Source organism: Panthera onca, chromosome D1 (genome assembly GCF_046562875.1).
Source record: "Panthera onca isolate mPanOnc1 chromosome D1, mPanOnc1 haplotype 2, whole genome shotgun sequence".
Lineage (NCBI taxonomy): Eukaryota > Metazoa > Chordata > Mammalia > Carnivora > Felidae > Panthera > Panthera onca.
This window is the reverse complement of record NC_138348.1, coordinates 13,364,168-13,436,256: the sequence shown is the minus strand read 5'-3', so window position 1 is coordinate 13,436,256 and position 72,089 is coordinate 13,364,168. Positions and strand designations below refer to the sequence as shown.

At 38.1% G+C, this 72,089-nt stretch overlaps 5 protein-coding genes across 5 annotated transcripts; 4 read left to right on the top strand and 1 right to left on the bottom strand.

Moving 5' to 3' along the window:
- The first annotated feature begins 12,524 nt into the window (after positions 1–12,524).
- On the top strand, positions 12,525–13,475 carry LOC132676154 (olfactory receptor 5G3-like). Its single transcript, XM_060628311.3, has one exon. It carries the CDS (start codon positions 12,525–12,527, stop codon positions 13,473–13,475), a length of 951 nt encoding a protein of 316 aa, XP_060484294.2.
- A 15,344-nt stretch (positions 13,476–28,819) lies between these two features.
- Positions 28,820–29,770, top strand: LOC132660701 (olfactory receptor 5G3-like). Its single transcript, XM_060604482.3, has one exon. It carries the CDS (start codon positions 28,820–28,822, stop codon positions 29,768–29,770), a length of 951 nt encoding a protein of 316 aa, XP_060460465.3.
- A 6,901-nt stretch (positions 29,771–36,671) lies between these two features.
- On the top strand, positions 36,672–40,590 carry LOC144612877 (olfactory receptor 5G3-like). The gene is given in 4 exon segments (XM_081790417.1): positions 36,672–36,749; positions 38,639–38,702; positions 38,705–39,312; positions 40,363–40,590. Coding segments are annotated over 4 exon segments (978 nt in total).
- An 11,478-nt stretch (positions 40,591–52,068) lies between these two features.
- On the top strand, positions 52,069–53,409 carry LOC144613121 (olfactory receptor 5G25-like). The gene has a single exon (XM_078434068.2). The coding sequence runs from the start codon at positions 52,069–52,071 to the stop codon at positions 53,011–53,013; it is 945 nt and encodes a 314-aa protein (XP_078290194.2). The 3' UTR covers positions 53,014–53,409.
- A 16,650-nt stretch (positions 53,410–70,059) lies between these two features.
- On the bottom strand, positions 70,060–71,052 carry LOC132677406 (olfactory receptor 5G25-like). Its single transcript, XM_060629242.3, has one exon. The coding sequence runs from the start codon at positions 71,050–71,052 to the stop codon at positions 70,108–70,110; it is 945 nt and encodes a 314-aa protein (XP_060485225.3). The 3' UTR covers positions 70,060–70,107.
- Between the last annotated feature and the right edge of the window lie 1,037 nt (positions 71,053–72,089).

Below are 72,089 nucleotides of genomic sequence, written 5' to 3'. Positions count from 1 at the left end.
CCTGCTTTCTCCTGGAGGATTTTGATGGCTTCCTGTCTTACATTGAGGTCTTTCATCCATTTTGAGTTTATTTTTGTGGATGATGTAAGAAAGTGGTCCAGGTTCATTCTTCTGCATGTCGCTGTCCAGTATTCCCAGCACCACTTGCTGAAGAGACTGTCTTTATTCCATTGGATATTCTTTCCTGCTTTGTCAAAGATTAGTTGCCCATACATTTGTGGGTCCATTTCTGGGTTCTCCATTCTGTTCCATTGATGTGAGTGTCTGTTCTTGTGCCAGTACCATACTGTCTTGATGATTATAGCTTTGTGGTATAGCTTGAAGTCTGGGATTATGATGCCTCCTGCTTTGGTTTACTTTTTCAAAATCGCTTTGGCTATTCGGGGTCTTTTCTGGTTCCATTGACATTTTAGGATTATTTGTTCTAGCTCTGTGAATAATGCTGGTGTTACGTTGATAGGGGTTGCATTGAACATGTAGATTGCTTTGGGTAGTATCAACATTTTAACGATATTTGTTCTTCCTATCCAGGAGCATGGAAACTTTTTCCATTTTTTTGTGTCTTCTTCAATTTCTTTCATAAGCTTTCTAAAGTTTTCAGTGTATAGATTTTTCATCTCTTTGGTTGGTTTGTTTGTTTGTTTGTTTGTTTGTTTGTTTATTATTTATACCTAGGTATTTTATGGTTTTTGGTGCAACTGTAAATGGGATCAATTCCTTGATTTCTCCTTCTGTCACTTCATTGTTGGTGTATAGGAATGCAACCAATTTCTGTGTGTTGATTTTATATCCTGAAACCTTGCTGAATTCATGAATCAATTTTAGCAGTTTTTTGGTGGAATCTTTTGGGTTTTAGATAGAGTATCATGTCATCTGTGAAGAGTGAAAGTTTGACCTCCTCCTGGCCAATTTGGATGCCTTTTATTTCTTTTTGTTGTCTGATTGCAGAGGCTATTCAACAATACTATGTTGAATAACAGTGGCAAGAGTGGACATCCCTGTCTCTTTCCTGACCTCAGGGGAAAAGCTCTCAGTTTTTCCCCATTGAGGATGATATTAGCATTGGGTCGTTCACATACAGCTTTTATGATCTCGAGGTATGTTCCTTATATCCCTACTTTCTTGAGGGTTATTATCAAGACAGGATGCTGTATTTTGTCAAATGCTTTCTCTGCATCTATTGAGAGGATCACATGATTCGTGTCCTTTCTTTTATTGATGTGATGAATCACGTTAATTGTTTTGCGGACATTGGACCAGCCCTGCATCCTAGGTATAAACCCCACTTGGTCGTGGTGAATAATTTTTTTAATGTATTGTTGGAGCCGATTGGCTAATATCTTGTTGAGGATTTTTGCATCCATGTTCATCAGGGAAATTGGTCTATAGTTCTCTTTTTTCGTGGGGTCTCTGTCTGGTTTTGGAATCAAGGTAATGCTGGCTTCATAGAAAGAGTTTGGAAGTTTTCCTTCCATTTCTATTTTTTGGAACAGTTTCAAGAGAATAGGTGTTAACTCTTCCTTAAATGTTTGGTAGAATTCCCCTAGAAAGCCATCTGGCCCTGGACTCTTGTTTTTTGGCAGATTTTTGATTACTAATTCGATTTCCTTACTGGTTATGGGTCTGTTCAAATTTTCTATTTCTTCCTATTTCAGTTTTGGTAATGTATATGTTTCTAGGAATTTGTCCACTTTTTCCAGATTGCCCATTTTATTGGCATATAATTTCTCATAATATTCTCTTATTGTTTTTATTTCTACTGTGCTGGTTGTGATCTCTCCTCTTTCACTCTTGGTTTTATTTATTTGAGTCCTTTCCTTTTTCTTTTTCATCAAACTGGCTAGTGGTTTATCAATTTTGTTAATTCTTTTGAAGAACCAGCTTCTGGTTTCATTGATCAGTTCTACTGCTTTTTTGGTTTTGATAGCATTAATTTTTGCTCTCATCTTTGTTATTTCCTGTCTTCTGCTGGTTTTGGGTTTTATTTGCTGTTCTTTTTCCCAGCTCCTTAAGGTGTAAGGTTAGGTTGTGTATCTGAGATCTTTCTTCCTGGATTGCTTTATACTTTCCTCTTATGACCACCTTTGCTGTGTCCCAGAGGTTTTGGGTTGTGGTGTTATCATTTTCATTGACCTCCATATACTTTTTAATTTCCTCTTTAATTTCTTGATTAGCCCATTCATTCTTTGGTATGACATTCTTCAGTCTCCAAGTATTTGTTACCTTTCCAAATTTTTTATTGTGGTTGATTCGAGTTTTATAGCGTTGTGGTCTGAAAATATGCACAGTATGATCTCGATCTTTTTGTACTTACTTAGGGCTGGTTTGTGTCCCAGTATATGGTCTATTCTGGAGAACGTTCCATGTGCACTGGAGAAGAATGTATATTCTGCTGTTTTAGGATGAAATGTTCTGAATATATCTGTTAAGTCCATCTGGTCCAGTGTGTCATTCAAAGCCATTGTTTCCTTGTGGATTTTTTGATTAGATGATCTGTCCATTGCTGTGAGTGGGATGTTGAAGTCTCCTACTATTAAGGTATTACTATCGATGAGTTTCTTAATGTTTGTGATTAATTGCTTTATATATTTGGGTGCTCTCACATTTGGCGCATAAATGTTTACAATTGTTAGGTCTTCTTGGTGGATAGACCCCTTGATTATGATATAATGCCCTTCTGCATCCCTTGATACAGTCCTTATTTTAAAGTCTAGATTGTCTGATATAAGTGTGGCTACTTTGGCTTTGTTTTGTTGACCATTAGCATGATAGATGGTTCTCCATCCCCTTATTTTCAATCTGAAGGTGTCTTAAGGTCTAAAGTGGTTCTCTTGTAAACAGTATATCGAAGGATATTGTTTTCTTATCCATTCTGTTATCCTATGTCTTTTGACTGGAGCACTGAGCCCATTGACATTTACAGTGAGTACTGAAACATATGAATTTATTGCCATTATGATAGTTGTAGGGTTGGAGTTTCTGGTGGTGTTCTCTGGCCTTTTCTAATCTCATTACTTTTGATATATATATATATATATATATATATATATATATATATATATATTCATCTTTTTTCCCCTCAGAGAGTCCCCCTTAGAATTTCTTGCAGGGCTGGTTTAGTGGTCACAAACTCCTTTAATTTTTGTTTGTCTGGGAAACTTTTTATCTCTCCTTCTATTTTGAATGACAGCCTTGCTGGATAAAGAATTCTTGGCTGCATATTTTTCTGATTAAGCACACTGAATATATCCTGCCACTGCTTTCTGGCCTGCCAAGTTTCTGTGGATAGTCTGCTGCAAACCTGATCTGTCTTCCCTAGTAGGTTAAGGACTTTTTTCCCTTGCTGCTTTCATGATTCTCTCCTTGCCTGAGTATTTTGTGAATTTGACTATGATATGCCTTGTTGATGGTAGGTTTTTGCTGAATCTATGGTAGTCCTCCATGCTTCCTGGGTTGTGATGTCTGTGTCTTTCCCCAGGTTAGTAAAGTTTTCCACTATGATTTGCTCACATAACACTTCTATGCTTATCTCTCTTTTTTCCTCTTCTGGGACCCCTATGATTCTGATGTTGTTCCTTTTTAATGAGTCACTGATTTCTCTAATTCTTAAATCACACTCTTTTGCCTTAATCTCCCTCTTTTTTTCTGCTTCATTATTCTCCATAAGTTTGTCCTCTATATCGTTGATTCTCTGTTCTGCCTCACCCATCCTTGATGCTATGGCATCCATTCGTGATTGCAGCTCAGGTATAGCATTTTTTATTTCATCCTGACTAGTTTTTACTTCTAAATTCTGGTTCAGACATCTTGCTTGTATCTGTGTTGGTTAAGTCCCTGAATGGCATTTCTTCCTACTCTTTCTTTTGGGGTGAATTCCTTTATTTCATCATTTTGAAGGGAGAAAATTAATTAATGAGGTAGAAAAATTAAAATTAAAAAATATTAAAATTAGAAAATTAAAAATAAACACAAAAAGTTGAATAGATGATGCTAGATCCTAGATGTGTTTTGGTCTGGGTGTTGAAAGTGGCTTAATAGATTAGAGAAAAAAGGGGAAAGAAGAAAAAAAAGGAAATTGTTTGAAAATTTATAAAAATGAATACATTGAAATAGACTAAATTGAAATAATGGAAGTAAAGTAGAATTTGAAAAAAATTACACAAAAGTAAAAAATATAGCAAAACAATTAGAGAAAAATATTTTTAATAACAATTGAAAAAGAAAAGAATGAAAAAGAGAAAAAAAGAAAAAAAAGGAAAGAAAGAAAATTGAATAGATGGACCTGCTAACAGACTGAAATATGACTGAAATTAGTTCATTCTCCCCTAGAAGTCAGACTTTATAGTCCATAAACTAAGCAGGCAGTGAGACTTCTGTTCTTGAAGAGTGAGGTTGGCCCAGTTGGGAGGGGCCTAGTGTAACAGCCCCGTTCTCCACTAGATGGCGCTGCTTAGCTCACTGGGGTGGATTGTTGTGATGCTTGTAGGTGCATGTGCGCATGCCTGGAAGTGGTGAAAATGGCGCCACCCAGCTACTCAGTCTCTAGTATCCGACCTGTGTTCTCCCTGATCAGCAATTGCACACCCATCCTTTGTCTTCAGGTTTTGTCCACTCCTCCTTTTACACTATCCGTGACCACGCCCCAGGTAGTACCTCTCTCATGAGTTTTGTCTCAGATGGGGCTGTTTTCACTAGCCCCTTACTTCTGAGGGACTGTGGCTTTGACCTGTTCCACCCCTCTGAGGAGTGTCTCATGGAGCAATGGCTGAATACCAGCTGCACCCAGGAAAGTTCACAGGACCATGCTACTGCCAATGCCCGGAGACTGCGGACAGGTGACAGCCCGCCCCAGAAAATGTTCATGAGATGGTGTAGCAGCAGCGTCTCAGAGATTATGGAAAATCACAACAAGCATCTGGCACCAGGCTTCACCCTTAATAACCTTGTTCCAGCACCAGCGAATGTGACTGTTCTTTGGGGTCTGCTGGGACCAGGTAGCCTCACAGCCTCTACCAAATGTCCTTCCAGCATTGGAACCGCTTCTCCCCATGTGGCCCAAGAATCTCCCAGACCCCACTCTGCTCCTGGGGATTCATTCTTCCGACCAGAGCACCACCAGGTATAGAGCTGTGGAGTTGCAGACTCTGCGCTCCCCCTGTTTATAGTCTCAATGGAATTTAAACCCTCTCCTTTATCCTTTATCCTTTCTTCTTTCTCCCTTTTTAGTTCAGTCCCTGCGGCTGTTTCCAATTTTCCATTTCTCTCCAGCTGCTTTTGGGGAGGGGTGCTTTTCCCATATTCTCCCCACCATCTCCATCCTCTCTCCACATGCAAAAGCACCTCCCTTCCCTCCAAGGCTTCTCTCTCCCCAAGTTCACCTCTCTGTGCGGTGTACCTGCTGAATTCTGTGTTTCAGGTTGGGCAGATTGTTGTGTTAATCCTCAGATCAGTTTTCTAGGTGTGCAGGATGGTTTAGTGTTGGTCTGGCTGTATTTCATGGACACAAGACATACAAAAAACTTCCATGCTGTTCTGCCATCTTGGCTCCCTCTCCATACTACATCTTGTTTTATCCATTTATCTATTGATAGACATTTAGGTGTTTCCATTTATATCTTAACTATTATAAATAATGCTGCAATAAACATAGAAGTACAGATATCTCCTCAAAATCCTGTTTTCATTTCCTTTAGGTGTATACCCAGAAATGCAATTGCTAGATTGTAGGGTGGATCTATTTTTAATTTGGGTGAGAGCCTCCATACTTTTTTCCATAGCAGTTGGATCAATTCACATTCCCACCAACAATGTATAAGGGTTCCCTTTTTTCCACATCCTCACCAGTACCTGTTGCCTCTTGTCTTCTTGATGATAACATTCTAACAGGTGTGAGGTGGTATCTACTTTTAGATAGATAAAAGTAGTTTTAACTTTTTTACTGACAATTAGTGATGCTGAGCATCTTTCCATTTGCCTATTGGCCATTTTGTTGACTCCTTTGAAAAAATGTCTCTTTAGTTGTCCTGCCCATTTAAATTTCTATTTATTTATTTATTTATTTATTTATTTATATTAAGTTTTTATTTTAATTCTAGTGTAGTTAACATACAGTGTTATATTAGTTTTAGGTGAACAATATAGTGACTCAATTCCCTGTATCCCTCAGTGCTCATCAAGATAAGTGTACTCCTAATTCCTTTGACCTATTTCAACCATTATCCCATCCACCTCCCTGCCAGTAATCATCCATTTGTTCTCTATAATTAAGAGTCTGGTTTTTTTTTGTTTTGTTTTGTCTCTCTATCTTTTTCTGTGTTCATTTGTTTTGTTTCTAAATTACACATCATATGGTATTTGTCATTTCTTTGGCTGGTTTATTTTGCTCAGTATTATACTCTCAAGATGCATCCATACTATTGTAAATGGCAAGATTTCATTTTTTTAATTGCCAAATAATATTCCATTGTATATATATAATACATCTTTATCCATTCATCTATCAATGAACACTCGGGCTACATCCATAGGTTGATTAACAATATTAATTCTTCTGATCCATGAACATGAAATTCTTTCCATTTGTGTTTTCTTTGATTTCTTTCAGCAGTCTTGTATTTTTCATTGCCAGATCTTTGATTTCCTTAGTTAATTTTATTCCTAAGTATTTGATTGTCTTTGATGCTATTGTGGATAGGATATTTTATTTCTTTTTCAGATGTTTCATCATTAGTGTAAAAGAATGCAACTGATCCTGTATGTTGCTTTTGTAACCTTTACTTTACTGAATTGTTGATTAGTTATTACAATTTTTCAGTGGATTTTTTTGGGATTTTCTATATATAAAAGCATTTAATCAGCAGTGACAATTTTAGTTCTTCCTTTCCAAAGGAAGGCCAAAATGGTTGCTGCCTGTGTTCTTCTCTAGGATTTTGATGGTTTCCTGTCTCACAGTTAGGTCTTTCACCCATTTTGAATTTAGTTTCGTGTATGATGTAAGAAAGTGGTCCAGTTTGACTCTTCTGCATGTTGCCATCCAGTTTTCCCAATATCATTTGCTGAGAGCACTGTCTTTTTTCCATTGGATATTCTGTCCTGTTTGTTTAAGATGAGTTGACCATACACTTATGAGTCCACTTCTGGGTTTTCTATTTTGTTCCATTGATCTATATGTCTATTTTTCTAGCAGTACCATACTGTCTTGATGACTATAGCTTTAAATCCAGAATTGTGATGCCTCCAGTTTTGTTTCTCTTTCTTCTACAGGATTTCTTTGGCTATTTGGGGTCTTTTGTGGTTCCATAGAAATTTTAGGATTGTTTGTTATAGCTTTGCAAAAACTGGTGGTATTTTGATAGTGATTGCATTAAATGTGTAGATTGCTCTGAGTAGTAGTGTCATTTTAACAATGTTTGTTCTTCCAATCCATGAGCATGAAATGGTTTTCCATTTCTTTGTGTCATCTTCAATTTGTTTTTTAACTCTTGTATAGTTTTCAAAGAATACATCTTTTACCCCTTTTGTTAGCTTTATTCTAAATCCTTCAAATCCATGGAGGTTATAGAACATCCTACTAAGGAGTAAATGGGTTAATCACGAAATTAAAGAAGAAATAAAAAATACATATGAGGAAGTGAAAATGAAAACACAATGGTCCAAAGTCTTCGGGATGTAGTAAAGGCAGTCCAAAGAGGAAAGTATATTGCAATTCAGCCTATCTCAAGAGGCAAGAAAGGTCCCAAATACACAACCTAAACTTACACTTAAAAGAACTATAAAAGAAACAGCAAATAAAGCCTTAATCAAGCAGAATAAAGGAAATAATAAAGATTAGAACAGAAATAAATGATATAGAAACCAAAAAAAAAAAATCAGTAGAACATATCAACGAAACCAAGAGCTGGTCCTTTGAAAGAATAAACAAAATTGATAAACCCTTAACCAGACTTATCAAAAGACCCAAATAGATAAAATCACAAATGAAAGAGGAGAGATCACAGCCAATACCACAAAATACAAACAATTATAAGACAATACTATAAAAAATTATATGCTAACAAACTGGAAAATATGGAAGAAAGGGACAAATCCCTAGACACCCACAAACTGCAAAAGCTGAAATAGGAAGAAATAGAAAATTTGAACAGACCCATAACCAGTGAAGAAATTGAATCAGTAATCAAAAATCTCCCAACAAACAAAAGTCCATGGCTTCCCAGGGGAATTCTACCAGACATTTAACGAAGAGTTAATACTTATCCTTCTCAAACTTTTTCAAAAAATACAAATGGAAGGAAAGCTTCCAAACTCATTCTGCCTCATCAAGCATTACCTTGATTCCAAAGCCAGACAAACACCCCACTAACACGGAGAATCACAGGCCAATATCCCTGGTGAAACCGAATGTAAATATTCTCAACAAGAAACTAGCAGATAAAATTCAAGAGTAAATTAAAGCAATTATTCACCGTGATCAATTGGGATTTATTCCAGGGCTGCAGGGCTGGCTCATTATTTACAAATCAATCAATGTGATACATCACAGTAATAAAAGAAAAGACAAGAACCATATGATCCTGTCAATAGATGCAGAAAAAGCATTAGACAAAACACAGCATCCATTCTTGATAAAATCCCTCAACAAAGTGGAACCTATCTCAACATCATATAGGCCGTATATCAAAAACCCATTGCTAATATCACCCTCAATGGGGAAAAACTGAGACCCCTTCCCCTACAGTCAGGAACAAGGCAAGGATGTCCACTCTCACCATTACAATTTAACATAGTACTGGAAATATTAGCCTCAGCAATCAGACAATCCAAAGAAATAAAAGGCTTCCAAATCAACAAGGAAGAAGTCAAACTTTCACTGTTTGCAGTTGATGTGATACACTATGTAGAAAACCCAAAAGAAATAGGACACCTATTTTCTTCAAAGATACCAATTATTTGTATGTTAGATTTTCTTTTATTCCTTGGTAATCATCTTTTCTATAACCACTTCGAAGTTGTAGCTTATTTTAAAATGTTATCTTTTTAACCTTCTCAAACATCTTCCATGATTGTTTTATGGAACATCTGGATTACTTATTTGTTTTGTTTCATGTGCTTACGGTTTTCATGTAATTTCTTTCCTGGGCTTAGCCAGCATATTTCCATTACCTGATATAATTTTATTACTTTTTCAACACGGGTATTTTTAATCTTAAAAATCTATTGAAGGATTTTGTATAATGTTTTTCTTTTAATAAAATGATTTTTTCCTTTTATTTTCCTTTCCCATTTTAGATTAATCAAATGTCATTAAAATCTTTTTTTGTTTTTTTCTTATTATTTTTAATTGGTTCTCCCCTGACATTGTTAATCAAACAAATATAACATGATTGTAAAGGCTAAATGTACACCACGGTAAGTTATAAATTTTGGAGAGAGGAACTTATTTTCCAGCATTCAACAAATACTTACACAATACCAATTATTGACAGCCTTCTGAGATAGATAGTTAAAAATGAACTACCGATAAAATGTTTTAGGCATTGAATAGAAGGAAATGTCAACTCTTCTTTCAACAATAAGGTCCCAGAGAAGGTGGTGACAGTGGTGATGGTGGTGATGGTTTAATATGTGTCATCAGACTCTACTTGCTTCTCTCTTGTGTGACCCTTCTATCCCAAACAACTTCCTTGCTTCTGCTCCTGCTTCTGTGGATCTCTTCCTTCTGTAGCATTCTCTAGAATACCTTTAATTTCTAACTTCAGTTTATCTAAATTTTATTTATCATTCCAACATAATTCCTTCCTTATTTTCTTCTCTATTCCAGTTTTATAGTGATCTTTCATTACTTTGGAGTCCAGTGACTGTGTTTTATTTTTTCTAGAGTGAAGCAAAAGCTTCCTTGAACTGCTGTGTATTTTTTTAATGTCTAGGTTTCTGTCCCCAACTATGCTATAAAACCCTAATAATGATACATAACGTTAATGAGTACTGATTCTGTGCCAGACACTCATTAAGGACTTTAAATGTATTACTTCATGAAATCCTTGCAACATCTCTGTGAACTAGACACTCTTGGCTTCTTTATTTTACAGATTAAGAGAATGAGGCACAGAGAGACTTAAAAACTTGCTCAAAGTGACATAAGCAGAAAGACTGTGGAATTAAGATGAATAGCAGGTGATGTGTTTCCAGAATCCAAGTACAAACTATTTCCTCCAAACTGGTCCTGGTGCTCAACATATCACTCTCCACTGATAGAAAAAAAGTTCTTTGGGCAGAGGAAGATCTCAAAGGGGTTGGGGGAAACCACAATATATTCTTAGGAACCCTCTTTTTAACAAAAGACATAGTTAGGAAATAATATTTGGTCTAAATGCCACTGAGATTCTTTTAATTTTGTCCCTTTAGGTGTAAACTCTTGAGGTTTTAGTTCTTTGGGGACCTGGCTCTAAGATAATGAAAACTCCCAGGAAAATGTCCTTTATTCTGTGCAGTATGTGTATTAATGTGAAGGTCAAAGAGTATCTCTTTATTCCCAGGCTCTTCAAGATGGGAGATTTGTCTTCACCGAGTATTTAGAAACTCATACCTTTTGGGATAAGTTACCGCCTTGAAGGGAATTAGTGTCCCATTCTTCTAGAAAATGATGATTGAAGTAATTAAAGGAACTACATGAGGGATATCCTTAAAGAAGTGAGTACACCGCGTTTTGGAAAATGTGACATTTCCAAATTTTGGTGGAGAAACATCAGGTTGAGTTTGAATGTCAGGAAAATAACTTTCCCAGCACAGACTCTCTAAAGAGAGCAGACTTTGAGATTTTATTCACATTCTCAGGAAACTAAACAACTGGTTTGTGTTTTTTTGTTTTAAACTGAATTTCTTGTTTAGTTTTGTATAATACAGAGATTCTGAAATGTCCATAAGGATTTCCAAAATCACAGAATGTAGGTATTAAAGGGCATAGAGATCATCCTCCTTGTATTATAGAAGACTCGAAATGACTTATATTCAAATAAATGAAAAGAAAGAAGGAAGGAAAGAAAGAAAGGAATAAAGAATGAAGGAAAGGAAGAAGAAAGAAAGAAAGAAAGAAAGAAAGAAAGAAAGAAAGAAAGAAAGAAAGAAGGAGAAAGAAAAAAGAAAGAAAGAAAGAAAGAAAGAAAGAAAGAAAGAAAGGAAAAAGAGAAAGAGAGAAGAAGGGAAGAAAGAAAAAAGCAAAGGGTGGTTGGACCAAAACTAGAAACAGCCTCTCTAAACTACCCCTACATCCACATACCTATATTAGTATATTTGGGCTACCATAACTGAAAACGTTTATGCCATACCTGATGCTCCTAAGTTAAGCCTAGAATTGTCTTTGTGACTACTGAAAGCTTACTTTATATCACACTGAGGAAATATGATAATGATAAAAGAAGCAAATTTAATACAGTCACTATATTGTATACCAGGCTTCACACATAATTATTGTATAATATGAGTAGCATATTGCTTTTATTTATTTAAAGATTAATTGAAGTGAGAATAAGAATAAGTAATAATAAATGTTACTTAAAGTCAGATCTTTTTCATATAAATTATCCTACGTAGTGATTGTCTCCTCAGAAGCCATTTGATATTATCTTCCTGAACTAATAAGACAAAAAGTCGTGTTTTCTTCACTGTGCTCCATGCATAAGTTATTCTGCATTTGATATTTTCATATCTTATTACTGTAATTGATATTTCCTAACAAATTTCAGAATAAGTACGTTAAAAAGTAGTTTACATAATGTATAGGGAATCACATAAAATAATAATTTCTTACTTTGGTGCAACACACGCTTAATTTTCTATACACTTATAATGATGACATTTCCACTTTGCTGTCCAACATTTGCTAGGTCATCTATTTTCAAAGGCAAGATCTCTCCATTTCTCCCCTGACATCATACTACTTTACATGAGTAACTGCTTTGCTAATTGTGTACATTATCCTTCCATAGGCCATTATCAGTGCAAGTAGAGAAGAGACTGATCAGCCCATCTATGAATTGTGTCTTAACAATATTAGAATGACACTGATCCTTCAATAAGAACAGGAACTCCCTTGCTTAGTCTTTCCCAGATGTCTAATGTCTGCATATCACATTGGTGAGATTTTATAGTACTCCCAGTAAGGGTATTCCTAAGTAAGTTTTATTATCCCATAACACAGTAAGATGAAATGTGGAGGGTAATTCTCATTTCAAACACAATTTTAGAACTTGAGGAAGGTTTTGACAATATAGTTGGACTCTTCTTTTTATGAGAGAGTACTGAATCCAAAGAGATTGAGGGTGAATTGTCCAAGTTTACAGAGAATCTTTGCACAACTCTCATACCTAGTACATGAAAATATTGTCTTTCAGATAAACAATATTTCAGTAATTGTCTAATATAGATCTGTTTAGCATAATGTTATTGACTTAAAATATATTTGTAACTGTTGGTTATTTTTTGACAAAAATTATTTTTCTTTCTTTATAACAGGTTAAAACTGACCAATGGAAGATAAGAATCAGACAAAAATGACTGAATTTCTTTTCTTGGGTCTCACAGACATTCTCCAAGAGCAGATTGTCCTCTTTGTCATGCTCTTCATTGTCTATCTTGTCACCCTGGGGGGTAACATAGGGATGATCATTCTCATATGGACTGATCTCAGATTCCACACTCCTATGTACTTTTTTCTCAGCCACTTGTCCTTTGTAGATATTTGTTCCTCTTCTTCCATTGCCCCCAAGATGCTGTGTGATATCTTTGCAGAGAAAAAAGGTATCTCTTTCATGGGTTGTGCTACACAGATGTGGTTCTTTGGTCTTTTTGTGGCAACTGAATGTTTCCTCCTGGCTTCCATGGCATATGACCGGTATATGGCCATCTGTAAGCCCTTGTTGTATACATTCATTATGTCCCAGAGGATCTGTGTGCAGCTGGTAGTAGGGCCTTATGCCATGGCTCTTCTAAGCACAATGACCCATACAATTCTCACTTTTCGCTTACCCTTCTGTGGTACAAATATCATCAATCACTTCTTCTGTGACATTTCACCACTGCTTTCCTTAGCATGTGCAGACACCTTGATCAATAAATTAGTGCTGTTCATCTTGGCTGGAGCAATTGGTGTGGTCAGTGGCCTGATCATCATGGTCTCCTATGTTTGCATCCTGGCGGCCATCTTGAAGATGCAGACTGCTGATGGGAGAAGGAAAGCTTTCTCCACCTGCTCTTCTCACCTGGCAGTTGTCTCCATCCTGTACGGGACTCTTTTCTTTATCTATGTTCAGCCTGGCTCAAGTCCCTCCCTGGATATCGATAAAGTGATTTCTCTGTTTTATACCGTGGTGATCCCCATGTTGAACCCCCTCATCTACAGCCTGAGGAACAAGGAGGTAAAAAATGCACTCAGGAGGAAGTTTGAAAGGAAAAATTCTCTAATGGTTTTGGCAAAATAGAACCCTGCCGTGTTGTACCATAGATGTTGGTGCAGGCTGTGTAGGAGAAAGATCACTGAAGTGGAAATCAGAAGCTGCATGTGAGTTCATGCACTACCAGGTCATAGATGATTTGAAAAATGGACTAGTACTTAAATATTTTTCTGCCCCATCTTGTTGTCTGTAACATGATGAGATTTTCCAAAAAATATAGAGATGGATCAAGAACATTAATGTGAAAATATACTGGTAGAAAACTTAGGTAAATATTTGTACGATCATGGATGTTTAAATACTGTTAATCCAGACAGACAAGGAAACCAAAGTTATAATAGAAATTTCAGAGCATGAAAAACAATATTAAAGGGGAAATAATAAAATAAGAGAAAATATTTGTGTACATGTGCCAGACATTGGGATAATACCCCCAATATTCAAAGAGCATTCTATAATTCACAATAAAAAAGAAATACAATAGCTAATTGAGTGAACAAGTGAACAAGCAATTCACAAAATGTGAATGCAAATTGCCAAAAAGGTATGGGAAACATGCTGAACATCATTACTGGTCAAGTAAATGAAATGAAATTAAAATGACAGTGCAGTGCCTTTCAATGTAGGAGAAATACTGATAGTTTTCAATGATGGTGAAATTTCTATTTGGCCATGTAACACTCTCATTTCCTGCTGATAGTATGAATACTACAATTCCACAAAGAAACTGGTAGTGTCCATATAAAATAATAACTCTGTCTGGTATTTGAACCATAAATCCCTCCGTTAGAAATGTAGATGACAAATATAAATAACAAGGTAAATATTACATATATGTCCATATTATATATGGAAAATAAGAATAAAAGAAATAACTTGAATATCCAACTCTAGAAGAAACACACTTTTTCTTTTTTTCTGTGAAATATACAGGAAATTGATGGACTGGAGTCCATAATCATGGACTGACCTGGAGAGAACTATTGTATGCAGTCATTATTAGGTGGGGGAAAAAAAAACAAGTTGAAGATCAACATGCAGTTATGAAAATTAAGAAAAAAGGCAAAATGTATGTAATGAATAAAATGTGCATGTGCATGCAGTTGTAAAAGCATGGAACATTTAAAGGATGCACAGCAAGCTGTTGACATTGATTACTTCGACGAGAGTTGCACTGGAGATAGGAAAGGAGAGGTTCTATTCAAACACATTTTAATTGCAGCCTAATCTCCCTTGAGTCTTACTTGGGATCCATTTGGATGGACCATTTTCATCTTCTGACATATTGCTGCCTTGCCCATCTCACTTTATTTATTGGGTGATCTGATGGGACCCAGGACATCAGGGCAGTCCTGGATACATAATTATTTTGTGTCTCTTGTGCTAAAATTTCTTTTTTATTAGGGCCCACAAACAGACCACGAGCTCTTTCTCAAAAGCCATAACATTCTTGTTGCCAATGACATTGGCTGGCTTCAAGAACTACATGATTCTCCCACTGAGGCTTGTGATAAGCTCCACCTTGCTTCTTACCCCATGAATATAACTTTGATCATAAAGTCTGTTGTACTGTACCCGGACCTGCTGCAAAGCCTTTTCCTGATCTGCATCCCACGTTTCTTCTGTTAAGTGTTTATTTGTTTTCTGAGAGAGAGAGAGACAGACAGACAGACAGAGTGAGAGCCGGAGAGGGGCGGAGAAAGAGGGAGACATAGAATCCAAATCAGGCTCCAGGCTCTGAGCTAGCAGCACAGAGCTCAAAGCAGGGCTCGAACTATGAGCTGCGAGATCCTGATCTGAGCAGAAGTCGGATACTTAACCCACTGAGCCATCCAGGTGCCTCTGCATCCCACTTTTCTAAGTCAGATATAATTCTTGTTTTTGTTTCTCTGTAGGTGATGTGTCTTTTTGACTCTGCCTGCTTTCAAGATTTTTTCTCTATTTTCGATTTTCTGTACCTTGAAAATTGTATGCTAGACATAGTGTTTGCTAGTATTTACTCTGGTTGGTGTCCTCTGAACTCCCTGGATCAGTGGTTTGGTGTCTAACTTTAATTTGGGGAAAATAGTCATTGTTTCAAATATTTCTTCCCTTCCTTTCTCTCTTTCTTCTTCTGATAGTCCCATGATATATATGTTAGACCTTACTTAGCTATTTGGCTCTGTCCTCTCTCTCTCTCTCTCTTTTTTTTTTTTTTTTGTCTTTATTCTCTTTCCTTTTTTAGTTTTTGAGGTTTTCATTTTATATCCTCAGACTCTTTGATTCTTTTCTCAGCTGCATCCAGTCCAATGAGCCCAACAAAGGCATTCTTCATTTTGGTTGCAGTGTTTTTAATCGCCAGCAATTTAATCACAGCTGATTTAAATTCCTGGTCTGATAATTCCTACATCTCTACCATGTCTGATTCTGGATCTGGCTCTGTCTCTTCATATCATGTTTTTGCCTTTTTGTATCTTTCTTGTTATTTTTTTCTTGCTAGCCAGCTAGTGTACATAAGCCTTTAGCAATGTAGTGGTAAGGTGTGGAGGGAGGGGAGCATTCTGTAGTCATCCGATTAGGTCAGGCTTTTGGTGTAGTTGTACCTCTGGACTGTGAACTTCAACAGTGTTTCTCAGTGTTTTTTTCTCCCCCGTAAATTGGGACAGGATGACTAGAGTGGACCAGAGTGGGTTATTTCCTTCCTCTACGTGGAAGGCTACAGGAGACTGAAGTTGGCCATTTCTCTTCACCCTGATCAGGATCTGATGGCACCCCAGCAGGGTACTGTCTGGTTGACTAGTTTCTCCTGAGGGCAGCCTTTGTTAAGAAGTACAGAGCTCTCTGATGGATTTGAGAATGGTTCCTCCTCTCCCCTGATGGAAACAAAAGGAGATTTTTCTCTTACATTTACTATGGGCATGTGGTCAAGACTCTGAAGGTAAATCTCACTCCATTGCTCAGTTCAGGTTTTCAAGGAACTGGTTCTCATGGCAGTTTCCTCTTGTGGGTAAACTGTGACTGTCTGCTTTCACCTGTGTGTCTCTCCAATCTTGGGACAGTGGCTTGCCCTGTGTCCTCCCCTCTCTTACAGACCCAAGAAGAGTTCTTCATTCATCTGTATTTTTAACTTTTTACTTACTAGGACAGAGTGGTGACTTCTAAGATCCTTGCATGCAGAACTAGAAACCCACAGTCCCTTCATGGTTTTTGCAATAATGTTCTCTCTGCCTGAGATACTCATCTTCCAAAATATGCCTGAAGCACTCCACACCTTTCTGCCTTGACCAAAGATCATTTTCTCAATGGTGTTTAACTTATTTAACACTGAATTTGTTACCATCTCTACCCGACCAAGAAATTTAGATTCTCTTTACTCCGGTCTAACCTTCTCTGTTATCCATAAAATTTATCACCTTCCAACCTGTAACACATGTAAATTTATTTTTTTAATTTATTGTTTATTATCTTCTCTCATTAAAATGTAAGCTTCATGTGCACTTGTTAATTTATTAAACTGGTACATCTCAACCACTATTTGGACCTATTGTATGTTTGATATTTATTCAATGGTCAGATGGTGTGGCTTTATGAGAAAAAAAGTCTGACTCATGTGATAGGTGGGTAATCTCACCATTGTTTGGTCATTACACATTCTTTTTTTTTTATGTTTACTTATTTTGAGACAGAGAGAGAGCATGGGAAGGGGAGAGAGAGAGAGGGAGACAGAGGATCTGAAGTAGGCTCTGCACTGTCAGGGAAGGATGAGAGGATCAGACTCACGAAGTATGAGATCATGACCTGAGCCGAAGTTGGACGCTTAAAGGACTGAGCCACCCAGGTACCAGAGTCATTATACAATCTTATGCTATTCTTTTGTTGGCTATCAGGTGCCAATAGTCTCTAGATGTTTCAGAGTCTAATACAGGTGAGTATTTGTACCTATCTTCAGATGATGGGAAAGTCTTAGAACAATTTAATTTCATTCAACCCACTGTTGATTTGAATGTTTATTGTTTTCATTTAATCAGTTTTCTATGAAGGACATTATGTTTAGTTTCTATTAGTTAATATCTCTATAGTTACTCACATCTGAATTTTTCCATTGAAATACATACCTCTCTTCATCCCTGAGATTCCATAAGTAATGTAATATTCCTTCTGACTAATGAAATGATTAGTATTATCTCTAGTTCAGTCTACACGTGAAAACTTTTCTTAGATTTTCCTTGTTTGAATACACCTTTATTTCACCTCCATAGTTTCACCTACTGTAGAGTTCTCAGGTGCTACTTTTTTCAGCACTTTAAAGTTATTCTATCTTCTTCCATTTTTTTTATTTGTGTTAATAACTCAGATATCGGTCTCATTGCTCCTTCAAAATAATTTTTCCTTTTTCGTACTGAGTGAATTTCAGATTTTCTTTTTCTTTAGTTTTTGTACTTTGAATATGACGTTCTGAAGTGTGTTTTTCTTTATAGGTATATGAAATTTAATATTGTGGGTTTTTTAAAGAATTTTCCAGGTGCTCTGATTTCTAACTACATATGGATTAGAACTTGTATGAAATTTAGTCTGTAAAGCTCTGCTCTGGGACATCACCTAACATCAATATTTTCAACGAATAAAATATGGCAGATTTCATTAATGATCAGAAATGTTTTAATGGGGTTTTGACCCCTGAGAGTATGTGGCTTGTATAAAAGTGTACCTGAAAGTGGTGTCTGGGACTCTACCCACAACTGAGAACCTTCCCCCGTCATTCTGAATAAACCTAAAACAGGATATTTCCAAGTTGTGTGTAGTTAGTTTTTTGTTACATATTTGATTTTTTCACATTTAGCTCCAGTCACCCAAAACAACCTATACCAACTTTCAGGGATAGTTTCTGAATTGTGAGCTTCTGTCTCTTAGAAGCCGGTGCTTCTTACTCAGTAGAACTCTGTTTTGCTTTTCAAAGATGATCCCAAGATGACAGAATATTTTTGTTTTCAGAAGCCTTCCTTGAGGGAAAAATCCACTGTGAGGTGATAGTGGCTCAAACTCTAACATCCATGTCATGTAATTTCTTCTCTATTGTTGTAGAGTCATGAGGTTAAGGGTTCTTCATAGATCAGGTGTCAATGTATTCAAATATGCACTTCATATTGTGCTAAATGAGAGTCAGAAAATGACAAGGAATTATTTTATCTGTTAAAAGACCCTGGTTAATCAGGACAAATATAAACAATGATACTTCGCTAATTCTACATTGGAGACACTTGATTTTTCTTGCCTAAGGTCAGAAGTTCAAACATTTTGGTAGAAATTGGAAGCAGTTATGAGGGGCAAATAAAGGATGTTACCAAAGAGGTAAGTTTCCTGAATTTGTATAGACCAAATCCATGGAATGATATTAATTATGATTTTATGGCCAAAATGTTTTTTTTTAATTCTCCAATACGAAGCTTCTTTCAAATATTTTTGTGCATGCTTCTTGCTAAACATAAAATTTACATGATTCTTAAACCTGAATAGCAGGTCTTTTTGAGTTACCAAAATGTGCATTCCGTTTCCCCCATTTTAATGAAAATCTACTGATGTGACATGACTGGTATTCCACTACCAATGGTTTTTTGACATATACTTTTAAAAAATAAATTATTTGTAAATTCCACTTTACTATTTTCCTGCAATTACATGAATCCATTCATGAGCAAATAAAAATATTATTTGCAATGAATCATGCTTTCTTTGGAAGCTTAGATTTGTGTAAGAAATGTCATTAAGTGACATTCATCCATAAAGATATGATTTTAAAACCTCTTTCTTGCCAGCTAGGAATTGAAGAGGCCATCTCCTGATGTAGTAAGAGTGCTCAGTGAATAAGTGGCTAAGTATTTTAAAATGCTGTTTCTGGATCAGTTGGAACTACAAATATGACTCAAAGTAAATAGCTGGGAATATTAGGATAAGGTATTATCTTTTATTTATCAAAGTAGCAGTACCAGCTATATCACTCTACCTCTTGGCTGAATCTCAGGGATTAAATGGTGGATGCAAAAAGGATTAAGCGGCAGTGAATTGAAGTTGGTGGGATAAGATGGGACGTCAACAATCAGAAGCCACTTCAAGCTAGACCACCCCTACCAACACCTGTATTATTCCTGCTGAACTACATGTACATTTTCTAGAGAAGTGAAGTTATAAGGTACAGAAGTTAAGACATGGTTAAAATAGTAGATTTTCATGTACATTTGAACTTTGAATAACATGGATTTGAACTGCATGGCCCACCTATATGCATATTTTTTGGATAAAAATAGTACAGTACTATAGTTGTATTTTTTCTTGCTTATGATTTTCTTTTTAAATGTTTATTTATTTTTGAGAGAGAGAGAATGAGCGGGGGAAGAGCAGAGAGAGGGAGGGACACAGGGCCTGAAGCAGGCTCTACGCTGACAGCAGCAAGCCCAATGCGAAGCTTGAACTTAAACCGCAAGATCATGACCTGAGCCAAAGTCAGACACTCAACCAACTGAACCACCCAGGTGCCCCTTATGACTTTCTTAATACCATTTTCTTTTCTCTAGCTTACTTTATTGTAAGAATACAGGATATAACACATATAGCATACAGAATATGGGTTAATTGATTATTTATGTAATCAGGAAGCCTTCTGGGCAACCTGGAGGTTATCAGTAGTTAAATTTTGGGAAATTGAAAAGTTACGTGCAGATTTTTAATTGTGAGAGAGTCGGCACCCCTAACCCTCACATCACTCAAGGGTCCACTATAATTCATTTGTGAGGTCATGCATACTGTACAAACTATTTCATATTGTATTTTCAATTAATAAAAATATGAGTATCATTTCATCTGATTAAATTCTTTACCCAACGTAATTTCCACTGTTTGATGCTTTCACTTACAAAGTATGACTATACATAGTACAATATTTAAATTGCATAACAGAAAATAGAAGTAAATGTAAGCTTCCCATCCACAGGATTCAAATGGATCCTGATGAAGAAGTTTCTTTATCAGGAAGTTTTCTCTGCATAGGGGCACCTGGGTGGCATAGTCAGTTAAATGTCTGACTCTTGGTTTCAGCTCAGGTCATGATCTCAGTTTGTGAGTTTGAGCCTTACATCGGACTCCATACTGACAGTGTGAGGCTGCTTGGGATTCTCTCTCTCTCCCTCTCCCTCTGCCCCTCCTCTGCTCTCTCTCTCAAAATAAACAAACTTAAAAAAATTATTTAAAAAAAAAGAAATTTTCTTCGCATATAAAAGCATGCATATTTGTACATGTGTGTCCTTATACAAATAACATAAATGAAAGCTTAGCTTTTACACATCTCTACTTCCTGCTTGTTTGTTGATTTATTTATTATTGAATAAATTTGATATATAGCATTGTGTAGGGTTAAGGCATATAATGTGTTACTTTTATATATTTATGTGTAATAATGTTACTGCCATTGTAGCAATATTTTTCACATTACAGAATTACAGTACAGTATTTTGTCTGTAGTTATTGTACTCTGCATTAGATCTCTATGGCTTATTACTATTGGCTGCAAGTTTGTACTTTACAACATCAGTCTTATTCTTCCACTCCCCCATCCCATGGTGGCCACCATTTTACTCTCTGTGTTTCACAGTTTGACTTTTTTGGATTTCACATATTGGTGCTATCATACAGTACTTACCTTTCTCTGTCTGGCTAATCTCAGCATAATTTCTCAAGGTACATCCATGTTGTCTCGAATTGCAGGATATCCTCCTTTCTTGTTGCTAAATAATATTCCATTGCATATATGCCCCACATATATCTTGGCTATTGTGATTAATGCTTCAATAAACATGGAAGTGAAGATAGCTCTTCAAAAACACGTTTTAATTTTCTTTGGCTATATACCGAGAAGTGGAATTGCTGGATTGTTATGGTAGATTTATTTTTAATTTGGGTGGGAGGAGTTTTGTTTTCCATAATAGTTGGAATTCCCACCAGTAGTGTATGATTCCTGTTTGTTTGTTCGTTTGCTTGTTTGTTTGTTTGTTTGTTTGTTTGTTTTTCTCTACATGCTCACCAGCACCTGTGGTCTCTTATCTTCTTGGTGATAGCCATTCTAACAGGTATAAGGTGGATTCTCCTTGTGACTTTAATGTTTATTTTCCTGATGTTAGTGATGTTGAATGTCTTTCCATATGCCTGCTGGCCAGGACATTGGAGAAATGTCTATTCAGTTGTTTTGTCCATTCTTTATCAGATTGTTGGATTTTTGTTTAGTAGTATGAGTCCTTATATATTTTAGATATTAACCTGTTCTCCAATATATGGTTTGCAAAAATTTACTCCAATTGTCTTTTCCTTTTTAACTGTTTTTTTATGCTTATTTTTGATAGAGAGAGAGAGAGAGAGAGAGAGAGAGAGAGAGAGGGAGAAAGGGGGGGAGGGGCAGAGAGAGACAAAGACACAGAAACCGAAGCAGGCTCAAGGCTTTGAGCTGTCAGCACAGAGCCCAACCTGGGGCTCAAACCCATGAACCACAAGATCATGACCTGGGCTGAAGTTGGACGCTTAACCAACGGAGCCACCCAGGCACCTCATTAACTGTTTCATTTGCTGTGCAGAAGCTTTCGAGTTTGATGTAGTCTCGTTTGTTGAGTTTTGATTTTGTTGTTTGTGTTTTTGGCATCATGTCTAAAAATCATTACCAACACCAAAATCAAGGAGTTTCTTTCTTATGTTTCCTTTTAGAAGTTCTATGATATCATAACTTATGTTTAAGTCTTTGATTTCTTTTGAGTTTTTGATGTGAGATAAGGGTCTAATGAGATCATTTTGCATGGGTTTCTCCAGTTTTCCCAGAACTATTTGTTGAAGAGAATGTCTTTCCCCAATTGAGTATTTTTGTCTCCTTGATGGATATTAGATGACTGTATATGCTGGGATTTAACTCTGGCCCCTCTATTCTATTTCATCAGTCTATGTGTCTATTTTTGTGTCAGTACCATATTATTTTTATTATTATATCTTTGAAGTATAGTTTTAACCAGGAAACATAATAACTTTGGCATCCACACACATTTTTGCTTGGGTCTCCCATTTCTGTGAAGAATGACTTTTATATTTTGATGGGGATTACTTTGAATCTATAGAGGGTTTCGGACAGTATGGAAATTTTAACACTATTAATTCTTCTGATCCATGAACAGGCAATGTGTTTCCCTTTTTGTTTTCTTTAATTTCTTTCAGCAAAGTTTTTTTTTTATTTTTCATTGTACAGATCTTTCAATTCCTCAGTTTAATTTATTCCTAAGTATTTATTGCTCTTGATGCTACTGTGAATAGGAAAGTTTTCTTTATTTTTCAGATGTTTCATTATTCATAAGGATGAAAGGCAAATTATTTCTATATGTTGATTTTATAATCTGCCAATTACTGAAATTGTTAATTAGTTCCAACAGTTTATTGATTGACTCTTTGGGGTTTTCTGTAAATAAAGTCACTTATTCAACAAAGTGTGAGAATTTTAGTATTTCCTTTCCATTTTGGATGCCTTTTATTTCTCTGTCTTGTCTAATTGCTCTAGCTAAAACTTCCAGTGCAATACTAAATAAGGATGGTGAGAGTGGGCATCCTTGTCTTGTTCCTGATCTCAGAGGAAAACCTTTCCATATTTCTACATTGAATGCAATTTTACCTATGGGTTTGTCACATTTGGCCTTTGTTACATTAAGATATGTTCTTTGTACTCCCAATCTATTAAGAGTTTTCATCATGAGAAGATGTTGTCAAATGCTTTTTCTGCGTCTATTGAGAGGATCATGTTATTTTATCCTTTGCTACTTTAAGTCAAATATTTTCTAGAATATTATGTCATATCAAAACACATAGCTCTTACTCATTTAAAAACTATTTAAGCTCTCCCTTATTGGTAAAAAATTATTTCCAATTTCTTGCTATTTTAACTAATACTGCAACAATAAATAGGCTTTTTCTTAACCTTGCCATCCTATTTTTAAAGCTTTCTGTTTTGAATAATTATTTTAAAAATATTTTTATAGCATGACTTTTTTCATGTTTTGAGACATATGTAAAGTATGTGCATTTCTTCTAATAATTTGAAAATGATATAATTCATTTATATCACTTCTGATGTTAGTCTTCAGATTATATATATTAAACTTCTATGTCTTGAATTATATAAGATGCTAATATTAGTTAGTATTAGATTTGTCCTACATTGTATTTCTTATTTTCCTTCCATAGGTTGATTTGGATATATTATTATTCTTAACACTCCCAGTGGCAAATTTTCTATGTCTTAGGATATTCCTACATCTAAAATACTGTATTTATCACATTTAATTTGTATTTAATAACTCTCTACACTGAGGGTAGGAGATTTGCAGGCAACAAAACCCATAAAACTCCATCTTCTTTCATTTCCAGTGTGTTTTGATAATATTACTATCGTATTAGCCATATCGATATCATTGTTGATTATATTACAATTGTCATATCACCGTTTCCTATAATCCTCACTGTTGCCCAATCTTGGTTCCTTCTCTAATACTATTCACTGTACTGACTGTAGGGTGGAATGAAATTGTGGAGCATTTTGAGAACAGTTTGAATTATTTCCTCTTTAATTAATAAAATAATTAATAAGTCCAGTCACTTTATGGTAATTTTATTGTCTTTTCATTAAGACATATTGTATGCTTTTATTCCACAGATATAGATTTTCTTACATTTTAAAAAGTTTTTTACATATGACATCTATCTTCTTCATAGATACCAATTGTTTGTATGTTAGGTCTTCCTTTCTGCCTTAGTATTTTCTCCCTAAACATTTTGAAGTGGCAACTTATTTTTAAACTTTACTTTTTAAATTTTCTCAAACATCTCCCAGGATTATGTTAGTACTGTCTTTATTGCTTTTTGTTTTGTTTCATGTGCTGACAATTCTTTTTTTTTTTTAGTTTATTTATTTATTTTGAGAGAGAGAGAGAGAGAGAGCATGTGAGCAAGAGGAGGGGTATAAAAAGAAGGAGAGAGAATCCCAAGCAGGATCCACGTTGTCAGAGCAGAATCCTATTCAGGGCTCAATCCAAAGAACTGTGAGATCATGACCTGAGCCACAACCAAGAGTTGGACACTCAACTGACTGACCCACCCAGGCACCCCAACTGATAGTTCTCATATAATTTTGTTTACTGGTCTCAGCCAGTTTACTTCCCATTATCTAATATGTTTGTTATTTCTTTTTTCAACCTTGCTGTTCCATCAGTGGATGTTTTTATTTTAAAAAACCATAATAAAAGAGTTTTGTTATGATTTTCTCTGTTAATAAAATGCTCTTTATTATTATTTTCCATATTACTTTTTCCTTTTTAGGGCTGATGAAGTGTTCTTTTCTTTTTATTTAAAATCTGTTTTTGTTGGTTGTTTTTATTGCTTTTAATTTGTTTTGAGAATAACAGATAAACATACCTTTACTTACATTCTTAAAACAAAAGTATATAACATAATTTTAATTGCTAAACATAAACCATTATGAATTATTGATTTTGGAGGTTTATTTTCTACTAATTGAACAAATATTTGTGCAAACTAATTATTGACAACCTTCTGGGGTTAAAAAATGAGCTTCCAATGAAACGTTACAGGGGTTAGAGAGATATCAACTCTTTCCCATGGGATAAACAATAAACTCTCAGATAAGGTGGTGATTGGAATAGTTTAATCTGTATCATCAGACTCTACACTTGCTTCTCTCTTGCATGACCCTTTCATCCCAAACGACTTCCTTGCTTCTGTTCCTGCTTCTGTGGATTTCATTAGCACTGCCTGGAATACTTTTTTTTTTTTTTTAACTTCAGTTTATCTAAATTTTATTTATCTTTCCAGAGCAATTCCTTCCTTGAGTAGTCTCCTGTATTCCAGTTTTATAGTGATCCATCCTTTCTTTGGAGTCCAGTGACTGTGTTTTATTTTGCCTAGAAAGAAGAAAAATCTACCTTGTACTGCTGTGGTTTTTTTTAATGTCTAGATATTGTGTCCCAGCTATGCTATAAATCCCTAATAATGATACATAACTTTCATGAGCACTGATTGTGTGCTGGATACTCTTTAAAGACTTTAATATTTTTTTTTTCAATGTTTTTTATTATTTTATTGTTGGGACAGAGAGAGACAGAGCATGAACGGGGGAGGGGCAGAGAGAGAGGGAGACACAGAATCGGAAACAGGCTCCAGGCTCTGAGCCATCAGCCCAGAGCCTGACGCGGGGCTCGAACTCACGGACCGCGAGATCGTGACCTGGCTGAAGTCGGACGCTTAACCGACTGCGCCACCCAGGCGCCCCACTCTTTAAAGACTTTAAAAGTATTACTTCATTAGATATTTCCAAGATATCTGTAAACTAGATACTGTTGTAAAGATTAACAGAATGAGGCACAGAGAGACTTAAAAACTTGTCGGAAGTGACATAAGCAGTAGAGCCGTGGAATTGAGATTAACATCAGGTGACGTGTCTCCAGAATCTAGGCAATAAACTACTTCCTCCCAGCTGGTTCTGGAAGCTCAGTGAATAACTCCCCACTGATAGAAAAGAGACTCTTTTTGGCAAGAAAGATCCCAAAGTGGGAGAAAAATTCACACTGTTTTCTTAGGAATCTTCTTTGAGAAAAGATGTAGTTAGGAAATAATACTTGGTCTATATGCCACTGATATTTTTCTTAATTTTGTCCCTTTAGGTGTAAACTCTTGAGGTTTTAGTTCTTTGGGGACCCAAGCTATTGTAAACTCCTGAGAAAATTTCCCTTATTCTGTACAGTACGTGTATTAATGTGCAGGTACAGTATCTCTTTACTCCCAGACTCTTCAAGATGGATATTTGTCTTCTTCATCAAGTATTTAGAAAGTCATGTTACTTGGAAGAAGTTACCACCACAAAGGAAGTTAGTGTTCCATTCTTCTAGAAAATGATCACTTCCTTTGAAGCAGTTAAAGGAGCTACATGCAGGATATCCTTAAAGAAGTGAGTACAGGGACACCTAGATGGCTCAGTTGGTTAAGTGTCTGACTCTTGGTTTTGGCTCAGGTCATGATCTCAGGGTTGTGAGATGGAGCCCAGTGTTGGGCTCCATGCTGACCATGGGGCTTCCTTAAGATTCTCTCCCTCCCTCTCCCTCTGCCCCTCCCCTGCTCATTAGTGAGTGCACGCTCTCTCTCTCTCTCTCTCCCTCTCAAAACAAAAATAATAATAACTGAGTACATTGCATTTTGGATAATGTGAAGCTTTGAAATCTGGTGGAGGAACATCAGGATGAGTTTGAATGTCAGGAAAATAACCTTCCTAGCACAGGCTCTCTAAAGAGAGCAGACTTTGGCATTTTGTTCATATCCTCCTGAGACTAAACAACTGTTTTGTGTGACTTTTTTTAAACTCAATTTCCTGCTTATTTCTTTGTAATATAAAGACATGGCAATGTTCATGAGGATTTCTAAGACCACAGAATGTAGTTATTGAAGGGGCATAGAGATCATTCTTGTTTTGTAAACACTCAAAATAACTTATTCAAAGAAAGAAGTAAGAAAGAAGGAAAGACAGAGAAAAGAAAAGAAAAAGAAAGAAAGAAAGAGAAAGAAAAAGAGAAAGAAAGAAAGAAAGAAAGAAAGAAAGAAAGAAAGAGGAAGAAGAAAGAAAGAAAGAAAGAAAGAAAGAAAGAAAGAAAGAAAAGAACTTAGGAAGGGAGGGAGGGAGGGAGGGAGGGAGGGAGGGAGGGAGAGAGGGAGGGAGGAAGGAAGGAAGGAAGGAAGGAAGGAAGGAAGGAAGGATCAAAGTTAAAAGTAGTGTGATTGTGCGATGCCTGAGTGGTTCAATTGATTAAGTGTCCAACTTCAGCTCAGGTCATAATCTCACCGTTTGTGAGTTTGAGCCCCACGTCGGCCTCTGTGCTGACAGCTCAGAGCCTGGAGCCTGCTTCAGATCCTGTGTCTCCCTCTCTCTCTGCTCCTCCCCTACTCATTCATTCTCTCTCTCTCTCTCTTTCTCTCTCTCAAAAATAAATAAACCTTTAAAAATTAAAAAAAAAAAAGAAGTGTGATCGTACCATCCCAAACACCACACACCTATATTATCCACATTTGGATTGTCACAAACGAAAACATTTATGCCCTGTGTAATGCTCCTAAAGCCTATAATTGCCTTTTTGACTGCTGAAAATATATGCCATATGGCATGAAGCAAATAATCATGATAATGATAAAACAATCATAAATTAAATACATACAGTCACTACTTATATCATGTATGAAGCTCCAAATATAATTATAGTATAATTCCACTGTAGTATATTGCTTTTATTTTAAGAGGACATTAAATGAAGTGATAATACATGTTACTTAGAACCAATTGTTTTTCATATAAATTATCCTACATAGTGATCTTTCCTAGGCATTTTGAACAGCTTGATTTTTTCTTCCTTTACTATTGAGTCAAAACCTAACATTTTTTTGAGGGTATTTGCTGAATAAAGTATTACTCATTTGATATTTTACATACATAATTACAGTTATAGTTATAATGAATAAATTGTAATTGCCTAACAAATTTCCAGAAAAATGTCTCAAAATCAGTTTACGGAATATATGGGAAATCACAAAAAAACAACTCTACATTATTTAGATGCACCAAAGTCTTAATTTTCTACACAATTTCCATGAAAAGTTGCCGTCTCACATTTGCCAGATCACTTGATCTCAAAGGCAAGGCCTCTCTATTTCTTCCATGACACCATATGCCTTTATATGAATCACCTTTGTCAATTGTGTATTATCCTTTCCACCTGCCATTACCAGTGAAAGTACAGAGTAGACTGATAAGCCCATCTATGAACTATGTCCTAACAATAATAGAATGGTACTGATCTTTCAATAAGAACAGGAATTCTCCTGCTTAGTCTTTCCCAGATGTCTAATGTCAGGATCTGAATATCACACTGGTGAGATTTGGCAGCATTCCCAGTAAAGATATTCTAAGAGAGTTTTGTTATCCCATAATCCAGTAAAATGAAATATGGAGACTAATTCCCATTTCAAATATGATTTTATGACTTGAGGGAGATTTAAACCATACACTTGAACTCTTCTTTTTATGGGAGAGAGTACCAAATCCAAAGAGATCAGGGATGAATTGTCCAAGTTTACACAGTATCTTTGCACAACTCCCAGAACTAGTACATGGAAATACTGTCTTCCAGGTCAATAATATTTCCATAACTTCCTGTTAGAGACCTGTTTAGGGTAATCTGTCATTAGGTTAAAATATTATTTGTAACTATTGATGATTGATTTTTTAAATGTTTTTGCTTCTTGTAACAGGTTAAAACTGACCAATGGAAAATAAGAATCAGACTGAAGTGACTGAATTTCTTTTCTTGGGTCTCACAGACATTCTCCAAGAGCAGATTGTCCTCTTTGTCATGCTCTTCATTGTCTATCTTGTCACCCTGGGGGGTAACATAGGGATGATCATTCTCATATGGACTGATCTCAGATTCCACACTCCTATGTACTTTTTTCTCAGCCACTTGTCCTTTGTAGATATTTGTTCCTCTTCTTCCATTGCCCCCAAGATGCTGTATGATATCTTTGCAGAGAAAAAAGGTATCTCTTTCATGGGTTGTGCTACACAGATGTGGTTCTCTGGTTTCTTTGTGGCAACTGAATGTTTCCTCCTGGCTTCCATGGCATATGACCGGTACATGGCCATCTGTAAGCCCTTGTTGTATACACTCATCATGTCCCAGAGGGTCTGTGTGCAGCTGGTAGTAGGGCCTTATGCCATGGCTCTTCTAAGCACAATGACCCATACAATTCTCACTTTTCGCTTACCCTTCTGTGGTACAAATATCATCAATCACTTCTTCTGTGACATTTCACCATTGCTTTCCTTAGCATGTGCAGACACCTTGATCAATAAATTAGTGCTGTTCATCTTGGCTGGAGCTGTAGTAATGCTCAGTGGCTTGATCATCATGGTCTCCTATGTTTGCATCCTGGCGGCCATCTTGAAGATGCAGACTGCTGATGGGAGAAGGAAAGCTTTCTCCACCTGCTCTTCTCACCTGGCAGTTGTCTCCATCCTGTATGGGACTCTTTTCTTTACCTATGTTCAGCCTGGCTCAAGTCCCTCCCTGGATATCGATAAAGTGATTTCTCTGTTTTATACCGTGGTGATCCCCATGTTGAACCCCCTCATCTACAGCCTGAGGAACAAGGAGGTAAAAAATGCACTCAGGAGGAAGTTTGAAAGGAAAAATTCTCTAATGGTTTTGGCAAAATAGAACCCTGCCGTGTTGTACCATAGATGTTGGTGCAGGCTGTGTAGGAGAAAGATCACTGAAGTGGAAATCAGAAGCTGCATGTGAATTTGTCCACTGCCAGGTCATAAGTGATTTGAAAAATGGACTAGTACTTAAATATTTTTTCTGCCCCATCTTGTTGTCTGTGACATGACAAGAGTTTCAAAACAAAATAGTGAAATATTGAGAATATTAATGTGAAAATATACTGAAAGAAAACTTAGGTGAATATTTTACTATCATGGATATTTGAATACTATTTTATCCAGACAAGAAAACCAAAAGTTATAATAAAAAGTTCAGAGTACCACAAACAATATTAAAAAGTAAACAATAAAATGAGAAAATGTTTGTGACATGTGCCAAATAATGAGATAATATCCCTAATAATGAAAGAACAGTCTAAAATTCAATGGAAACAAAACTAGATAAATGGGGAAAAAATGAACAAGCAATTCACAGAAATGGTGATCCCTACACAGAAATGTATGGAAAAAAGGTTCACTATCATCATTGGTCAAGTAAGTGAAATGAAATTAAAATGTCAGTGCAGTGCCTTTTAATAGAGATGAAATATTATTAGTTTTCAATGACGATGAAGTTCCTGTTTGGCCATGTACATTCTGTATTTTCTGTTTATAATATGAATTCCCCATTACCAAAAAATCTGGTAGTTTCTATATAAAATGATCAATTTACACAGCATTTGACCTAGAATTTCTCCTTTATAAATCTGAACAACAGAAATGTAAAGGCCAATGAATAAGATTACATATATATAACAATTATGCATGGAAAAATAAAATAAAGAAAATAGTCTGTCTTACATCATTATAAGAAAAGTCAACTTGTGTTTGTGTGTGTGTGTGTGTGTGTGTGTGTGTGTGTGTGCAAAATGCACAACAAATGAAAAGATTAGATAAGGTAATTATGGACTGACCTGGAGAGGACAATTGTATGCAGTCACTGTCAGGTGGAAAAAAACTCAAGCTGAAGATCAAAGTGTAGTTACGATCACTAAGAACAAGGACGAAAGCTGTATAATAAAATGTGCATGTGCATGCAGGTGTAAATGAGTACAGGGAGAACTATAAAGGATGCACAGCAAGCTGTTGACATTGATCACTTCAATGGGAGCTGCATTTGAGGTGGGAAAGGAGAAGTTTTATTCATGTACATTTGAATTGCTGCTTAATCACGCCCTCTGCCTTTACTTGGGCTCCATTTATATGGAGTTCCATTTACATCTTATGATTTCTGCTTTGCCAATTGTACTTTACTTATTGGAGGATCTGACAGGACCCAGGGCATTAGAGCAGTCCTGGATACATACACACATGGTGGCTTCTGGGCAAGACTTCGCTTTTATTACGGCCCACAAACATACCAGGAGCTCTTTCTCAAAAGCCATAGCATTCTTTTTGCCAATGGTATAGAATGGCTCCTGAAGCTCAGGACCAGCAGCATTCCCACTGAGGTTTGTAATAAGCTCCATGTTGCTTTTTTCCCATGACCATCACTTTCCTTATAGATCCTGTTGTATCACGTGGCCCAAGGGGCAGGGCTGCTTGCACTATACCTGGACCTGCTGCAGAGCCTCTCCTGTTCTGCATCCCACTTAATGCCTACAGCCTTCTGTGCCATTTGGTATCCTTGTTGGAGATCTATTCCTAGCTGTGGAATAGGCTGCCTCCAAGACCCAAAGAGGCCTACTGGGACCCTCTGGTTCTTTCTTCATAAATTTTACTTCGAATGGAGTATTCTAGCATACCCCTAACCACTGGACCTGTAAAACTCACCCAACATTTCAAGTTCCTGAATCCTAATAGGTGTTTGTGTGTTTGTGTTCTGTCTCCCACCCTCTGGAGCGCAGGTGTCTTATCAAGGTCTCCAATGTTCCAGCATCTGCTTGTGTAACCTGCTCTATCAGCATGATATTACCAATACAGTAGACATTACAATTAGTATCCACTAAGTGTAGTAGGTAGGAGGCCAAATACCTTAGGGGGCCACGTACCTGGGGACTATATTAAGGAGGGGAGGCGAGTTAATCTAGCCTTGAGGAAAAATTGTAAATCAATATTGTTGTTCATCTCATATGAATATAAATTGTTTCTCATCCTCCATTCTAGGCAGAATAGAAAAGGATACATTTCCCAAGTCATTAACTGCATACCATGCATGGGAGACCTTGTAAACGATCCCATGTAAGGTACGGAGCTGCTATTGGGCCACTATTTGGTTGAACTTTAAGCAGTCTACAGCCATTCTCTAAGAGCCATCTGATTTCTGGATGGCCAGACCGCTGACTTAAATAGAGACAAATGTTTTTAATTATTGGAAGCATCAGTATTACTACCGTTTATGGAGGAACTGCTATGAAGCCTGTTCTCTGCTAAAATGTTTGCTAACATTTTATATTTACAACTCTTTAAGGTAAATCCTACACTGAAAGAAAGAAAATATCAACCCAAAGTCTTTAATCAAGCATGTATTAAGAGTGCTAAAATGCGGGGAGTAGCTTAACATGAGTGTTCTGCGGGGAGCAAGTAGCCGAACGATTTTAAGGCTGATTGGGGATGGTCATTCGAAACTTAATTTTCTTCTAAGAATTATTCCCTGCGCAAATTCTTGGAAAGTAGGAGGAAATGAGTCATCTTAGTCATGGGACAGAAGGTACGAACAGGAAGATGGAATCTCAGGGTAACAGTTATTGGCTGCTCAAGTGCATTTAGGGATAAGAGGTTGCGGGAACATTTGGAAGCTACGAATTTTGCAGGATAGCTAAGGTTTAGTATTGTGATTGTCTGGGATGATTGCACTTATCTCTTGAGTTAGTAGTTAGCAGATACACAGAGGCATTTACACTCTAGGCACTATAAAATATGGGATTACAGTGGTAAGGAACCCATGAAATAGTATCATTGGTAGACTGTGACACGTCTCTTTAGTCCCCCCACTTATCATTCCTAGTCTCAACCAAGAAAGCGCATCTGAAGGATTGAAGGCAATTGTTTAAAATGCATTTGCAGGGTGCCCGGGTGGCTCAATCAGTTAAGCATCCGACTTCGGCTCAGGTCATGATCTCCCAGCCTGTGAGTTCAAGCCCCGAGTCGGGCCCTGTGCTGACAGCTTGGAGCGTGGAGCCTGCCTCAGATTCTGTGTCTCCCTCTCTCTCTGTCCCTTCCCTGCTCGCTATCTCTCTCTCTCTCTCAAATAAGTAAACTTTAAAAAATAAAAATAAAACAAAATGCGTTTGCGATGTTCACATGATCTTTCTGCATTGGGTCTTGCCTGTGCTCTACCTTTACACTTTTATCAGGGCTATAAGTTTGGCTAATGGAACATGTTATAGTAATATTCTCAATAATTTTAAGTGAAATTGCCCTATCAGTGCTGATCTAATATTTTAGTCAATTTTCCTCTATTGTTTTGTGAACCAGCAATAAAGCAAAGACAGTATAGAATCCTCTGATGAGGGATAACACATAATTAACCAAGAGTTAGTCAGTGATTACCCTGGAAGTAACCACATATAATAAACATGGAGGACACTGACCATTCTCCAAAGCCTTTGATGGACTAATAAAACATCCACACACGATTGCCACTAACTGCTTACTTTTGAGATGTGATTAGAAACAAAATTAACCAGTAGACAGTTCTTGTACCAATTTGTATACTTGAACCTGAGGACCGTTCTTTTCACCTAAGATGTATACAAACATTGAAACGTATCTATGTTTATATCTCTTATTTTCACTAATAAAACATTGAGGACAGTATTTTTCTGATAGTCTTTTAGTTTTTTCCTGTAAGTCTAGTAAAGATGGATTCTTAAGTAATCAAACACTTGATAGAGACAACAGAAAGCACAGGAAATAATTCTGATAAAGCACAGATTACTTAGAAGAGAAATAAAAACTCTCACAATCTTATCAAGATAGAGCAATAGTTCAAGAAACCTTCATGGCTTAGCAGATGAAGGAAAATTAAGTTTTAGTTCTACGTAAGCACACCTCGGCTGCCAGCCCCGAAGACAGCAGAGGGTGGACACCTGCCCTTTCTTCTCAAACCTCAGCTCTTCTAACTTTCTAACGCAAGCGTCAGTCTCTAGCTGTGTGTAGGTGACTAGGCAGGCTTCCCACAGCAGAGGCCAGCCCACCATGCAGCCACTTCTTTCGTACTTTGCAGCAGTCCCACAAACAGGGGCATCGAAGCAGCTGGCATCTGGGGGCATCTCTGCACTCAAGCGGCCGTCCACCAGCATCTACACACAGGCCACCCCTCCCCATACAGACGTCACGGGCCAACTTGAGATTTCCCTCCCGATGCCTCTTTCCCGAGACTCCATTCTTAGGTCTCCTAGCTGGCTCACCAATTGTTGGTTCCTAAACTTGGGAATTACCTAGGTAACATCTAAAACTGGCCGCTGTAGTCAGAGGGCAGGAGAGACTGAGGAAAGAGGCAGCCCACATCGTACGGCAGGTGGCAAGTTTAACAAAGAAGAAAACTTCCAGATAATGCTTCTTTGGGACAGCAGCATGATGAGCATCTCTCCACACCTGCCTGCTGGAATCTTTTAAAGTTTATTAATTTTTTGAGAGAGATAGAGAGAGAGCATGAGCAGTGGAGGGTTAGAGAAAGAGAGAGGAAGGCAGAAGATCTCAAGTGGGCTCCGTGCGGTCAGTGCAGGGCCGGATGCGGGGCTCAAACCCAGGAACCATGAGATCATGACCTGAGCTAAAATCAAGAGTTGGACACTTAACCGACAGAGCCTCCCAGGCGCCCCCTTAAACGTTTATATAGGGGCCTTCACTGGGTTCAGTCACATACACCATCCAGATGGTCTCAACAACGCATTACTCCCTTGAGGCTACCTCCTTGAAAACAGCTCCCGCTCTGGACAGGTGGGCAGAGTGTACATTCCAAGGACCGTGGGTGGGGGCCTCAGAGCCTCTGATTGCCCAGGTCCAGCTAGACAGTCAATGGATAGCTACATCCTCTTGACGACCACCTCTAGTCAGCCAGTTAGCTAGCCATTATATTAAGCAATTAAATCTTTTTTTTAGTGTTTACATTCTTCAGAGGGAAAATTTTTCTCAATGTCAAAGTGAAGCATTTCCCTATAATAGAATTTACTTTATCCTCTTTTTCATATCATATCATTTCCTTCTCTTGAAGTTTCATAAAGTGTCATTTTCTTTATCTTTTTTGTTGTTATTGTCCGTTTCCTTACCAGTTTTGGTTGGTTTCAAGTAGAAGAATGGGGCAAAATGGCTTTATACTACTTGATTAAAAAAATTAAGTTCATTTATTTATTTTGAGTGAGAGAGAGAGAGGGAGAGAGACAGAGCTGAGGAGGGACAGCGAAAGAGGGAGAATCTCAAACAGGCTCCACAGTTAGCACAGAGCCTGATGCAGGGCATGAACCCACAAACCCTGAGGTCATGAACTGAGCTGGAATAAAGAATCAGATGCTTAACTAACTGAACCACGCACGTGCCCCTATTCTACCTTCTTTAAGCAAAGTGTATGATAATTTAAATCCTACATTCAAATTATTACGGATTGTGAAATATTTTTGCTTTAATTTACACGTTGCTCAAAAATGCTTACAGAATATGTCTTCTCTGCAACTCTCTGACATCAGGACTTCATAGGATATAGACCATTGTAAGACCATGTCCTTGACTCTAAAAGTCAGATGACAGTGGAGACGAGCTACTGGGGAAATGCTATAGCAGTTTCAGAGGTGGGAGATCATAACCCTTTTAGGGGATCATAGAAGGTTTTTGAGAGAAAGTGGTGACTGAGGTCATCCAACCTATGTGTTTTAGTTTCTCAATGCTGTCCTGACAAATTACCACAAGTTCAGCGGCTAAAACAACACAATGTTGTATACACAATGTATTGATTTAATGCTCTGCAGGCTAAGGAGTCCTACATGGGTCTCACCAGACTACAATCAGGTGTTGGCAGGATTGCATTGCTTCCTGGAATCTCTAGAGGAAAATGTTCCCGCTTTCTCCAGCTATTAAACCTTGCCCACATTTCTTAGCTGATGGCCCCTTCCTTCATCTTCAAAACCCGCAAAGTTGCATATCTGCCCATGTTCCGTACTTACATCTCCTGAGAAGGGCTCACAGATAATCTCCTCATTCCAAGGTCCTTAAGTTAATAACATGGGTAAAGTCACTTTTTACCATGCAAGGTGACATGATCACTGGTCCCTGGGGTTAAGAGGTGGATATCACTGGAGACCATTATTCTGCCTATGCCACTATTCCCTCAATGTGATATTTTCTTCTCTCCTTCATGAAGCTTTATTCCAATCAAGTTGAATGTTCCTGCCTCCCTGCCTCTGTTCATCTCCTTAGTTCTACCTGAAATGTCTTTCCTCTCAATTTCAGGTCATCTCAAACTTGTCCACCTTTCCAAACCAATCTGCCCATGAAATATTTCCCAACCATTTTCGTGCACAATGACATCTCCTTCTTTGAAAAGTCTGTGCTTTGATTTACCTTGAACTCAGCCAGGGGTACTATGAACTTAAAGAAATGAGTATCCCGCATATTGATTAACAGCAAGTTTTGAAATACACTAGCAAGACTTCAGAATGAACCTGATCTGTGGGAACATAAACTCATTGTCCCAGGTACCCCAAAGAGAGTGGTCTTTGGTTTAGTCCAGCTCTTCAGGTCACTAAATAACTGAGGTTTTGATCCCGATTTTAAGCTGGATCTTCTTCTCTCTTTCTGATACTTCAACGTCCAGGTAAATTCTCGGGTCACCGAATGTAGAAATGCAAAGGTCATAGAAATCGTCCCCCTTACAGGGGAGGCGGAGTCTTATTCTTGTTTGCGTGCTGAGCAATGGAAGGATGGAAGCACGTTCTCCTCACCAAACGCCCTCCCCTGGTGGGTCCACAAATGTCCACAACCACTGCCTGCCATTGCACGTAGATTTTGAACTGTTAGGCATGAAACGAAAGCAGTGTTTTTCCAACCACTTCAGCTCTCAGTGAAGAAGGGAGCTTTCTCTGAAATGCTGCGGCATATGTCGTCTTGGATTTATCAAACACTGCTTTGAAAAGTGGGCTTTCTTTTTATGCCCAGGCACTATTTCCCGCGATTGATTTTAGTGCTGCCATTAATAAGCAATTGCCCTGTGGAAAATGCATTCCACAGATAATTCTCAAGTAATGATAAACTCAGGGGGCACAAACATTATATTAACTATTGTTTTGTCACTGTAGCATTTCAGGGTTCACATCTTAATCACTCTATCTTCAAAGTGTGAATATTTTTTTAATGTAGGAAATTATTTGACCTCGTAACAAACATATGAATCTGGACTCTTTCTTATGGATAATCCCACACCTTGTGTTTCTTACTGTCATTTTAAACAGCTTGATGTGTTTTTACTCAGTTGATGAGTCAGAAAAATACTTAAAAATTTTGTAACAATAAAAATGGTAAGCATTTCACACATTGTGTTAATAAAATAGAGATCACCTGTCAGAATTTATGCCTTAAATAGGTTTATAAACATTACAGGGAATTAGGGGAAATAATTTTATTTCAATGAACAAAATACATTCGTATATTCATGGAAATGTATGGTAACATTGCTGCTAATGATCGAGTCAGTTGAGACTAGAGTGGATACTTAGTTTTCTTTTGATTTCCATGGAAAGTTCCTATACAATATTTGATAGATTAATTAATCTCAAAGGAAGGGCATCTCAGTGCCTCCCAAACCATTATATTTCTGTTTTGAATTATATGATATGATTATATGAATTACACGATCTGGAAATTTCTTCGCTTCATTTAACCCCAAACATGAATCCTCTGTTCCTATTTCTTTCTGCCATTTCTGTATTCATGATGGTTAAAGAGTAAATGTATCCAATCTCTCATTTGTAGGCCTGTCCTTTATAAATATAAAAATGACTATTATGAGTTTCCATAGAACTACCCCTTGTAAAGAATGCTACTGACATTTGTTGACATTTCTCTTTGTAAGCCTTTTATAAGGGGAAGAGATTAATATACACAGATATGAATGCTGTCTTCATTTCATCTGAATGGCACTATCCTCTGCATCAAAACAGGAACTGAAAGGGCTTTATTTCTGTTCTGTTTAGCCGGTCCCAAATGTCTATTATCAGGGTCTGAATTTTTCATCATTTCTTACAATCTCACTGGTTACGGTATTCCTAGGTAGGCATTGTTATTCTATCATGTGATAAAGATGAAATACAGATACTGTTCTCGTTTCAAATACAATTTTAGAACCTATGGGAAATTTAGATTTGATACTTAGACTGCTCTTTGGATGGCAGAGGGTGCCGAATCCAAAAAGATCAAGTATAAATTGCCCAAGTTTGCACGGTGTCCCAACAGACAGGAACTATTCCTCAGGAATACCGTTGCCAGTCCGGTGCTGTTTTCCTAACTGCCTCCTTTACAGATTGAAAAACACTTGTAATACATTGAAGAAGCTATGATGAATATGGGGCGCCTGGGTGGCTCAGTCAGCTGAGTGACTGACTTCAGCTCAGGTCACGATCTTATGGTTTGTGGTTTCAAGCCCCGTGTCAGGCTCTGTGCGGAAGCAGGAGCCTGCTTCAGGTTGTCTGTTCCCCATCTATCTCTCCTCCTCCCCTTTTTGTGTTCTGTCTCTCTCTCTCAAAATAAATAAACATTAAAAAATTTTTAAAAGAAGCAATTTTGTGTATGCTAATTAACATTGTAAAAATAAAATGTACTTTTAAATTTCTTACACAGGTTACAACTGACCAGTCAATCACTATGTATGTTTGTTAGCCCCTCGTCCTTTTAGGTATTGTTCCTCTTCCATTGCCCCAAGATGCCGTGTGATATCTTTGCAGAGAAAAAAGTCAGCTCTCTCAGGGTGGTACCACACAGATGTGGTTCTCTGGTTTCTTTGTGGTATCTGAATGTTTCTTCCTGACGTCCATGGCACATGACTGGTATTTGGCCATCGGTAAGCCCTTGTTGCATGCCCTCATTATGTCCCAGAGGGTCTCTGTGCAGCTGGTTGTAGGCCCTTATGGCATGGCTCTTCTAAGGAGCATGACCTATATGACATTGACTTTTTGCTTACCCTTGTGTGGTCCAAATATCATCAATCATTTTTTCTGTGATATTTCCCTTCTGCTTTCTCTTACATGTGCAGACACTTCCGTGACGCAACTTACATTTTTCTTTTTGGCTGGATCTACAGGAATCCTCAGTGGCCTGATCATGATGGTCTCCCATGTTTGCATCCTGGTGGCCATCGGGAAGATCCAGACTGCTCATGGGAGGCAGAACGCTTTGCCCACCTGCTCCTCTCACCTGGTAGTTGTCTCCATCCTGTGTGGGACTCTTTTCTTTGTCTCTGTTCGACCTGGCTCAAGTCCCTCCCTGGATATCAATAAAGTGATTTCTCTGTTGTATACTGTGGTGATGCCCATGTTGAACCCCCTCGTCTACAGCTTGAGGAATAAGGAGGTAAGATATACATTTGGGACGAAGTTTGAAAGGAAAACTTCAGCAGTTTTGGTAATTGGAACTCTGTTGTGTTGTACCTTAGACGTTGGTTTATAACATGTCAAAAGAACACTGGGCTGAGAACTACAAGTTCCCTTTATTCCAGGTTGCTTATAGACTACGTATATTTTTTTCATCAGTCTTCTCCATTCCCCTTCCATAAAGTGAAGGGGAATACAAAATAATTTACAGATATATTAAAGGTACAAATGTACTATATGCCAACAGAAAGTACAGAGGAGCATTTATATAGTCTCATATGTGGGAGGACATTTATTCCAGATTAGAAGAGCAAATGTTGTAAGAGAAAGGTCAACAGTGTTCATTAATAAAGGTTCATACACCTTGTTCTGTTGAACAACGGAAAGTGAGAGGGCTTTTGCAAAATAGGTGACTTACAATAAGGTAATGTCCCGATGAGAAAGTCCTGAACCCAAAGGTACATGTGTGTGACACACAGTAGAGACATGGACCAATAAATGGCTGGATGAGCAATGGGTACAGCAGGAAATGGGAATGGCCAAAAATATAAATATACTAAAAATTGCTGAACTTCACAATGGCTGGGAAAAATGAAATCACAATGACAAGACAGTGTTTCTTTTTCATTTGTCACGTTAGCAGACATCACAACGATTTGTGCAATGCTGGTAAGGTTGCCCACGAATGTTGACCACGACATTACACTTAGCGACAGTGGCTAAGTATAGAACAGCTACATTTTCAGAAAGTAATTTGATGATTTCGGTTAAAATTCACATACTCGTTGACCTGGCTCTCTTACATTTGGAAATCTGTGCTGTCGCAATATCAACACCAGACATAAATGCTGCAACATCATTTGTGGGGGGGGGGTGGGGGGTGGGGAGGGGAAGGAAACAACCTCAATTTGTATCATCAGGAGAAACATACATTCTCTCCTTGAAGTGTTGGGTGGCTAATTATTAAAAAAAGTAAATTAAATATTAATGTTTTGGTTCGGAGGAAACGTCCTGATACAATCATTGATAGATAAGAAAAAAAATCAAGTCAGTGTTCTTAATCTGTAGAACCGATCACAGTTTGTGTGGGTTTGCAACTTCCTGGGGAGCTTCCGCTGAAATCCGCAACCGGCCCCATCACCAAAGGCAGGGAGAGACCAGAGAGAGAAGCAGGCCACTCCGGAATGCTAGGGAGCAGGTTGACCAGACAAGAGAACTTACTTGCGAGGTTGTCCTGGGCGCAGCAGTAAGACCATAGCCCTTCTGCCTCCTGCCCAATCTTGAAAGATTAGATAAAGGCAGTCACACATGCCGTCCAGAGCGTCCAAGAACACATCACTGTCTCAAGGCTGTGTCCTTGGGGCGGCTTTTGGGAGCCGAGAAAGCAGGCAGAATGCACGTTCCAAGGACAGGGTCTGGGAGAGGAGCCTCCAGTTGCCAGGGTCCAGATCACAGATCAACCAGAGGTCAGATCTTCTCGTTGACCAACCCCCCAACATGTAAACAAAGGTGAACGAGGTGGGGGTAAAACCCACCTCATGTGTAAAAGACATTGGTGTGTGCCTATGGACATGATCATAGAGAGAATTGTGCAAAGTCACTGGCCACGCTGTTAACGTTGGTTACTTTAGTAACATGACATTGAAAGGAGCCACAGAGAGTGGGGGTGCTTCATGCTTGTCTGAGTGGTCGGACTTGTTTTGCAACAAATATGCTCAATTTCATAACTAAAATTTACTCTTGAAAAGCTGCCATCTGTGTCAAAACTGAATGAATGAATAAGTGAATGAATGAAAATAGCCACAAGTAAATAGATTTAGGCAGATGGACTCAATGACTTCTGGTAAAGCTATTTCTCCATCCTAACACTCTCTGGTTTAATGAAACACTTTTACCTACTGGTGACTGAAATCTTTGTCAAAAACTAAGTAAAAGCGAGAGATTCTTAGCAACTCTCTGCTCCCATCTCACTTTTTCCCTCTGAGGACCTGTGTCTCCCCTCATCCCTCACCCTTCACCCCAGAATCTGTCATTTTTATACAAGGTGGTATGTTTTCTCCTTATTAAACACTTTGAAATGATAAAAAAAAATGCTGAATTCAAAATGGCACAATGCAAATGATGCAATTTGAAAAGTAAACTACTAAGTGAATTAATTATTAATATTCAGGTAAATTTTATAGTTTTTGTAGCACAGCATTTCATACAAAGAATGTATGCTTCTGCTAGTGATACCCCTTCAGCTGGTTTCCTTTTATTCTCCCTACAAACGATGTTGCCACATGTGTATCTGAGATTTATATTTCTGTAGCACAGATTCCCAAATGTAAGAGAGCTAGGTCCCAGATTATGAATGATTAACTTTGTCAGTTGTTGGGGGCGCCGGGGTGGCTGGGTCGGTTGAGCATCCGACTTCGGCTCAGGTCATGATCTCACAGCTCGTGAGATGGAGCCCCGCGTCAGGCTCTGTGCTGACAGCTCGGAGCCTGGAGCCTGCTTCAGATTCTGTGCCTCCCTCTCTCTGCCCCAACCCACTCACATTCTGTCTCTGTCCCTCTCAAAAATAAATGAACATCATTAAAAAAATTATAATTTGTTAGTTGCCAGTTTTGTGACATTTCCCAGCACCATTTTACTAAGACTTGATAAAACTTGGGCTTAGGTGAGCCAAAGGGAAATGTATTTTCATCTAGAAAGATCAACACTTTCTTCCCGGTCACACTTTGCCTTAAAATGACTCTATCCTGCGTCTTCATTATATGACAGGCGTCAGATCTGTCACCTATTGAGATATGCATTGCCTAGTAGGAGAGCTGAAGTGTTTTCTTTGGTCCTAATTGCTTGGTAAACATTCGTGATGCAGGTGCTATTGAACGGGGATTGGGAGGAGAACAGCAGGAGGCAAGTGATAATTATAAATTTCCTGAATTGCTGTAAGGTCCTTGTCTAAGTGTATGCAAATATATTCAAACCAACTGTCTTCCTCTAGCTCTGGTTATTGCTGTTCTGATCTGCTCATGTATTCTGCCTACAATTCTCTTCCTGCCACATTCACATGGATTAACTACTTGCTTTTCATATACTGTTTCAGTGTTACCTCCACTGGGGACTCACCCTAAGGGATGATTAGAGACAGTGTCAGTTAGAGCCCGTGTATTGTCCTCTTACAGCACCATCTTCTTTTCCCTTAGACTTTATAGCTGTAACACAGTGCATCTTAAAATAGATTTTTGTTTTGTTTTTATTAGTAGGAAATGTTCCCGACTGATTCTTCCTAGAGGGCAGGGACAGAAATTCAAGTGCAGGTGCATTTTGCCGTTCATTTGTTTGTTCACCCCGGAAGTCGTTAAGTGGTTCTGCCTATTTTGTAAAGAATCGCCAGTTAGTCCCAGTATCAGAGGGAAATTGCCTGTCAGTTAAGGCCTCCACTCACTGAAGTCTCCCGATTTGTAAATTTGGCGCCCAGTAGACGGCCACTGACTTTTAGGAGGTGCGGTTTCTGAGAGATCAACTGTGATCCTTTGTTCCTCTGTAGGTGATGTGTCTTTCTGATTCTGCCTTCTTTGAAGACTGTTTTCTTTATTTCTGATTTTCTGTACTTTAAAAAGTGTATGCCTAGGGGTGGTCTTTGCTGGCAGTTGTTCTGCTTAGTGTTCTTTATGTTGTCATGCGGGGTGGGAACTCGGGGATGGTCACCCTGATGTGGATGGATTCCTGACTCCAGAAACCCATGTAGTTTTTCCTTGAAACGTTGTCCATTGTGGGTGTATGCTCCTCTTCTTCCGCTGCTCCGTCGATGTGGTGTGATCCCTTTCGGGAGAGAAAAGTCATCTCCTTTGTGAGCTGTGCTGTACTGATGTGGTTTTTGGTCAGCGTGTAGTGACTAGCCTGTTTCCTCATGGCCGCCAAGCATGTGACCGGTACACAGCCATCTGCAAACCCTTGCCGCGTACAGTCATCATGTGCCAAAGGGCCCGTGTGCAGCTGGTGGCGGGGCCCTGTGCCACGGGTCCTCAAAGTGCCTTTGTCCATGAGACCTTCACTTTTGCCTAGGCTTCTGTGGTCCAAATGTGGTCAACCACCTTTTCTGTGACATTCCCCCTTTTCCCTCCCTGGCATGTGCTGCTACCCAGAAGAGTAAGTTGGTTCTTTCCATTATGGCTGGATTCATAGGAATCCTGTGTGCCCTCAACATCCTGGCCTCCTGCATTTTTATCCTTCAAACCTTCTGAATATCCAATCCGCTAAATGCAGGCAGCAAGTTTTCCCTACCTGCTCCTCGTGCTTGGCTGCTCTGGCCATCACGCATGGGACACTTTTCTTCCTTTGCGTACGTCCTCGTTCAAGTTCATCTCAGTACGCTAATAAATTCGATTTTGCATTCTATTCCACATGGATGCCCACGTTGAGTCTGCTCCTTTACTGCCTGAGGAAGACGGATGTAAAAGAGGCATTTACGGGGACATTTGTTAGGGAGAATTTTCTACTGGGGAGGGAATTCGGACGGTGCTTTTACCAATGTTCAGGTGGAATTACAAAACGTGTACTAAGAAAGAGGTGGACTAGACTTAAGGAGTTGTCAGTTTGAACCTTGACTCTCCCCATTAGAAAGAGGATTAAAAGTTAACGTGCAGTGTTGGGTTCGTTTCCCGTGTACAACATAGTAATGCGACAGTCTTCAATTTGCGTGTGCCTGGATATTAATTGGTAGTTACACTTTAATCATTCTTATTTCAGAGTGTACAGAATCATGACATGCTGGAGTTCTCTTTCAGATCGAAATAATTTTTAGACTAAAACCGTGCCATTTAAAATAAATTTCTCTGGCATTTCAAAAAGAAAAAAAGGATTAAAAGAGGATAAATTCTATACCATTTCTGGTTCTCAATGTCTTACTTTGTAAACTGAGGGTAATAGACTCAATGTCATTTATATTACTTTTTTATCTAAAGTTCTGCGATTGTACACAATATGTCCAACTCCTATGAATGCCATCTTTTTATACACTGGGAAAAAAAGAGAAAAAGAATTTCCTGGCAATGATACCACCCATTTTCCCAGTTTTCCTTTCTAGGGACTTGTTCTCCCTTTCCATTCCTTGATTCAATATATCAAATGCGAGACTTTACAACTCAGTATCTTATAGTCTCACACATCTTTGTTAAAAATAACTGAGCGCAAAAAAGTGTAATGAAACTATAACCCTTTAACAACAATACATTGAAGGCTTAGGTGGAAAATTGCAAGGAGGCCAATGTCATGTGTGGTTTGTACACAGATAAATCGATGATACATATAAGAGCACCTAACACATAGGAAGTTCTCAAGAAAACATGTTAAGTGAGCGAGTGAACAAAACAAATATAAGGCACATAGTTACTTTAAGTCTTAATTGTCATCTTTCTTAACGACCTGGACCCAGGTGTGGTTTAAGGTCATACGTCTTTCCACATCAACTTCATCTCATTCTTTTTCTGCTCATTGATGTCTTACCTCTTTTAAATTTTTTCCAGCTTTATTGAGGCATATTGACAAATATAATTGTAAGATATTTAAATTGCAAATAATGTAATAAGGAAGGTTTGATATACGTGTACCCTGTGACGGGATTCTCCCCATCGAGTTAAATCGCACATCCCTCACCTCACATAGTTGCCTTTCGGGGGTGGCGAGAACCTTTCAGTTCTACTCTCTTGGCACATTTCACTTCATACAATACAGTGTTGTCAACCACAGTCACCATGTTTTCCATTAGATCCTCAGGCCTTATTCATGTTACAAGGGAAAGTGTGTGCCTTTGATGTCTTTTGCACCCAAGCTGTCGGAGGACCCTCATCACTCCTCTGGGAAGGATCACGCGCCAGGATTACTCTGCGTGCAAGTGCTTCTAGGTTACAGTCGAGTGTATTCCTGACGACTTTTATTTCCACTGCTCTAGCTGCTGTGGTACTAGCAGCCTACTCTGCTCTTACATGGGATTTTGGAACTAAAGTTGTCTGTCCTTTCTTCCACTCTTCAAAGGCCAGCCATGGCCATTCGTCTCCTCAAGCAACATTTGTTCTTTTCTCCTTTCTTTTGTTCCCTTTTCTCTGCCTCTTTTCCCTCTGTTCCCATCCTTTCCCTTTCTGATCTTTCTCATGAGATTGGTGTATGAGAGATGATGTAGATTGCCCTTGATTTTCTTTGTTTTTTTTTTTTTTTTGCCCTTGACTTTTGAGGAACTATCTCACTTCTAAACTGAGTCCTCCACAAATAGCCCAAATCATTGGCTCTATTTTTCTTTTTAATGTTACAGCATCTTGCATCTTCCTATGAGGAAACTCTTTTGTTTTTGCTTTTTTGAAGTTTTCTCTGAGACCTCAGATCAATTTCCTGGGTATTCGGAATGATTTGATATTTATCTCCCTGTGTTTGAAGGATAAGGCAAGCCTAGGGTCCTGCTAGTACTCCGCCATCTTATTCCCCCCCCACCTGCCTGTTTTTTGTTTTTGTTTTTTGTCCTTGGATGTCCTGAAAATAGCAAGTTTTCTCACTAAATGGTCCATGATTAGACTTCAACTCTCTCATGTGTTTCATGAGACCCTTCTTCTTTGAGGCTGGCACTCTTCTCAGAAAAATCACTTGCACACTATGGCTATTTGCATTAGTGCCTGTGGATTTGTAGGCTGGCTAAATCTAGGAAGGACCGGAAAATACTTTTATCGAGTTTTAAACTCAGTCTCTTGCTTTCTTCCACATCAGGGTCACACTTATGGGTTGTTTCTTCTGATGGTTCATGGAATGATAATAAATGTACAATGTCAAATTTATTTATAGACTCTTAAGTCTATAAAGAAAAATAATGGGTTTTCAGGGAAGAGGAGTGGGCATATTTTAGATGTGGTAACAGGAGGACCTGTGATGCAATGTTTATCTAATGCAGCAATTTGACTAGGCCGCAAACAAGCTCATGTGATTGTTGATGAAGTTAGTTGTCCTGTTTCTTAGGAGGTTGATCATATTTTCAGAAGAGGTTTTGTGAATGCTGACACGAGGACTGACACATTCAACATACATGGAGCCCCAAATATTTTCATGGCTGTGATGTTGAGGATTTAATCACATCAACGGTTTGGTTTTTTTTTTTTTTTTTCCTTTTAACTGATTTGCTCACTGATGTATCCAAAGCACCTGGAACATGCTTGCTACATCATGGGTAATCAGTAAATGTTGATGAATTGAATGAATACATACAAGGGTTTCATATGGAGCCAAAATATAATCCAGCATTTTCCTCTTAACCCCTTATTCAATCTGCTTCCACCTCTGTCCCCTTCATTGCTGTGACAACAGAGGAAATAAGAGGGGAAGTTCTGGGTCAACCTCCAAGATTATCTGGTCTATCATCAATATGTTGTGATGTATACATTTAAATGGTCATTTAACCTCAGAAATCTCTGGTATTCTGAGTTCTCAGCTGTCATACTGTGCTGTCTATGGCTTCATGAATTCTACACCTCCTAATTCAGATATATTAAATTCTGTTAACCTTACATAGCCGAAGCAAGAAATATCAAAGTGTAGAGAGTGAGAGAAGATAGTCTCTCCCATAAAAATGAATTCCTTACCATGACACTAGCTGTCATGATAGTAGAACCGAAAAAAAAAACAAAAACCCAATATAATAGAAAAGGATATCTAAAAACAGATAGATGAGTAGTTTGGGAATTTATGCATGATATGTTTAGCACTTCACATTCCATTTTTCAGTTTTCTTGTATAGGAAATTCACACCAGGCATGACAATCGGAAAGATAACTATGGAGAATCACCCTATTAGATAGAAAATATAAGATAACACATTAGCAATTAGAAATGTGGCAGCAAATTCCTTATTGTAGTATAACTGGGATGGCAGGAAAATAGTAAAGCATTCAAGTAAATACTAGAGAAGATGGGAGAATAAAAGATTTATGTTCTTTTAGTTAGATCGTCTCTGTCTGCTTTCTGGTAGTTTAGTGCTACAGACTGGTCTTTACTGTCTGGGGATCCTATTATCACCACGGACATTAGTTATCTCTGTGTTTCTGTAACATTGTCTCCTACTGCCAGTCTGGTATAGGGAGAAGAGATACCACTAATCATATCAGTGAGACTAGTGTCCCATGTCTTTTCCAAACAGTAGAAATGGACTTGTATCTCTAAAGCCCAGTGATCTGTGCGGTGAGACCAAGTTTTGGTCTTTTGGGCCAGTCGTGATCTTGGTGGAAAATAATTCCAGAAGGTGTATAGGGGAAGAAGTCAAAGTTCAGCTAGGCAGTTGAGGCCAAGGAAGATAGATAAGCATTGTCCCAAATCTGGCTCTTAGAATTGAACCTTGGCTCATCTCTCTCTCATCCAGCTGCAAACATATCCATTCAGGTTTGATCTCCCTAGGATGGTCTCTCAAAGAAATAATTTAATTCCTTTCCATTCACACAGGAAGTTCACATTACCCAACACCTAGAAGAAGTTACTCTCCTGATTTCTGTTCCTGCAGCCACATTCTTAAAATTATGTGTCCACTTATTAATGTCCTCATTTGTTTAAAATTATTAATTGAACACTTACTCCTTAAAGCACTATTCCAGAAGCTGGAGGTGTATTGTGGAAAAACGAAACAAAATTTATACTTGTTGTGATAGAGTGCTATGATGCAATACAAATTCAATGGTATGTAACGGTAATTGATTGAAGAAAAATAAACTAGATAAAGAGGGGAAGTGTAGGAGGGTTGGGGTGTGGTTAACTGTACTCTTTTACAAAGGATGATTAAAGGTGGCCTCCACGATGAGCAGAAGTCTGAAGAAAATTGCACAGATACCTGGAGGAAAATACAACAGGAGCCGAAGGACAAGAGAGGAAGATTCTGAGGTAGAATCCTGTTCTGCCTGTTCCAAGAATAGCAAGTGGACTGCATGAGGTGATGGCAGCTAAGAGAATCTAGATCTTTCTATTCATCCCCTCCATTGAGCTCTTAGGAGGACTAAATGGGTTAATACTCTCAAAGCACTTTGAAGAATGCCTTGCATAGAGTAAACTTCTCCTGTGACAAGACTGACGTTCTGTGGCAACTTTTCTTGTGTGTGTGTGTGAATAAATAGATGTCACCTGTTTTCTGAAATTCCTTGAAGGATTCCTTACTGCTTACAGATATAAATTCAAACTGCTTTGCTTCATGAAGTGTTTATGAAGTTTGATCCCAAACCCAGTCTTCTACCTTTGTATTTGAAATTTTTGTACCTCCAATGTCGACTGCTTTTGTCTCTCAAAAATTCTGTCCAAAGTGATAGCTCTCCTCTGCTGCATAACACCCCAATCCACCTTATTTTTATGTGCCTATAGCTTCCTTCCCTTGAGATTAGTCACAACTAAGAGACTCTTTTCAACATCTCTGGTCACAACGATCCTACCATCCTCGTAAGTCATGGACTGATCACGGGGTCCCTCGTGCTGCTGTGTGCCCAGACTCACCTTCTGATTACAAACTTTCTGAGACCAGGCTTAATTTTAGATTCTCCAACCTGCACAGCACCAAGGGCCGGTGCTCATTATGCAACAGGGAAGGCTCAAAACGGGATTTGGAAGTGTGTGAGGGGGTAGTCTCAAAGGGAGAGGTAGGTTTATTTTGTACAATGACAATGGATTCAAGTCACAGTACTGTTCTCTTGAGAGAACTTGAATATCTTCTCTATAGGCCCAATCTCCTGAGCTTTTGATGCCCTGAGGGACTTGGCTCCAATTTACACACAGCCCTTTAGAAAAATCTCTCTGATGTGTTGTGCAGAATGGAGTCAATGAACCCCGTTTTAAAGCGCTGTTGGAATGCCCAGGCTTCAAGATGGTATCATTGTGTTGTTTATCTCCCTAGACACCTGAAGAAGCTGAGAAGAATGACCAGTCTACTACGTTTGTAGGGTAATTCATTTTCATGTCAGGGAATGCTACTTTCATAACTTACTATGACATAAACAGGCAACGGCTGTAGGGATGTTTCTTCAGATGGGTACATTGAGTGAATTCCTAAATGGCTTTCAGGAGCCTAGGTATCAAAAAATATCAAAAAATGATTTTAGATGTCTGGAAAAGCATCGTCTCTAAGCTTACCACGAAGAATAATTTGGTGCAAGGGAAACATTCCATCCGTGTCTCTTGCTTTAAATGACCTAACTTGAATGAACATGTCGGTTGAATTTTGTGTTTGGCATAGAGGTAGTGAAATGTGCTGCAAGATTTATGGCGAATGGGACGCTCACGGGAACGAAGAGGCCTTGGCCTCTTTGGCTTTTAATTTCTTCACTTGCCCTACATGGAGTTTGAGAAGTAGAAAACAAACCACTGAATCTGCTGACCTGAATTCCATGCTGCTCTTACCCGAAGTCACACGCATATCTAGGATCACGATGGCTCTAAGCTAGAATTTTTGCATTAAGCAAGGTTGGAAGAAAGAAAGCAATATGCATTTTGACAGTCAGAAACTATGGTTTTCACACGATAGTTTGAGTTGGTTGAGATCATAGATGGGGAAATTCTAGTTTCATCCTCATAAAATGTTTTCATAACCCAAATCTACTGTGGCACTGAAAACACTTTGTTTATATCTTCTTTGAGTAAATAGCAAATACACACATAAATGACCTGCAATGGCTTTGCATGTTTAGAAAATACTAAACTCTGGAAACATGTCACTAACTACAGTATAGCTTTTCTGACTATTCTTAAATTCTGCCCCACCAGGCCTTTCCTTTCCAAGCTCCATTGCTTCTGGGACAACAGGAGTGGGTTTTCATTTCATTACTTCCTGTTATTCAACTTCCTGTTAAGCAAAACCCCTTTCAAGCTTTCTTACCAGGGAAAAATGTTAGAATTCTGTCGATACTTCTCCTGCCGCACAGCCCATTGGTATTTTTGTGTGATTGTGCTGTTGTAATCATGATGATTATTTCAACATCCAGAATGTGCGTTTGTCTTCCTCAGTTTCCCGTTTTATTTGGGTATTACCCTTACTTCATGTTTCTCTCACTTCCCGTTCATTCACCCCCCTTTTCTTTTATAAAAGAGTGTTATTCTGAAATAAATTTTCATAAGCAGCTTCAAAGGTAGTACAGAGAGGCTCCCATCCCCTTCACCCAGGTTTCCCCAATGGCTACATCTTACCAACTACAGCGCAGCATCAAATACAGGAAATGGAGATTGGTGTGATGTGTGGATTGCTCTATACCATTTTACTTCATGTGGAGAGAGATTTGTTTAACCAACTCAACCATCAAGGTACGGAATTCTTCCATCTCTACATGGATGTCCCTGTGCTACACCTTTACAGTCGCACCTTCACCCTCCCTGCCTTTCCCAATCTCAGACAACTACTAACCTGTTCTTCCTTTCTATAATTTTATCATTTTGAGAAGATAATGTAAAAATAGAGTTCTGAACTTTGAGATGGGCTTTTTTCAACTCAGTGTAATGACCTTGAGGCCCATTCAAGCTTGTATCTGTATCATATTTTTTCCTCTTTCTGACGGAATAGTATTCCCTGGTATGGACATTCCAGATTGTGTAACCATTTATGTGTGGTAGGAATTTGCGTTGTTCCAGATTTCTGGCCATTATGAATAGAGCTTGTGTCAACAAAATTTACAGGCTTTTGTGTGGGCATAAATTTTCTTTTCTTTGGGATAAATGCTCATGTGTGTCCTTTTCATCCCTAAATTATTGTTTTTCTTTTCCAGCTCCTATTAGTACTTAATTGGTTACAACACTTACTCAATATTTAAGAACTAGTTTATTCTTTGATGAACTAACAAATTTGATGGACTTTGATGAGATTAATGGGTACACACACCAATGGCTGGAGGAATGTAGCTGTTTGTAAGGTGTCACCAAGGAGATCCTGTGGAAGATTTTAATCCCTGGTCGAAGCCATCCTCCCAGGTATGAGCTTGCCCTCCTTTTTGGAATCACAAGTCTGTCTTTTACACACCACAGCTGACTGTTTATCTAGAGTCTAAAGGAACCGGCAAAGAAGTTACATTTCTAATACCCTGAACCTACAGTTAAGGTAGATAAGGTATTTGCCTGAGTTCATAAAAATTCACATAATGCTTTTTGTCTAGAAGATGTTTCTTAAAGGATACTGTGTGCAATGTAGGAATTTTAAAAAATGGGATCTGGCACAGTTAGAGGACTTGCTTTAGAAGGTCACCAAAGGTCACATCGCGGTCTAAACTTCTGTGATTTTCTTCAAAAATCTTGTGATCGGGAATAAACTCAAGTGCTGAGAGAGGTTCAGTGTTTAGTATCACACAGATAGCAAATACTGAGGATGACCATTTGGAGGTAGAAGTCAAGAGTGTGATCTCTCAGTCTACCCTATGAACTTGAAAAATGTTGGGAGTTAAATTCAGTTTTTTACATTGATTTGTTTATTTTGAGAGAGAGGGTGCACGCCCGAGAGTGAGGGAGGGGCCAAGAGAGAGGCGAGGGAGGGAGTCCCAGGAGGGTCCATGCTGTCAGCTTGGAGCCTGACTAGGTGCTCAAATCCAAGCACCATGAAATCATGACCTGAGCCAAAATTAAGAGTCAGACGCTTAGCCAACGACTTAGCCAACTCCCAGCTACCCAGGTGCCCCAAAGAAGTTAAATTCATTTTTAAAAACAATTTAATTATAAATTAATTGTAATGAAAAATCTTTCTCTCATTACAGATTAAATCAGAGAAATGGAATTTAGAAATCAAACTTTGGTGACTGAGTTTTCATTTGTGGGCTTAACAAATTGCTTCCAGCACCAGGTTGTTCTGTTTGTGGTGTTTCTCTTGGTTTATCTGGTCACTCTTCTGGGAAATGTGGGGATGATCACCCTCATTTGGATGGATTCCCGGCTCCACACTCCCATGTACTTTTTTCTCAGCCACTTGTCCTTTGTGGATGTCTGCTCCTCTTCTGTCATTGGTCCCAGGATGTTGACAGACATCTTTGTGAAAAAAAAAGTAATCTCTTTCTTGGGTTGTGCTGCCCAGTTATGGTTTTTTGGTCAGTTTGTAGTGACAGAGTGTTTCCTGTTGGCCTCCATGGCTTATGACAGGTATATGGCCATCTGTAAGCCCTTGTTGTATACACTCATTATGTCCCGGCGAATCTGTGTGCAGCTGGTGGTAGGGCCTTATACCATGGGTCTTATGAGCACCATGACCCACACGACGTTCACCTTTCGCCTGCCTTACTGTGGTCCAAATACCATCAATCACTTCTTCTGTGATCTTCTTCCTGTTCTCTCCCTGGCATGTGCAGACACTCAGGTCAATCAGGTTTTACTTTTCATCTTGGCTGGAGCTCTAGGAGTGCTCAGTGGTGTGATCATCCTGGTTTCCTACATTTACATCGTGGTCACTATCTTGAGGATCCGCTCTGCTGAGGGGAGGCGCAAAGCCTTCTCCACCTGCTCTTCACACCTGACTGCTGTCTCCATCCTGTATGGGACACTCTTCTTTATCTACGTACGCCCCAGTTCTAGTTTCTCCCTGGACATCAATAAAGTGGTTTCTGTGTTCTACACAGCCGTGATCCCCATGTTGAACCCCCTAATCTACAGCCTGAGAAACAAAGAGGTCAAAGATTCATTCAGGAGGACGTGTGAGAAGAAGAATCTTCTTCTGAGTAGGTAAACTAGATGTCATTTGTACTACAGATTGAGAGGTGATATAGACACAAGATGTAGGGCATGGGCTGGGTGATGGGAGTCCTACCTTTGTGTTAAGATTCAATTTTTATTACTGTGTGTCATTGAGAAGTGATATATCTTCAGATTACAATTTTCTCACTTGTTATGGAACAGAAATGAGTTTTAAAATGTTAAACTGAAGTACATGGATTATTGAACCCCAATACTTTAAGAATACGTTCCGTGTTGGGGCGCCTGGGTGGCTCGGTCAGTTCAGCCTCCAACTCTTGGTTTTGGCTCAGGTCATGATCCCATGGTTTGTGTTCAAGCCCTACATCAGGCTCTGCACTGGTAGTGCTGAGCCTGTTTGGGATTCTTTCTCTCTCCCTCTCTTTCTGTCCTTCCCATGCCTTCCCTCTCTTTCCTCTGTCATAATAAATAAAATAAAATAAAAAATATTCTCAGTGTTTGTGACTAGGGTATGAGAGGCTCTTTGCTAAGTCCTGTTAAATTATTATTATGTTAGAATCATAATCAGTGACTTGACGCTACTTCTGTTTAGCTCACAAGGTGCTGAGATCCCTCAATTTTCTGGAAGCTTAGCCTTGACTCTTTAAACAAAAGCCAATAACAAGTATATTATGGTTAAAGATAGAAACTTCTACTTGCAAGGTAAATATGTCTTGGGAATGTAATATAAACATGGTGACTATAGTTAACAATAGTGTACATTTGTTTGTTGTTAAAAGAGCAGATCTTAAAAGTTCTCTTCACAAGAAAAAAATTAATAACTACATAAAGTTATTTATGTTAACTAAACTTATTGTGGTTATCATTTTGCAATATATATGTATATCAAACAATTATGTTGTACACCTGGGACTAATACAATGTGATATGTCAACTATGTATCAACAAAATGAGAAAAAGTTAATTATTCAGGAAGTATGTAGCCATAGCACTCTCTAATAGCACCTTCCCGTTTGGAGTAGATAATTTGCAAAGGGCCTTTTACATTCCTGATCCTCTCTACTTATATAATACCTTGCTGAGATTTTGTCACTGTATTTACACTTATGCATGTAAAATTCAGAATGCATTGCAAGTCTTTAATAAAGTGTTGGCTATGCTCTAGTGATTTATTGATTTTTGTGTCCTAAGAAGGAGGTGAATTCTATTTTTACAGATGTTCAGCCTGGCACACATGAAGAATCAATGCCCATGACCTCATAACTTGGGTCACACTCTTATTTTTTCCAGGTACAATACTCTTTCAACCATACTTCTGTGTTTTGTTTTCTGGAATGTAGCAACAAATCCAAGAAATTAGCAGATAAACCATGTTTTGTGTAACCTATGACTCATTGAAAGCCACACTCTGTCCTCTCTTGAAGGCCTTTTTAAAAAAAAGCATTTAATATGGCTCAAATTAACAACTCAAAACAACAGATGTTGGCAATGATGCAGAGAAAGGGGAACACTTCTGCACTGTTGGTAGGAATGCAAAGGGGTGCAGCCACTCTGGTAAAGAGTATGGGGGTTCCTCAAAAAATTAAGAGTAGAACTACCATATGACCCAGCAATTGTACTACTAGGTGTTTATCCAAAGGGTACAGGTGTGCTCTTTTGAAGGGACACATGTACCCCAATGTTTATAGCAGCATTATTGACAATAGCCAAAGTATGGAAGGAGCCCAAATATCCATCGACTGATAAATGTGTAAAGAAGATGTGGTAAAGAAGATATTGCAACAACATGAATGGAACTAGAGTGTATTATGCTAAGCAAAGTAAGTCAGTCACAGAAAGACAAATATCATATGATTTTACTCATATGTGCAATTTAAGAAACAAAACAGATGAACATAAGGGAAAGGGATGAAAAAATAAAAAGAGAGACAGAGGCAAACAATAAGAGACTCTTAAATACAAAGAACAAACTGACGGTTTCTGGAGGAGAGGTGGGTAGAGGGATGAGCTAAATGAGGGATGAGCTAAATGAGCTAAATGAGGTGGGTAGAGGGATGAGCTTAATGATGGGCATTAAGGAGGGCATTTGTTGGGATGAGCACTGAGTGTTTTCTATAAACTGGGTTTATAGAAACCCACTGGGTTCTACTACTAAAACCAATACTACACTGTATGTTAACTAACTTGAATTTAAATAAATAAAACCTTTAAAAAAGCATTTAATTTTAGTCCACTGACTTTGAAGGAGGTCAATTGCCTCTAAGACCTTAGAATATTTTGGCTTGTCTTTATTGTTTTCATCACGATTTCTGCCAGTTTTTGTGCCTGTGTTGGGTTATGACATGGGTCAAGATGCTATTTAATAAATAGGAAATGGGACTCAAAGAATGTTACAATCAATAATTAATTCAACAAATTTTTACATATGCCTCTCACGTGCCTGACACTTTACTGGGTACTGTTCACATTGAGAGGCAAAGTCCTCCTGGAGGTCAGGCTAGTGCAGTTGAAAGACAAACAAAGAGATTAAAAATGGTTATATACCCATGGTTATTTCGGTGATAAAGATAATCAAGGAACCAAGAGAGAATGTAACAGAATATTTTAGCCAGGGTAATAAAAAAATAAAAGCCTCTTTAAAGAAAGTAGGGATTGAGAAAGATGAAAGAAATTATTTTTATAGTACGGCTTTCCAAGGAGTCCAGAGGTCACTATTTGGATCATAAATGAAGAAAGGGCCCAGCAAAATAGTAACAAACCCTACTGGGGTGCCTGGGTGGCTCAGCTGGTTAAGCATCTGACTTCGGCTCAAGGTCATGATCTTGTGGTTTGCGAGTTCAGGCTCTGTGTCAGGCTCTCCCTGTAGATGAGACTAATGAAAAAGGATGTTCATGGTCATCACTTAATGCTTGATGCCCCAGCCTGGCATGTAATAGGTGTTCAATGTATGTTTGGTGATTGAATGAACAATAAATATATAGTCAAAACTATATTGTTTTATTCCATGAATGCTATAGCTTGACAGACATAGGCTCAATTATCAACTCTGGCCATGTTTCTTTGCATAGTTTATGGCTTATATGCAGATTTAAAAATGCATCTGAATTGAATAATATACATATGCACATAAATACATGTAATTATCTTCTGTTTGTTTTACTTCCTTGCCTTTCACATCTGATCTCCAGCCAGCAGGAGTTCATTAGTGTGTGTTGTGAAATGCGGTAATATTCCACTTGTTTTCCACGTAGTACTTAGAAATGACACCATAGTATATCATTCTGTTTTTCCATTATTTCCTTTGCTTACCACACGTTGGTAGGGCAACTATCATATTTTAGGATTTAACAGGCATTATCAAAGTCAGTTATAGGTGTATACTTGTATGTTCTGAGTCATCATGTATATGAGGATGCAGGCAACCAAGCCACTCAAAGTGTACCTGCATTTCCAAAGAAAAATACATTAAAATTCACAAAACATATTTATTAGAACCAGTCTGCAAAAACTGTCTTCCCAAAGTGTACTGCAAAACTTGGAAAAACTGATAACCTTTGGTTCTTTAAACAGAATTCTTTTATTTTTATCTTTCAATGGACATTTATTTTGTTCCCTTATCTTGGTTATTTTGAATCACACTGCAATAAACACGACAGTATAGGTATTGTTTTGAAATCTTATTACAATTCTTTTGAATAAACACTCAGAAGTGGGATTGCCAGAATATACGGTAGTTCTATTTGTCATTTTTTGAGGAACCTGTATATTGTTTCCCAAGATGAATGCACAAATGCACATTCCCATCAATAATATAACAGAGTTTCCTTTGCTTTATATCCTCACAAATATTTCTTAAATATTGACTTTTTCAAGCCTTCTAGCAAGCCCAAGATGACATTTCACTATGGCTTTTTTTTCTTTTTTCTTTTTGTATTTCCTCCCATATTTTGTGTTATCTTTAAGTTTTTATTTAAATTTCAGTTAGAGTGCACTTTCAAGAAATGATAGAGGGAAGAGCCAAGATGGCGGAATAGCATGGAAGTTTTTTGTGTGTCTCACATCCATGCAATATAGCCAGACCAAAACTAAGTCATCCTACACACCTAGAAAACTGACTGGAGGATTAACACAACAATCTGCACAGCCTGAACTACAGAATTCAGCAGGTATGCAGCATGAAGAAGTGAACTTGGGGAGTGAGAAGGTACAGGAAGGGAGGTGCTTTAGTGAATGGAGAGAGGACGGAGACGGGGTTGGGGGGGGGGAGAGAATACAGAAAATCACCTCTCCCCAAAAGCAGCTGGAGAGAAAGTGGAAAATTGGAAACAGCTGCAGTGACTAAAATAAAAAGGGAGAAAGGAGAAAGGAGAGGGTTTAAATTCCATTAAGACTGTAAACAAGGGGAGAGCAGTCTGCAACTCCACAGCTCAATACCTGGCGGTGCTCTGGTAGGAAGGGCAAATCCCCAGGAGCAGAATGGGGTCCGGGAGGTTCTCAGGCCACAGGGGGAAAAGCGGTTCCACTGCTGGAAGGACATTCCGTTGAGACTGTTGAAGCCACCTGGCCCCAGCGGACCCCAGAAAATGGCCACATTCGCTAGTGCTGGAACAAGGTCATTAAGGGTGAAGCCTGGTGCCAGATGTGTGTTGTGATTTTCCATAATCCCTCAAACGCTGCTGCTACATTATCTCATGAACTTTTTCTGGGGCAGGCTGGCATCTGGCCGCAGTTTTGGGGCACCGGCAGCAGCAGGGTCCAGCAAGTGTTCCTGGGTGCAGCCAAAATTTGGCCATGGCTCATTCGGCCGTTGTTCGGTGAGACCCTCTAGCACAGGGGCAGAACGGGTCAAAGCCGCAGTCCTTCGGAAATAAGGGGCCAGAGAAAACAGCCACATCTGAGACAAAACTTGGGAGAAGGTACTGCCTGGGGCCTGGTCATGGAGAGTGAAAAAGCGGGGAGTGGATGAAAGCTGAAGACAGAGGACGGGTACGTGATTGCTGATCCGGGAAAACAGAATGGGTAGCTGGGTGGTGCCATTTTCACCACTCCCGCGCATGTGCATACGCATCTACAAGCGTGGCAACAATCTGCCCCAGTAGGCTAGCAGCGACATCTAGTGGAGAGCGGAGCCGTTACACTGAGCTCCGTCCACCTGGGCCAACTTCACTTTCAAGAACACAAGTCTCACCGCCGGCTTAGTTTATGGACTATAAAGTGCTACATAGACTGACTTCTAGGGGAAAATGAAATAATTTCAGTCCTACTTCAATCTGTTAGCAGGTCCATCTATTCAATTTTCTTTCTTCTCTTTTTTTCTCTTTTACACTTCTTTTCTTTTTCTTGAATACAGAAAGAGAAAAACCTCATTTTTATTTTCAATTTTTATTAAAAATATTTTTCTTTAATTTTTATTACCATATTTTTACTTTTGTGTAAATTTTTCAAATTCTACTTTACTTCCATCATTTTATTTTAATCTACTTCAGTGTATTCACCTTTTCAAATTTTCACACAATTTCCTTTTTTTTCTTTTTTTCTCTTCTTTTTTCTTTTTTGTTTCTTTTCCTTTTCTTGAATGCAGAAAGAGAAAAACTTCATTTTTAATTTCAATTTCTATTAATAATATTTTTCTTTAATTTTTTTGATATTTTTTGTTTTATGTAAATTTTTTCAAATTCTATTTACTTCCATCACTTTATTTTAGTCTACTACAGTGTAATCACTTTTTCAAATTTTCAAACAATTTCCTTTTTTTTCTTTTTTTAAATCTATTTTCTCTCTTTTGTTTCTTTTCTTGAATATAGAAAAAGAAAATATTCATATTTATTTTTAATTTTTTTAATTTTCTTTAATTTTTCTACCTTATTATTTACTTTTTCATATATTTTTTCAAATGCTATTTTACTCCCATCATCTCATTTTCATCTACTTCAGTGTATTCGTTCTTCAAATTCTCAAACCATTTCCTTTTTTTAATTTTTTAATTTTTCTCTTCCCCCCCTTTTTTTTCTTTCTTTTTTCTTTTTCTCTAATCTGTCAAATCACTTTCAACACTGAGACAAAACACACATAGAATTTAGCGTCATTTATTTGATTTTTGTGTGTATGTGTGTGTTTTTAATTTTTTAATTTTAATATTTCTTTAATTTTAATATTTTGTCATTTTAATTTTTCTACCTCATGAATTCCTTTTCTCCCTTCAAAATGACAAAATGAAGGCATTCACTCCCCAAAAAAGAGCATGAAGAAATGACAGCCAGGGATTTAACCAACACAGATACAAGCAAGATGTCTGAAACAAAATTTAGAATCACGATAATAAGAATACTAGCTGGAGTCAAAACTGGATTAGACTCCCTTTCTGCAGAGATAAAAGAAGTAAAAAAATAGCCAGAATGAAATTCAAATGCTATAACTGAGCTGCAATCATGGATGGATGCAGTGGTGGCAAGGATGGATGAGACAGAACAGAGAATCAGCGATATAGAGGACAAACTTATAGAGAATAATGAAGCAGAAAAAAAGAGAGATTAAGGCAAAAGAGCACAATTTAAGAATTAGAGAAATCAGTGACTCATTAAAAAGGAACAACATCAGAATCATAAGAGTCCCAGAAGAGGAAGAGAGGAAATAGGGGTAGAAGGGTTATGTGAGCAAATCATAACAGAAAAGTTTCCTAACCTGGGGAAAGACACAGACATCAAAACCCAGGAAGCACAAAGGTCCCCCATTAGATTCAACAAAAACCGGCCATAAACAAGGCATATTATAGTCAAATTCACAAAATACTCAGGCAAGGAGAGAATCATGAAAGCAGCAAGGGAAAAAAGTCCTTAACCTACTAGGGAAGACAGATCAGGTTTGCAGCAGACCTATCCACAGAAACTTGGCAGGCCAGAAAGCAGTGGCAGGATATATTCAATGAGCTGAATCAGAAAAATATGCAGCCAAGAATTCTTTATCCAGAAAGGCTGTCATTCAAAATAGAAGGAGAGATCAAAATTTTCCCAGACAAATGAAAATTAAAGGAGTTTGTAACCACTAAACCAGCCCTGCAAGAAATTTCAAGGGGGACTCTCTGAGGGGAGAAAAGATGAATTTATATATATTTATATATATATATATATATATATATATATATATATATATATATATATATAAAGTAACAAAGATTAGAAAAGACCAGAGAACACCACCAGAAACTCCAACTCTACAAGTATCATAATGGCAATAAATTCATATGTTTCAGTACTCACTGTAAATGTCAATGGACTCAATGCTCCAGTCAAAAGACATAGGGTAACAGAATGGATAAGAAAACAATATCCTTCGATATGCTGTTTACAAGAGAACCACTTTAGACCTTAAGACACCTTCAGATTGAAAATAAGGGGATGGAGAACCATCTATCATGCTAATGGTCAACAAAACAAAGCCAAAGTAGCCACACTTATATCAGACAATCTAGACTTTAAAATAAGGACTGTATCAAGGGATGCAGGAGGGCATTATATCATAATCAAGGGGTCTATCCACCAAGAAGACCTAACAATTGTAAACATTTATGCGCCAAATGTGAGAGCACCCAAATATATAAATCAATTAATCACAAACATTAAGAAACTCATCGATAGTAATACCTTAATAGTAGGAGACTTCAACATCCCACTCACAGCAATGGACAGATCATCTAATCAAAAAATCCACAAGGAAACAATGGCTTTGAATGACACACTGGACCAGATGGACTTAACAGATATATTCAGAACATTTCATCCTAAAACAGCAGAATATACATTCTTCTCCAGTGCACATGGAACGTTCTCCAGAATAGACCATATACTGGGACACAAACCAGCCCTAAGTAAGTACAAAAAGATCGAGATCATACTGTGCATATTTTCAGACCACAACGCTATAAAACTCGAATCAACCACAATAAAAAATTTGGAAAGGTAACAAATACTTGGAGACTGAAGAATGTCATACCAAAGAATGAATGGGCTAATCAAGAAATTAAAGAGGAAATTAAAAAGTATATGGAGGTCAATGAAAATGATAACACCACAACCCAAAACCTCTGGGACACAGCAAAGGTGGTCATAAGAGGAAAGTATAAAGCAATCCAGGAAGAAAGATCTCAGATACACAACCTAACCTTACACCTTAAGGAGCTGGGAAAAAGAACAGCAAATAAAACCCAAAACCAGCAGAATACTGGAAATAACAAAGATGAGAGCAAAAATTAATGCTATCAAAACCAAAAAAGCAGTAGAACTGATCAATGAAACCAGAAGCTGGTTCTTCAAAAGAATTAACAAAATTGATAAACCACTAGCCAGTTTGATGAAAAAGAAAAAGGAAAGGACTCAAATAAATAAAACCAAGAGTGAAAGAGGAGAGATCACAACCAGCACAGTAGAAATAAAAACAATAAGAGAATATTATGAGAAATTATATGCCAATAAAATGGGCAATCTGGAAAAAGTGGACAAATTCCTAGAAACATATACATTACCAAAACTGAAATAGGAAGAAATAGAAAATTTGAACAGACCCATAACCAGTAAGGAAATCGAATTAGTAATCAAAAATCTGCCAAAAAACAAGAGTCCAGGGCCAGATGGCTTTCTAGGGGAATTCTACCAAACATTTAAGGAAGAGTTAACACCTATTCTCTTGAAACTGTTCCAAAAAATAGAAATGGAAGGAAAACTTCCAAACTCTTTCTATGAAGCCAGCATTACCTTGATTCCAAAACCAGACAGAGACCCCACGAAAAAAGAGAACTATAGACCAATTTCCCTGATGAACATGGATGCAAAAATCCTCAACAAGATATTAGCCAATCGGCTCCAACAATACATTAAATAAATTATTCACCACGACCAAGTGGGGTTTATACCTGGGATGCAGGGCTGGTTCAATATCTGCAAAACAATTAGCGTGATTCATCACATCAATAAAAGAAAGGACACGAATCATATGATCCTCTCAATAGATGCAGAGAAAACATTTGACAAAATACAGCATCCTTTCTTGATAATAACCCTCAAGAAAGTAGGGATATAAGGAACATACCTCGAGATCATAAAAGCCAGCTATGAACGACCCAACACTAATATCATCCTCACTGGGGAAAAACTGAGTGCTTTTCCTAACGTCAGGAATGAGACAGGGATGTCCACTCTCATCACTGTCATTCAACATTGTATTTGAAGTCTTAGCCTCTGCAGTCAGACAACACAAAGAAATAAAAGGCATCCAAATCAGCCAGGAGGAGGTCACACTTTCACTCTTTGCAGATGGCGTGATATTCTATATGGAAAACCCCAAAGATTCCACCAAAAAACTGCTAGAACTGATTCATGAATTCAGCAGAGTCTCAGGATATAAAATCAATGCACATTGATTGCATTGTCATTGGTTGCATTCCTATACACCAACAATGTAGAAACAGAGAAATCAAGGAATCAATCCCATTTACAATTGCACCAAAAACCATAAAATACCTAGGAATAAATCTAACCAAAGAGGTGACAAATCTATACACTGAAAACTATAGAAAGCTTAGGAAAGAAGTTGAAGAAGATACAAAAAAATGGAAAAAGATTCCATGCTACTGGATAGGAAGAATAAATATTGTTAAAATGTCGATACTACCCAAAGCAATCTTCATATTCAATGCAATCCCTATCAAAATAACACCAGCATTCTTCACAGAGCTAGAACAAATAATCCTAAAATTTGTAAGGAACCAGATAAGACCCCGAATAGCCAAAGCGATCTTGAAAAAGAAAACCAAAGCAGGAGGGATCACAATCCCAGACTTCAAGCTATGTTACAAAGCTGTAATCATCATGACAGTATGGTACTGGCACAAGAACAGACACTCACGTCAATGGAACAGAATGGAGAACCCAGAAATGGACCCACAAATGTATGGGCAACTAATCTTTGACAAAGCAGGAAAGAATATCCAATGGAATAAAGACAGTCTCTTCAGCAAGTGGTGCCGGGAAAACTGGACAGCGACATGCAGAAGAATGAACCTGGACCACTTTCTTACATCATCCACAAAAATAAACTCAAAATGGATGAAAGACCTCAATGTAAGTCAGGAAGCCATTAAAATCCTCGAGGAGAAAGCAGGCAAAAACCTCTTTGATCTTGCCCACAGCAACTTCTTACTCAACACGTCTCTGGAGGCAAGGGAAACAAAAGCAAAAATGAACTATTGGGACTCCATCAAAATAAAAACTTCTGCACAGCGAAGGAAACAATTAGCAAAACTAAAGGGCAACCGACAGAATGGGAGAAGATATTTGCAAACGACATATTAGATAAAGGGTTAGTATCCAAAATCTATAAAGAACTTATCAAACTCAACACCCAAAAAACAAAGAATATAGTGAAGAAATGGGCAAAAAACATGAATAGACACTTCTCCAAGGAAGACATCCAGATGGCCAACTGACACATGAAAAAATGATCAACATCACTCATCATCAGGGAAATACAAATCAAAACCACAATGAGATACCACCTTATACCTGTCAGAATGGCTAACATTAACAACTCAGTCAACAACAGATGTTGGCGAGGATGCAGAGAAAGAGGATCTCTTTTTCATTGTTGGTGGGAATGCAAGCTGGTGCAGCTACTCTGGAAAACAGTATGGAGGTTCCTCAAAAAACTAAAAATAGAACTACCCTACAACCCAGCAATTGCACTACCAGGAATTTATCCAAAGGATACAGGTGTGATGTTTTGAAGGGACACATGCACCCCCATGTTTATAGCAGCACTATCAACAATAGCCAAAGTATGGAAAGCCCAAATGTCCATCGATAGATGAGTGGATAAAGAAGATGTGGTATATATATCTATAATGGAGTATTACTCGGCAATCAAAAAGAATGAAATCTTGCCATTTGCAACTACGCAGATGGAACTGGAGGGTATTATGCTAAGTGAAATTAGTTAGTCAGAGAAAGACAAAAATCATAGGACTTCACTCATATGAGGACTTTAAGAGACAAAACAGATGAACACAAGGGAAGGGAAGCCAAAAGAATATAAAAACAGGGAGGGCGACAAATCATGAGAGACACATAAATATGGAGAACAAACAGAGGGTTACTGGAGGGGTTGTGGGAGGGGGGATGGCTAAATGGGTAAGAGGCACTAAGGAATCTACCCCTGAAATCAGTGTTGCATTATATGCTAATTTGGATGTAAATTAAAAATAAAATTAAAAATAAAATTAAAAAAACAAAAAGAATCAACAAAAAAAAGAAATATAAATAAATAAATAAATAAATAAATAAATAAATAAATAAATAAATAAATTGCAGTTAGCATGCAGTGTAATATTAGTTTTAAATGTGCAATATAACGATTCTACACTTCCATACAATTTCCGGTGCTCATCACAGTGCACTCCTTAATCTCCATCACCTATTTCACCCATCCCCCAACCAACTTACCCTCCAATAACCATCACTGTGTTCTCTATAGTTAAAAGTCTGTTTCTTGGTTTGTCTCTCTCTCTCTCTCTCTTTTTTCATGTGCCCCTTTCTTCTGTCTCTTAAATTCCACATATAAGTGAAATCATATGCTATTTTTCTGTCGTAGACTCTGGGTCTAGAGTTCTTTCTTGTCCAGCAAGAAAGCAGGACACAGGATTAAAATGTGAGAGATGGCTAATGTCTGGGAGAAGACAAGAGTCCTGATTAAAGGTACTTGCTCCATTTTTATTAGGATCAGAAGGCTTACAAACAAGGTGATGGATGTGTACAAAGAGACAATAAAACTGTGAACATTAACTCAGGGGGGTGATGGAATGGAGGTTTTGAAAATATGCAGCGCTAGGGGTTTGGGTTAATATAAAACAAAACCCTGGCACTGGGTAGAAGGTTGTTTATAGCAGGTTGTTTACCTCTGTTTACCTAAACTGGCCTAAGGGACAAGAAAGACAGAGCTTGCCACCTCAGGGTCAACAAGGCACCTTTCTGTTGTTAATTAGCTCCATTCTGGGCACCTTCCCCATCAGTGGTCTATAGCCTATTTACCTGTTTACCTACATTGGTCCTTCCTTCCTGTGAAAGCAGCTTTCTGTTATTGTACTAAGCTGGGGGGTGGGGAGGGGGGGAGGTGGGATATCTGCCTTGAATACCTAATCTTGTTTACCTCATATACCTTTGTACTATATTGGGGCCTTGCCTGCTGTCTCTACACTGGGGCCTTTGCCCTGCCCTCTCTATACCTATTCACCTATTCTTGTTTACCCAAACTTGGGTGTGAGCATCCTATGGCTTTCTAATTCTCTATGCCTTGTTAACCCATCAGTGCAGGCTCAGGGAATTCCAAAGCTTATTCCCCACATTTGTCTTTCTCTGACTGACTTCATTTAACATTATACTCTGTAACTTCATCCATATTGTTCCAACTGGCAAGATTCTATTCCTTTTATTGCATAGTTTTACAAAATATTATCAGAATATTATTCAAGAATACTTTCTAAATCATTTTGTCTTCATTTTGTCTGGAACAATAAATGTATGAAAAATTTTGAGGGAAAAATACAAAACTCCTATCCTACTGAATGACATTACTCTGTCTACATGAAACGACTCAGACTTTGGAGGACACAAGTATAGTTAAAAACCACCTGTTCTATTCAGAAGATCTCTTACCTAAAACATGTGCTAAAGCTTTCTGACGCCCCAGTTTCTCCAGCTCTAATGAGGACCTAAGAAACCAACCACAAATGAGGACTAAAATATTCACTGAGATGTTAATGAAACCTTTACCACAGTGTGTATGATATAGCAAATCCTCACCAAATGGATGAAATAGCATTACTATTATGAAATAAATATTCTGTATTAATGAGTGCTTCAAAAATTATATTAGCATAAATTTAAATTTTATATTAGCATAAAAATAAAAATAACACAACTGCATGCTCAGGAAGGAAAATACACACACACACACACACACACACACACACACACATCACAAATTAGCAAGAAGAACCTCAAATGTCAATTCTACCCCTTACAGACTACTGTTCTTTAGCATAATGTTTATTCTGTGAGTATGAGGATGGGTGGCAGAATTCCTAAAAGGGTCCTGTTAAGATCCCTAATCTTTGCCCTGATCCTAGGAATCTCTGCATATGATGAAATACCACTCATATGATTATGTTACACTATGAGGCACAGTTAACCTTCAAAGAGACATGAACCTAGATGAGCTGGTGGGTCCCAAGCTTTCTCCAGCTGAGAGCAGAAGAGTCAGAGAGGCTGGAAATATGGGAAGGGCTAGACAAGTCCCTGCTACTCTGAAGCTGGAGGGACCACAAAAGGAAAGCAGGGAAGACCTAAGGAGCTGAGAGAGGCAGCTGGCTGACAGCTCCTGGGGAACCAGGCACCACAGCCCTACAACCACAAGGACTGAATTTCCTCAAACACACCAGTGAGCTTGGAAACGAGTCTTCCCCACAACCTCCAGAAAGAAGCCAGGCCCTGCCAACATGTTGATTTCAGCCTTGTGAGACCCTGAGCAGATAATCAGACCACGATGGATCCAGACCCAAGGCCCAGGGAAAATGAGAGGTGGTACCTTCGTGTGGTTAGGACTTACTAGCTTTGTGGTTATTTGTTATGCAGCAGTAGAAACTGACTACAGGAGCATGTTCATCTTTAAAATAATGGAAACAGCCATATTTTACTTGAGTGCATATCTATACTAACAGAGATATCAGAGATGACAATTCTGGAAAGAACATAGTGTGCTTCCTCCTACACTGTGGAAGTTCAATCAATGATATTTGTTATCAGGACTATTCCACAAGTGGAATTATGCTGGCTATCAAAACAGAATCATTTAAACATGACCGAGAGCCTCAATTAACATTTTAATTGAAATAAAATCCCAATTTAAGCTAGTCCCCCCTCCTGAGGTATGCTAAATAATGAGTGCTAAGCTTAGATCATATGGAAGATGTTATTACAGAGAAGGACAATAAATACTGAATACTTTGGTAATCAAAGAAAAATTAAACAATATATCAGAGTTCCTCAGTTGTGAGCAACAGACCTAGGAAATTCACCAGAAGTATATTGGGTAGCTCGGAGCATCAGCTAGACAAGAACCAAGAAAACTCTGGGCATAGCAGAGACCATTTGTTTACTCAGGAGACCTTGGCCAGAATGAATGAGCTCCAATCATTTCCCTGCCATTGTGTCATTCTCCTGACCTCTCAAAATCCAAGTAGAAGTAGTTCAAGTTTAGTTCATATGCTGTTAACTTGCTATAGGAAGGCAGAGACCTGAGTTACAATCCTATCATGACTGTTATCTATAGGTAAGAGATAAATCTCCAAAAGGAAATCAGGTATCTACTATTGTAGACATAAATAGAGTGAATGGATGTCTGTAAGGGAGAAACAACTACGAATTATAGGAAAAAATTGCAACATATGACACTCCACCAAATATCATACTTAAATCATATCACTATAATTTCCATACAGTGAAAAATGGAATAAAATCATAATTTTTAAAAATATGCTCCAAAAAATTACCACTCTTATTACTGTTGCTTGCCAAACTCTGTGTTAAGTCACACACGTGCATATGTATGCATATTTCCAATGATGAAACATTATTCATCCTTTGGACAAGCCTTGCATCCATGGAAACAGAGCCAGAGTGGATACTTGAACATAGGCCTGTTGGACTATAATGGGCAGAGCATAAAGAATATTGTTTTCACCACAAATTTATTGTTCAATCCACTAACACATTGGGCACCCATTATGTGCTGGGCTATGGAGGCATGGATAAAGCAGTGAACGTAAACATCCTTCTCTCATGAATCTCATGCGCTGCAAGGAGAGACACAAAATAATGAAACAAGTAAATAGACAATAATGAGTATGTATAAGTATTTCAAAAAATATGAAAGAAAAAAGGGGAAATTTTTGGAATATGATAGGAGCAGAGAATTGTTTTAGTGTAAGAGGTCCAAATGGCCTCTTCAATGGCATCACATTTGAGCAGAGATGCAGAGGAGGTAAAGACTGACCTGCAACACTGCCCCAGGATGAGGAAACAGAAAATGGAAAGGACACATAAGACCCCGAGAATGACTGAAGATATCCCACAGAGGAAGCCTCTGGATGGTGCACAGATCACTGTATGGGAATGTGCCCTAAGGGATGTGGCCCTCTCAAAAACAGCAATCAGACTGTGCTGTTAAAGGCTACCAAGGCAATTTGCTCAGCTTTCTGTTTGGTTTTACATTCATGATGCATGGAGACTCGGAGTGAGGAGGAACTAGACCACAATGAACCCAGCATCAAATGCCTGGAAGATCTTACAGATTGATGAAGCAAAGAGTCACCTGGTGAGAGGTAACAAGTATTTCACTCTATGCTCAAAAGTGATCGTTTGCGTCAGCACTCATACCGCTCATAATTAGTCCCTTCTCCCAATAGGCACTATGTGCTATGCAAACTTGCCCATCCCACAACCTGCATATCATAAGGCAATGAGGAAAAATACCTTGAGAGTCAGAACAAATTAGCTCTCAGTCTTTGCCCGCAGCCTTGGAAAACTTGGTTACTTATTTGGGGAGAGCTTTTTTCCTTTCTTGACCTAACTCATGGTATCCATCCTCTGCGGAAAATTTAACCTAAAACACAACTTATTCCTGTTTTCTAGCCCCTTCCTCTTTACAGAGAGTTTTCTGTACCACCCTTTTCTAAAGATACCCTAAATCTCTATGTTGGCTCCTGGATTGGTTTTGTCATAAAAATCACCATGGATATACACCGAATTATTTATTTATTTATTTATTTATTTATTTATTTATTTATTTATCATACTGAATTTTATTTTTGTTTGTTCACAAGCCTCTAACTTCCATGAAGATATTTTCACTCAATATGAATACCACCCAATAAAGTGTCAGGCACATAAGAGGCATATGTAACAATTAGTTGTTAATTAAATGTTGCACCATTAACTGAGTTCCATTCATTCTTAATTAAATGGCATCTTACTGCATTTCATCCTGAGTCATTAGCCATTACAGGCACCATTACTGGCAGAAAGCATGGGGAAGAAATGTGGAAAAAAATAAAGACAAAATTCTAGGCATTAGAAGCTATTTACATTCTTCAAAGTCAGCAGATTAAAATTAAATGCCTCTGGAAGAAGACCTTCAAGAGAAGGCACTAAAATTCTGTATGAGTTTTCAATTTATACAAGACACATGTTCCATCACATCATTCTAGCATTTGTTGCTGTGTTAAAAACAAAACAAAACAAAACAAAAACAAAACAGGAGAGTTGCAAGAACATTGTATGCACAGAGAAAAATGTGGGAACAGTAAGAAGTCATGGGCAATCCACTGAGTCTTCTTAGCTATCAGGCCCATCATCTATAAAATGGAAATTAATTCCCTGCTGATGACATAAAAAATCAACAAATAACAATAATAATTACTACCACTTTCTTAAAGATGTGCAATACAGTCCTCACTTTACATTCATGAATCACATGAATACAGTGGCAAAACCTCAACAAGTTGTTACTATGAGCAGAAACTATACCAGGTACACAAGGCCTTTCTCAAATATCTACTCCAACCATGCAGGTGTCATTAGGGAGTGCTATGGTTACATATCACCAGAAAAATACCCTTTATACCATTTTTATTAAAATAATGAAAGGTAAACTTGCAAAGAATTGACAGTTCTCAACATCTTGTAAAGGAAAACAGAGATACTCTTAGGTGTTTTGGTTAAGATTTTTCCACTTATTTCATATATAACAAAGCATATCTCATTTTCCACTATAAAATATATTTTCTAAAGCTTTGGAGTTCTCTAAGCCACTCAATGCACTTTAAAGCTCATCATTTTAGTCCTGTGAATTGAGAAATAAAAACATTGAATGAGAACATCGTGACCTACAGCTGCTGTGTGACTTCTCAATGACACAGTAATAAAAATTGAATCTTAACACAAAGGTAGGACTCCCATCACCCAGCCCATGCCCTACATCTTGTGTCTATATCACCTCTCAATCTGTAGTACAAATGACATCTAGTTTACCTACTCAGAAGAAGATTCTTCTTCTCACACGTCCTCCTGAATGAATCTTTGACCTCTTTGTTTCTCAGGCTGTAGATTAGGGGGTTCAACATGGGGATCACGGCTGTGTAGAACACAGAAACCACTTTATTGATGTCCAGGGAGAAACTAGAACTGGGGCGTACGTAGATAAAGAAGAGTGTCCCATACAGGATGGAGACAGCAGTCAGGTGTGAAGAGCAGGTGGAGAAGGCTTTGCGCCTCCCCTCAGCAGAGCGGATCCTCAAGATAGTGACCACGATGTAAATGTAGGAAACCAGGATGATCACACCACTGAGCACTCCTAGAGCTCCAGCCAAGATGAAAAGTAAAACCTGATTGACCTGAGTGTCTGCACATGCCAGGGAGAGAACAGGAAGAAGATCACAGAAGAAGTGATTGATGGTATTTGGACCACAGTAAGGCAGGCGAAAGGTGAACGTCGTGTGGGTCATGGTGCTCATAAGACCCATGGTATAAGGCCCTACCACCAGCTGCACACAGATTCGCCGGGACATAATGAGTGTATACAACAAGGGCTTACAGATGGCCATATACCTGTCATAAGCCATGGAGGCCAACAGGAAACACTCTGTCACTACAAACTGACCAAAAAACCATAACTGGGCAGCACAACCCAAGAAAGAGATTACTTTTTTTTTCACAAAGATGTCTGTCAACATCCTGGGACCAATGACAGAAGAGGAGCAGACATCCACAAAGGACAAGTGGCTGAGAAAAAAGTACATGGGAGTGTGGAGCCGGGAATCCATCCAAATGAGGGTGATCATCCCCACATTTCCCAGAAGAGTGACCAGATAAACCAAGAGAAACACCACAAACAGAACAACCTGGTGCTGGAAGCAATTTGTTAAGCCCACAAATGAAAACTCAGTCACCAAAGTTTGATTTCTAAATTCCATTTCTCTGATTTAATCTGTAATGAGAGAAAGATTTTTCATTACAATTAATTTATAATTAAATTGTTTTTAAAAATGAATTTAACTTCTTTGGGGCACCTGGGTAGCTGGGAGTTGGCTAAGTCGTTGGCTAAGCGTCTGACTCTTAATTTTGGCTCAGGTCATGATTTCATGGTGCTTGGATTTGAGCACCTAGTCAGGCTCCAAGCTGACAGCATGGACCCTCCTGGGACTCCCTCCCTCGCCTCTCTCTTGGCCCCTCCCTCACTCTCGGGCGTGCACCCTCTCTCTCAAAATAAACAAATCAATGTAAAAAACTGAATTTAACTCCCAACATTTTTCAAGTTCATAGGGTAGACTGAGAGATCACACTCTTGACTTCTACCTCCAAATGGTCATCCTCAGTATTTGCTATCTGTGTGATACTAAACACTGAACCTCTCTCAGCACTTGAGTTTATTCCCGATCACAAGATTTTTGAAGAAAATCACAGAAGTTTAGACCGCGATGTGACCTTTGGTGACCTTCTAAAGCAAGTCCTCTAACTGTGCCAGATCCCATTTTTTAAAATTCCTACATTGCACACAGTATCCTTTAAGAAACATCTTCTAGACAAAAAGCATTATGTGAATTTTTATGAACTCAGGCAAATACCTTATCTACCTTAACTGTAGGTTCAGGGTATTAGAAATGTAACTTCTTTGCCGGTTCCTTTAGACTCTAGATAAACAGTCAGCTGTGGTGTGTAAAAGACAGACTTGTGATTCCAAAAAGGAGGGCAAGCTCATACCTGGGAGGATGGCTTCGACCAGGGATTAAAATCTTCCACAGGATCTCCTTGGTGACACCTTACAAACAGCTACATTCCTCCAGCCATTGGTGTGTGTACCCATTAATCTCATCAAAGTCCATCAAATTTGTTAGTTCATCAAAGAATAAACTAGTTCTTAAATATTGAGTAAGTGTTGTAACCAATTAAGTACTAATAGGAGCTGGAAAAGAAAAACAATAATTTAGGGATGAAAAGGACACACATGAGC

Coding starts and splice junctions, on each gene's coding strand:
- LOC132676154 (XM_060628311.3), top strand. CDS start 12,525: ATGGAAGATAAGAATCAGACAAAAATGACTGAATTTCTTTTCTTGGGT.
- LOC132660701 (XM_060604482.3), top strand. CDS start 28,820: ATGGAAAATAAGAATCAGACTGAAGTGACTGAATTTCTTTTCTTGGGT.
- LOC144613121 (XM_078434068.2), top strand. CDS start 52,069: ATGGAATTTAGAAATCAAACTTTGGTGACTGAGTTTTCATTTGTGGGC.
- LOC132677406 (XM_060629242.3), bottom strand. CDS start 71,052: ATGGAATTTAGAAATCAAACTTTGGTGACTGAGTTTTCATTTGTGGGC.